Source organism: Ascaphus truei, chromosome 7, assembly GCF_040206685.1.
Source record: "Ascaphus truei isolate aAscTru1 chromosome 7, aAscTru1.hap1, whole genome shotgun sequence".
NCBI lineage: Eukaryota > Metazoa > Chordata > Amphibia > Anura > Ascaphidae > Ascaphus > Ascaphus truei.
This window is the reverse complement of record NC_134489.1, coordinates 36,187,415-36,259,503: the sequence shown is the minus strand read 5'-3', so window position 1 is coordinate 36,259,503 and position 72,089 is coordinate 36,187,415. Positions and strand designations below refer to the sequence as shown.

Sequence of the window (72,089 nt, the reverse complement as noted above, 5' to 3'; positions counted from 1 at the left end):
TTGGTTTTACCTGCCCTGGAGTATCAACAATGTTGCATTTCTTCATGTCATTTTCCATTTATAATGTCACTAATACAGCAAAGATGTTGTATTTTTTTTTTTAAAAACACTTATGAGGACACACTAATAAAGAGATCAAAGAGTACTGGTCCCTGTACAGATCCTTGATCCACTCCGCCGGTCACCTTCCCCTTTTCCGACTACAGTCCATTGAACACAACTCTGTTGCCTATCCTTCAACCAATGTCCCATCCATTCCCACCACCATTCCAGGCCAATCCCAAGCATTGGAGCTTGTTTATATCATCATTTATGTGAGACAGAGTCAAAGGCTTTACTAAAATCCAAGCACAGAAGGGCGGGTCGTCGTGTTGGTTCTTTCCTCCATGTAGTAACAAAGGAGGGAGAGGAATAGGGGGTTTGAGACTTTTTGTTGGACCAACACGGAGTTAGCAGCTTTGGAACTCCCAATGAAGGACCCTGAGAGGTCGGAAAGCTTGTAACATTTCAACTACTTGTTGGTCCAATAAACGGTATTATACCTCCTACTCCCCCTCTCTCCTTTGTTACTACTAAAATCTAAATGAGCTATACCTACTACTCACCATCATCTATTTATTACCTGAGCCAGTCAAAACAAAATATGTTTGTTTGACATGATCTCTGAGACCCCCGCCCCCCCAGTAAATCCTTGGGATCTTGTAGGTAAGTTAAATATCTTGAACAGAACTTTTTTGAAGCCTCATAGTAGACTATTGACGTACCGGGTTCTAAAAAATACCGGGTACCGTGTCCCCGGTGAATAAAAGAAAAATTACCCGTCCGGGTTGGTTTGGAGGACAGCAGGCAGCTGAGGGAGAGGAGAGGGGTGGCATCCTGAAGAGAAGGACGACAGCCGGCGGCGGCGGAAGGAGAGAGGAGGACGGCAGCCGGTGGTGGCATGAGAGCCATGTGAGCCGAGCCGGAGCGGCACAGAATAACGGCCGGGGAGGAGCATGCTGTAGCAGCGGCAGACATCGGAAGTCAGAGACGACTTCCGGGTCAGGCTGCTGGGGCGCGCTTCTCCCGCAGCCCCGGAGTGAGGGGGGTGATTGAGGAGCACCGCCGAGAGAGCAGAGCAGGATGGAAATACCCGGCACCGGGATCCTGTGCCAGATCTGGGTAATTTCCAGGTACCCGGTACATCACTATAATAAACCTGTAGTCAATGCCAGACTTACGCATAAGCTAACTAAGCTACTGCTTAGGCCCTCACAATACGAGGGGCCTCAAAGATAGAAAAAAAATGAATGCATTTCAAGTTTTAAAATCTTATAGGGGTCAATGTCAAAGTGGAATTGAAGCAAAAGGTGCTCATTTGCATGTTATTTCCCAGAATCCCTTGCTGCAGTGGAAGCACTGTATATTAGGAGATAATGGTGAAAGGCAGGGTTGCAGACCTGTCTGAGACATGTGAATGTGCTCACAAGTGATATTTTCATTTGCTGTATGCTATACAGTGGAAAGTTTAATCACTTTTTGACCCACCATAACTTATTTAAGGTGTGGTTGAAACCTATCCCAGATTCAAATGGCAGAAGCCAGTATAACCAGCCTCACAGTGAGGAGACACAAAAGGTTGAAACAACAAGTTTAAGAAAACAACCATATGTTTTATGTACAGTCTGTTACGTCAGTTAGAGTAGGACAAGGAGAGACAATATAATTGTGTAAAGAATGGAAAGTGTTACCAGGTTTATAATGAAAATAGGTAGGTCTGTTTGTATCTAGTTTGCAGTGATATAGATTAGGACAGTATTAAAATATTAGGTTTGTTGATTAGGACAGAACGTAAATGTAAGTATTTTGTTAATGTTGCGATTTAACTAGTAATTGACCACTTTTTCTTAAATGACTGGAAAATATGTTTTTGCAAATGTTTTGAAATAACATGTAGTGTTTGAATTGAAAAAAAAATGTATATTTTGAAATAAGAAAAGAAAGAAACGGCTGTCTGTGAGTAGTTTTATTGGCTATGCATTTTAACCCAGGCTTTGCTGAAAAGCTGTGTATTGCAGCAGCCATACGTTTATAGGGTTCCATGTCAAAATGGAATTGAAGAAAAGGTGACGCTATGTGCTCATGTGCATGTCATTTCCTAGAATTCTGTGCTGCAGTGGAAGCACTGTATATTAGGAGGTAATGGTGAGAAGCCGACCTGTCTGAGACATGCAAATGTGCTCACAAATGCAGGTTTTAAAATGGCATGATAAATAAAGAAGATTCTCTATAAATATGGCCATTTTTGTTCAAATATGGCCATAAGCATCTTGTATCGAAAGTGACAAACTTCGTAGCTTATTATTTGAATATATCATCAATGACTTTGTTCTCCAAAAATCCAGAAAGAAAATGTTTCCACATTAACGTGATGTGCAAACACCGTTCATTTTAGCTTTACACCTTCATCTTTGTATGTAACAATGCTAGAATAACGCGCTCATTCATTTCAGTTTCATGTTTATATGTTGCAATGGTTCCTTCAGTAAGAATAATACAGTAGGGCCCCACTAATATGGGGGGATCGGTTCTAGACCGCCGACTGAAAGCAGAAGTCGCCGAAAAACAGAACATAGCATTTGCTATGTCCACCAGTGAATTTTAGTTGTTCCTCCCCTTATGCTCATGCTCAGACTCGACCGTCCCTTCTGCGCATGTGCAGACTCGACCGTCCCTTCTGCACATGTGCAGACTCGACCGTCCCTTCTGCGCATGAGCAAACTCGGCCGCTTCCCCCTTCTGCGCATGCGCGAACTCGGCCGTCCCCTTTCTGCGCATGCTCAAACTCAGCCCACCAGTGATTTTTAGTCGTTCCGCCCCTTCTGCGCATGCGCAGACTCGACCGTCCCCCTTCTGCGCATACACGAACTCGGCCGCTCCCCTTCTGTGCATGCGCGAACTCGGCCGATTCCCCCTTCTGCGCATGCGCGAACTTGATCGTCCCCCTTCTGCGCATGCGTGAACTCGGCCCACCAGTGATTTTCAGTCGTTGCTCCCCTTATGCACATGCGCAGACTCGACCATTCCTCTTCTGCACATGCGCGAAATCGGCCGCTTCCCCCTTCTGCGCATGCACGAACTCGGCCTTCACCCCTTTTGCGCATGCGCAAGCTCGCCCGTCACCCATTCTCTGCATGCACGAACTCGGTCGAAGACTGAGCCACTGATTGAGCACCTGTGCTGAAGCTGGGATATCCTCAACACCTGACCTGTTGGGGGGGGTTGAGGACTGGAGTTGAGAACCTCTGTTGTACTGTATTATTTCACGAATGAAGAACTCTCTTGCTAGTCTATTAAAGGCATCAAAACCTACAACAAAATCCTGCACTTCTCCGGGACTATTGTGGTCCGATAATATTAGGGAGAGAATCCTAAGCATATTTACTAAAAAAAAAGAATGGAGGGGTCACACAATGTTTCCAATGGGTGAGGGCAGAAAAAGCTTTGCTGGTTTTATTTCTGACTCTTGTTCCGTGATCCGTGGGCAAGAACAATTCACCTGTGATACGGCGACACCGGTGCTGCCTTCAGCATTACCAGGAGAGAAAGCTTCATTATTTGATATAGAAACTCTAGATACCTCCAGAGTATTCCAGCACAGAGACGCTCAGACCTGTTATCTTATCCTATGGTGCTTCATACAGTGCTTGATTCTCCTCTCCTATAACTGGAGTCCTTTACTAATGCACTCCCACTGGTTGTCCCAAAAATATTTGCTTGTACAAACTTGCTTTTCTTTCCCTTTTAAAGCAGCAATCCAAGCTGGGTTTTTTTTTTTTTTTTTATATATATATATATATATAAACATAGGATTGACGCAGGGGCTCTCTTGAGCTGAACCCCATTCATTTCAGCACCGGGGACCCCCTGATTCCAGAGATATATACCTCCGCACGGGGTGCCTGTAGATGCTCCGGCTCGCTAGCTGGGGTTCACGTAATGGCCGCTTTTCAAAGCTCCTGCATCTTGCGAGCCAATAGGAAACTGTGACGTCATCCGGTGCGGCTTCCTATTGGCCCACGTGACGCGAGAGCTTTCAACATGCAGGAGATACCGGCGCCCCCTTTGGAGGTCTCTATCTCGGGAAGCAGGGGGTCCCCGGAGCTGAAATAAATGGGGTTCAGCTCCAGAGACCCCCTGTTGCAACCTTCTGTAAAAAAAAAATGGTCCAGTTGGATTGCACTTTTAAATCACAAACGTATTTGTACAATCCTCCAAAGGTAACTTTTTTTAAGCAATGATTGCAAAGAAATATGTTGCAGAAACATCTGGAACATTCTACAATTGTAACAAATGACTAAGATTGGAATTGCTGCAATATTGTACGCTGTAGAGCGATCAGAAACACATCAACGTGACCATCGTCCTGGTAGTGTCGCACACTCTCCGTCCCTGCACTTTTACACATTAGCAAAGAGGAGTCATATCCACGAGACGTCCATAGTGCAGGAGACTAGGGCGCCAATGTGCATGCGTACAGTGAGCGCGGGCACAAGCGCGACGGGGCGACCGGTGCTTCGCGCGACAACCTTGATTGAATTTGCCGCACTACGGCCGGGTCACGTGAGCAGTTCGCCCAATGAGGGGGAACCAGCTCAGTGACGCCTTCCCCCACAACCCCCCCCCCCCCCGACACGCCTATCCGTCGCCTCTGCCTGCAGGACAGACATCTCACCTGCTTGAGGCAAGCATGCCGCTGCGCCATCGCGCACGCTACGGCCGGGATTATACCGAAAAACACCGGCGGCGTCACATGGCACGATCTCTAAAACAGGAGGCTGCAGGGCGGACGACGGGAGAGGAGGCCGTTCACGGCCACGCCTCCTTGCCTCCTCTCCTGTCTCCTCTGTTTGTTCAGATGCCGCTCGGCGGCAGCGTGAGGGTGACAACACCAGATCGCACTGCCGCCCGGCGACATCTGGTATAATCAAGGCCTTACTCTGTAGCCGAGGCCTTAGCAAGCTAAAAGCCCAGACCCACGGTATTATGTATTTATTTGTGTCAATTGGAGCGCCACTGGGAAAGTACCGCTACTTGGAAGTGTAGGACCTGCTGAGAGCGTCTAATTTGACGCGGTTGCACTCTCGAAATGATTTGGCCAAAGCATCAAACTAAATAACCTATACTTATGAGAAGAAAAAAACACATGTAGCCCTTTTTCTGAACACCTTCCTAAGTGACTACTAGTGCTCGACTTAACCTGCGGCTCCAGGAGATCTGAGCCTCCGCTAGCTGGGAGCCTGGGGTAATGATTCTAGCGCAGCGCCTCCACTTACCCAGGATCCCCGTTACGTAAGATCGCCCTGGGCAAGAAGCACACCAACAATGCGTGCAACCAAGTTTACTGTGCGCAATCATGAACTTATACTCTATATGAACTGTGGCAATAACCCAATATGCATACGCTTATCTTATAACACTATACTTATGCTCTATACGTTGGAGTCCTTGTACTACGCGGCTCGGCCGCATTCCTAATGAAAATGTCCTGTACAACTGTGGCCCTGCCACGCTCTATAGAGGGTTGTCCTTGCAATAGGTTAGCTAATGTACGCAGTCCGCTAGCCACTTGCTACTGTCCTACTAGAGTTATTCCTAAGGCGGGATCAGCGCCTGATGACCGGTGTTGGTGCACGTTAATTACAATAGTACCTCCCGGTCACGGCGGTGACTGGCGCCTATTCGCAAAGGGTCCCTGCTCCCGCTTGGATCCCTCGGACGTCGAGGTGTCCAGCCGTCTGATCCCAGATGACTGTGACTGTCCACAACTCCGTGCGCTGTCCCTATCTAAGGTGACAATACTCTCCACTATTGGGCGTCCCTACAGTACCACAGCCTACGGTGACTCAGGGGGGGTCTCCTATGGGCCTGGGGAATAGTAGTTGGCCTATGCAGGCGGGTCACGGACCCCCTGCACTCACACTCCCTCCTTCTCTCGCTCGATCCCGAGCTCCTCTGCCTAGCGTGGTCGCGGCCCCCACGCTTCCTGTTCCTGTCTCCGCAATCCCCCCCTCTCATTGGCTCCTAGCATCAGGTGATTGCCCCAGAGCTCGCGGGAATTGCCATCCAATATCAGAGCCTTTCCTTATTGGCCCCGCGTTCGCGCGCTCCCCTTACGCAGGCGCGACCTTACGACCTTATCAGTGTCCTAGCGATATTGCGCAACAACATGGCGGCACCCTGTATACTATGCCGTCGCGGAACCTGCCACACACGCGCAACGGGTTTAAACACACCCTTACACACAGAAATAAAACATACAGAAATGAACTAAATGATGTGTTATATGGGAACTGCATTGGGCTTCTCTGCAAGAATCTTATCTACCCAACAAATCTATGGTATTTTTACATGCTGTTTTTAAAGTATAACTGGTTTCATCTCTTCTGGAGGCTAAGATCCAACTTCCCGTGGAGTAGAATAAAAACCCTTTGCAGACAAGAGAAGAACAATTAACTTGATACCTGTTAATAGGATAAAACAGAGGGGCTCAACTCCAGTGCCACTCTCGCCAGCATTTTGTAATGCAATTTATTTCATCTGGACTCATACTATACTCTGACTGAGATTGCTTTTGATTGTTCCTTGCCTATATCACCATCTAGAATTATCTCCTACATTCATATGTCATACTAGGTCATTGTAGTATAGTTCACCCTTATTATATTCTGCTTGTCTGTGAGGTTGAGGATATTTGTCCCAGCGTGCCATCTCTGACATTGAGTACTTATACAGTTCTTGAGTGCATTGAGATTTAGAGCACAATATGCCTCCTAATGATATGAGAGTTTGTTTCTTTTGACACCATTGAGCAATGTATTGGCTGTGTGCCAGCTGTATGTGCATATTTCTTGTTTCTTTGTTACTACCCAGTGCTACATAGTGACTGATTTGGATGAAACAGCTATACGGACATACCCCGGTTTAAGTACACTCACTTTAAGTACACTCGCGAGTAAGTACATCTCGCTCAATAGACAAACGGCAGCTCACGCATGCGCCAGTCAGCACATCCTGAACAGCAATACCGGCTCCCTACCTGTACCGAAGCTGTGCGCAAGCGGGGAGACTATAGAGCCTGTTACACATGCGTTATTTACATCAGTTATACACGTATATAACGATTGCAGTACAGTACATGCATCGATAAGTGGGAAAAAGGTCATGCGTCACTTTAAGTACATTTTCGCTTTACATACATGCTACGGTCCCATTGCGTACGTTAATGCGGGGTATGCCTGTAGTTCTTTGTGGCTCAGGTGCAGAGGACCAATGCCATGTTTTTATATTTTCTGTACTATTTTTATTCTTTATGTGACATCTAAATAAAATTTGTTATTGATATTAGGTAAACCTGAGTGCTACATTTTAGGCTTCTTTTCTTGTCTTTATACATTACCATTTGCCCAGGACCACCGCTGACAAGAGATGTTTGGTCTTTATCTGTCAGTTTCAATAGGTTACCTTCATTTGTTAGTCTAGTGGATGCGGTTTCAATTCTCTCTCTCTTTCCAGTGCCAAATAAGTAACATGGGAAGGCTGTTGATCCAGGGAGAAATGGGATTGCCATAATTGGAGCCAGGAAGGAATTTATTTTTCCCCTCATGAGATATCATTGGATAATGTGTGACTGGGTTCTCTGTTTGCCTTCCTCTGGATCAATATACTGCAAATACAGGATAAGCATCGGGCATCCACATTTAACATAGGTTGAACTTGATGGACGTATGTCTTTCATCTACTATGTGACTACATTTGAAAAGGGAAGAGAACTAATGTCTCTTTTGTAGGCTAAAACCGCAAGGCCGCGTTTATACCAGCTCCGGCTGGGCGTGCGCACCATCTCGTGACGTCATCATTGCGATGCGTCCGAGCGGCATCTGCACTGCAGGCAGGAGGAGACAGGGAGGCGTGGCCACGAGCGGTTCGCCCTCATTGGCTGAAACGCACACATGACCCGGCTGTCGCCTGCTCAAAATCCAAGGTCTGTTCTCCTGTCTGCCGCCCCAGGCGGCGCGCGAGATATGTAAACTTGCCTTGCAGCAATTTGTTATTGAGTCGCGCTGCATCGCGGCGTTCTGCTGTTTCCGGTATAAGCACGGCCTTAGGAAGAATTATTTTATGCTGCTGTCAAATATACAAATCATACCGAACTGTGGGGTTACACCCACCTAGACCCTGTAAAAGCCCCATTTTAGGATCAGGATGCAAATAACATCAAGGGTAGGTATGACCCAACACAGGGGTGCTCATCGCCAGTCCTCAAGAACCCCCCAATAGGTCAGGTTTTTAGGATTTCCCTGCTTCAGCACAGGTGGCTCAATCGGTCCCTGCTTCAGCACAGGTGGCTCAATCGGTCCCTGCTTCAGCACAGGTGTCTGAATCAGTCCCTGCTTCAGCACAGGTGGCTCAATCAGTCTTTGACTCAGCTTCTGATTGAGCCACCTGTGCTAAAGCTGGGATATCCTGAAAACCTGACCTGTTGGAGGAGGTTGAGGACTAGAGTTGAGCACCCCTGGGATAAAGTTATTTAACTGATTTGCTGCTGGAGGGCCGCGGATCTCATTGTCTTGCATAGTGTAACATGCCCCTAACCCTGATGCGGTTAAGTCTGTTTTCAGATGCAGAAAGGTAAAGTGTCGGATGTAATTGAATTCCACGGGATTAAGGAAGATGAGACCTTAACGGAAATCCTAAAAGCCCCCAAAACCGATTCCCTGCTGTCCTGAAAGCTTAAAAAGAAAAAACGCACATTCAGATACAATGTAAATGAGCTTAATTTGTGTGCCATTAGTCTTCTAATTGAAGATGCCCACAGGCACACAGAGCCAATTATCTCATTAATTGATAAGAAGCCAAGAGAAAAGGTCAGCGGGGGTACAGAAAATGCAATTTGTGGAGAGAAAAGCAACAAATGTTTAGGTAAACAAGATGTCTTCACTGGGTTCTTTGCCTGTTGAGATACCGTTTGTTGGACCAAAATTGCATTTGTTCTTCAATTTTTCATGGGCTTGCAGAAGGTTTAACAAAGACCTGTGCGGTGTAGGAAACTCCTGTTGAACATGTGGGTTTATTGAAGACGAAAACTCAAGAACCCATTAATAGGTTTCACCCGTACCCCCCCCCCCCCCCAAGCCTGTTGTGGTCTCTAAAACATCATCTAATGCAAAGGTGGCCAACTGCAGTCTTCACGGGCCACCAACAGGTCATATTTCAGCACAGGTGGCTCAATCAGTCTGCTTCAGCGCAGGTGGCTCAATCAGTGGCTCAGTCTTTGACAGAGCCACTGATTGAACCACCTGTGCTGAAGCTGGGCTGTCGATAATACCTGGCCTGTTGGTGGCCCTTGAGGACTAGAGTTGACCACCCTGGATTTAATGGGTACACCGTAAATACCAAGGGCCTGGTAAATGAGCCAGAAACACATTCAGGGGGGAGCTATTTCTTCCTTTCAATCTGATATGGTCATTTTGTTTGGTAGCTGCAAATCAACCCTGTGCAAACCAACACTTACGGCGCCTGACACCCCATTTCAAGTGAACGAGCCCTAATGTACCTTACAGGTTAGCTCCGTAGTGATATAACTGTGGCCTTGTGTATCTAGGTTTGATTCCTCTATGCAATACTGGCCCCTCTGTCACCCAAGGGGTTAATAATTTCAAGGAACGAATAGCTACCTATGCCCCCTCCTCGGTTGCTCTTAAGGAAAACAACACAAAGTGGCTTTCACTGAAAACTAATAAATGGATCTACCAGGCAACTTCTCCAAAAATACTGGTGAAAAAAACAATGGTGAAAGGTGCGGGGGCGCTCGAGACACGCTCAAGACACACATATGTTTGGCACACACACACCTCTCCGCTCCATGCTGTTTCCTCCTCTCCTTGGCCCAACCCTCAGGCTCCTGACATCTTCTCATGATTGGCTGCATTACCCAACAACACCCAATCAGGCTGGAGGAAGCTGCCCAGCCCCCTAGCAGCAGCCCTGCTCTCTTCCTGCACGGATAAATCCCTCGGCCCCTCCAAGCCGGTCAGGTCACTATGTCCAGAGAGGTAATACCGGTATACACATACACGCCCAGAGAGGTAATACCGGTATACACAAACACGCCCAGAGAGGTAATACCGGTATACACATACACGCCCAGAGAGGTAATACCGGTATACACAAACACGCCCAGAGAGGTAATACTGGTATACACATACACGCCCAGAGAGGTAATACCGGTACCATTTTTACTGGACAGTGTCCAAATACAGGACAGTCGGGTATAATACTGGACACCTGGCAACGTTAGTCTGGCTATGCATCAAAAAATGCTCAAACCAATGGAAAAGTGAGCAGTGCAAAGACAGCCTGTAGAATGAATTTTATTCTATTGTATGCTGTAGTGGTGGCCAACTCCAGTCCTCAAGCCCCCCCCCTACAGGTCAGGATATCCCTGCTTCAGCACAGGTGCCACGGATTGAGCCACCAGTGCTGAAGCTGGGATATCCTTAAAACGTGACCTGTTGGGGGGTTATGAGGACTGGAGTTGAGGACCCTTGTTCTGCAACATACTGCATGGCTCTAAAAACAATGGCCTTTTCTTGAACGGCCGTCTATTAACCCTTTGCATGACCAGCCCTTAATCTTTCAGAGCTTTGTAATGGAAGGTTATGACTTAGGGTTTACGAGGCAAGCCACCTGTCCATACACTCGTGTCTGCATTTGAAAAGGTGTGACATGGATGGATGTGCTCACTTTACTGCCACTGCAATACACCATTCTCATGGAATTGCTACGTTGTTTTACACGTCCAGCCTATTTCCTTTGCCAAGTGCTGCAGGAACAGCTGTGCCATAACACATTACCGTATTTCCACTTCCCATTCACGTGAGAGGGGAAAAGGTGAGCATGCAGAGAGTGTCCATCTAGAATAAATATAATAATATGAATATTTAATAATAATAATAACTTTTTTTCATATAGCGCTTTTCTCCCACTGGGACTCGCGCGTCACAATTACAGCACAGCGCGCGGTACACAACTCAGGAATTTTTACAGGCACAGTCCCTGCCCCGCAGAGCTTACAATCTATGATTTTGTTGCCTGAGGCACAGGGAGATAAAGTGACTTGCCCAAGGTCACAAGGAGCTGACACCGGGATCCCCCCCCCCCAGTCCCCAAGCCCCCCCCCCCCCCCCCATACAGGTCAGGTTTTCAGGATAACACTGATAGCAACATTTGCAGAACTGGCGAGTAGCCGGCTACGTGATGATCGCCCCGGTGAAAAGGGCTCGCCGGCGATTTCTTTCTGCTGCAGAGAGAGAGAGCCGCCTCTCCCTGCGCAAATCTCGCCAGAAATCATTTTTTTTTAAATATAAAATGTAATACTAGTGTATTGTAGCAGGGGGTCACCGGAGCAGAATCTCGTTCATTGAGGTCCGGGGACCCCCTTGTTCCCGAGATGCAGGCCCCGTTATGGGGTGCCGATATCTCCTATGTATTTTATTCCCACGGTCACGTGATGCGGGATATTTAAATGCATAGGAGATACCGGCACCCCATAACGGGGCCTGTATCTCGGGAAGCAGGGGGTCCCCGGACCTCAAATCAATGAGGTTCTGCTCCGGAGACCCCCTGCTACAATACACTAGTATTAAAACCTAAATAAAAAATGTAACAAATTTGTTACCGTAGCGGCTATCTGCTATGGTAATGAAGCTGCTTTAATGTCATTTTTATTAATAGTGTGCGGGAGCAGGGGGTCTCCTGAGATGAACTGCATTGATTACAGCCTCAGAGACCCCTGCTTCCGGAGTTAGAAGCCCTGGTATGGAGTGCTGGTATCTCCTCCAGTATTTAAATCCCATGATCACTTGACGCGCACGATTTAAAAATGGCGACGATACCGACATCCGATGTAACTCGGAAAGTAGGGGATCCCTGAGTCACAAAACAAAGCGGTTCAACTCAGGAGACCCCCTGCTCATGCACACTATTAATAACATTTACATTAAAGCAGCTTCATTACCTTAGCGCAGGCCTGCACAACTCCAGTCCTCCAGGGCCGCAAACAGGCCAGGTTTTCAGGATGTCCCTACTTCAGCACAGCTGGCTCAATTAGTGGCTCAGTCATTCTGAGCCAGCTGTGCTGAAGTAGGGATATCCTGAAAACCTGGCCTGTTTGCGGCCCTCGAGGACTGGAGTTGTGCAGGCCTGCCTTAGCGGACAGCCACTAAGGCAATAAAGGGGTTAAGGCACAGTAGCAGGTTTATTGAGGGCAATTGCCCCCAATAAACATTGCAATATGTACTACCCACTAATACACAACTCACCCACCCCGTTCCCCCAACAACCCCTATACCCCCTGACACATATAAAAGCAATTTTTTGTTTTTATGCACAGGAATGATACCAGAGGCCGGAGGGGAGCCCTCGGGTGGTCCCTGTGTGTGCATGGGGGCCCTCGGTTGGTCCCTGTGGGTGCCTGGGGGCCCTCGGTTGGACCTTGCGGGTGTCTGGGGGCCCTCGGGTGGTCCTCGTGTGTATCCGGGGGTCCTCGGGTGTCCCCACGGGTGTCCGGGGGTCCTTGTGGGTGTACGGGGGGCACTGCTGGCCTGCATTACCAACTCTGCACCTAAAAAAAAATATGCGTACATTCAAATAAATACATCCCACCCCCACCCCCCCACCCAATACATACAGTGCGTTTGTCTTTTTCACCCTCCTGTGAGCTCATACAATAAATACCCTTCAGTTTTATTCTGGAGTTGCCCGTGAATTATTTTTCCATTCAGAATTCCTTCTGGTTGCTGTGCTCCTTTGCTCCATCCACTACTCCATATTATATGGGCATGATGTACCACTTGCCAATCAATTGGTTTATTGGCATTTCTTGTGTTGATTTTTCTATCTAATGTATTTGATTTTGGGCCTGTTTTCTTTTTTCTTCCCCATTTATTGCTATAGTGGCAAAGTATGCCCATGTTGGGCATGCTTTAACACTGTGCCAATCAATGGGTACCGGGGGTGGAGGGTTGGAGTGGTGTCCCCCCCTAGCGGGGGAGGGTGGGTTAACCCTTAATTACTATAGCGGTTACTAACCGCTAAGGTGATTAAGGGGTTAGGGGCCATTAGATTGTATTTTTTATTGCATTGTTTCTGACAACAGAGGACAAGGACGGTGATGAGGACGGCCTTCATCCTGGCAGGCTGGCAGGGGTAAGTGCAAGTTTTATTTACTTTATGCTGCTGGTTGATGTTTTATTTTAAATGGGCAAATGCACTATTATCCATATCTGGATAATCTGGGTCTTTATAGCAGTGTATTGTATTGTATGTCTTTATTTATATAGCACCATTAATGTACATAGCGCTTCACAGTAGTAATACATGTGGTAATCAAATAAATAACAGATAATATAAATAACAGATCATGGGAATAAGTGCTTCAGACATAAAAGTAACATTAAGGAAGAGGAGTCCCTGCCCCGAGGAGCTTACAGTCTAATTGTTAGGTAGGGAGAACATACAGAGACAGTAGGAGGGAGTTCTGGTAAGTGCGTCTGCAGGGGGCCAAGCTTTATATATCATGTGTTCAGAATATCCACAGTGCTATTCATATGCTTCTTTAAGCAAATGTGTCTTAAAGGTGGATAGAGAGGGTGCTAGTCGGGTACTGAGGGGAAGGGCATTCCAGAGGTGTGGGGCAGTCAGTGAAAAAGGTTTAAGGCGGGAGAGGGCTTTAGATACAAAAGGGGTAGAAAGAAGACATCCTTAAGTAGAATTCAAGAGTCGGGATGGTGCATAGCGAGAAATTAGGGCTGAGATGTAAGGAGGGGTAGAGGAGTGTAAAGCTTTAAAAGTGAGGAGAAGAATGGAGTGTGAGATGCGGGATTTGATCGGAAGCCAGGAGAGGGATTTCATGAGGGGAGATGCTGAGACAGATCTAGGAAAGAGTAGAGTGATTCTGTCAGCAGCATTTAGGATAGATTGTAGGGGAGACAGGTGAGAGGCAGGAAGGCCGGACAGCAGGAGGTTACAGTAATCAAGACGGGAGAGAATGAGGGCCTGAGTCAGAGTTTTAGCAGTCGAGCAACAGAGGAAAGGGCATATCTTTGTTATATTTCGGAGGAAAAAGCGACAAGTTTTAGAAATGTTTTGAATGTGAGGGGTGAATGTGAGAGAGGAGTCGAGTGTGACCCCTAGGCAGCGTGCTTGGGCTACTGGGTGAATGATCGTAGTTCCAACAGTAATGTGGAAGGAGGTAGTAGGGCCAGGTTTGGGAGGAAGTATGAGGAGCTCTGTTTTAGCCATGTTGAGTTTAAGGCGGCGGAGGGCCATCCAGGATGATATAGCAGAGAGACATTCAGAAACTTTGGTTTTTACAGCAGGTGTAAGGTCGGGTGTTGAAAAGTACATTTGTGTGTCGTCAGCATAGAGGTGATATTTAAACCCAAAAGATGTTATTAGGTCACCTAGAGAGAGTGTGTACAGAGAAAAGAGAAGAGGTCCCAGGACAGAGCCCGGGGTACCCCCACAGAGAGATCAATAGAGTAGGAGGAGGTGTTAGCAAAAGAGACACTGAAAGTACGATGGGAGAGGTAGGATGAGATCCAAGATAGAGCTGTGTTCCGAATACCAAGAGTATGGAGAATATGAAGGAGAAGAGGGTGGTCCACGGTGTCAAATGCTGCAGAGAGGTCGAGTAATATGAGCAGAGTGTAATGACCTCTGTCTTTGGCAGCATGGAGGTCATCAGTTATTTTAGTGAGGGCTGTTTCCGTGGAGTGAGCAGTGCGGAAGCCAGATTGTAGAGGGTCAAGGAGAGAATAGGTGTTGAGAAAATGGAGCAAGCGAGAGAATACAAGACGTTCAAGGAGTTTAGAGGCAAAAGGCAGGAGGGAGACAGGTCGATAGTTAGAAAGACAGGTAGGGTCAAGCTTGCTGTTTTTGAGTAATGGTATGACTGTTGCATGTTTGAAGGAGGATGGAAGGGTTCCAGAGCAGAGGGAGGAGTTAAAAATGTGTGTGAGCGTAGGGATTATAGTAGGAGCAAGAGGTTTTAGAAGATGGGAGGGAATGGGATCAAGAGGGCAAGTAGTAGAGGGAGAAGAGGTGATCAACAGCGACACATCCTCCTCTGAGACAGTGGAAAAAGAGTCAAGGAAGGCAGGAGGAGAGTTAGGAAGAGGTGTAGGATGGGAAGAAGAAACAGAGGGGATGTTCTGACGTATGGATTCCACCTTTTCCTTAAAATAGTCAGCAAAGTCCTGAGCGGAGATGGAGGAAGGAGAGGCAGCTGAGGGTGGTTTGAGTAGAGTATCAAAGACAGAGAACAGTCGGCGTGGGTTAGACTTGTGCATGTTGATTAGTGCAGAAAAGTAGGCTTGTTTAGCTTGCGAGAGGGCAGAGTTGAAACAGGATAGCATAAATTTGTAGTGAAGGAAGTCTGCGAGAGTGTGAGACTTCCTCCAGAGGCGTTCAGAGGAACGAGTGGAGGAACGCAGCATGCGCATGTGGGAATTTAGCCAGGGTCTAGGGTTAGAAGGGCGAGTGCGGCAGAGAGAAAGCGGGGCATGTAGATCAAGAGAGGAGGACAAGGCAGAGTTGTAGTTCCTGACCAGGTTGTCAGGGTCTGTAGCAGAGCTGAGAGAGGAGAGGGAGGAGCGTAAAGTGGACTCAAAGTCAGGTAAGTGAATAGAGCGCAGGTTTCTGCAGAACCGGAGGGTAGATGGAGGTGGAGAAGGGGAGAAGCGAGATAGAGAGAATGAGATGAGATGATGGTCAGAGAGAGGAAAAGGGGAAATGGAGAAATCGGAGAGAGAGAAGTTTTTAGTGAAAACCAGGTCTAAGTAGTGGCCATCCTTGTGGGTGCTGGCTGCAGTCCACTGTTGAAGGCCAAAAGAAGAGGTTAGAGAGAGAAAGCGGGAAGCCCAAGGGAGAGAGGTGTCATCAATGTGGCAATTGAAGTCCCCAAGGAGAAGAACAGGGGAGTCTGAGGAGAGAAAGAAAGAGAGCCAGGATTCAAAGTGAGAGAGAAAGGCAGAAGGGGGGTGAGTAGAGGTAGGTGGGCGATAGATGACTGCCACATGGACAGGGAGAGGAGAGAAGATCTGGACAGTGTGAGCTCAAAGGAGGGAAAAGCAAGAGAGGGGGGAATAGGAAGAGTTCGGTAACGGCAGAGAGAGGAGAGCAGGAGCCCCACGCCTCCACCCCTGCCATCAGGGCGCGGAGTGTGGGAGAAGGAAAGGCCACCATAGGAGAGGGCAGCTTCCAGAGCAGAGTCAGACTGAGTGAGCCAGGTCTCAGTTATAGCAAATAGGAGCAGAGAGTGAGAGAGAAAGAAGTAATGCACAGAGAGGAACTTTTTAGAAAGGGAGCGAGCATTCCAAAGGGCACAGGAGAAAGGGAGAGAGGAGGGAGGGTGGCAGGGGATGGGTATGAGGTTGGAGGGGTTGACACCAGAAGGAGTAGAGGTTGCAATTGGCAGGCGAGGACGAGCGCATGTAGGAATAAGGCAGGGACCAGGATTGGGAGAGATATCCCCAGAAGCAAGGAGGAGAAGCATGGATAGAAAGAGAATGTGTGAGAATGATTTGTAGGGGTGTTTTTTAGTGCAGGGGATATAGCTGTGTGGTGTCAGAGGGCGCAGGTAAGAAAGGAGTTCATGTGAACTGAGAAGTGGTGAAGGAAGGAGAGATGGCATTATATGAATAGAGTTAGAGACATAACGAGGCTGGTAAAAAGAAGTGCATAATTTGAGAAGAAGTGAAGTCACAGCAAATATAAATGGTAAAGGCAGCATCACAGCAGTAATGATGCAGTCTGGTATTGAAGATATCCTCCTTTCCAGCGTAGTTCAAATGCAGGAATCAGGGCCAGTTGGGGGTGTCCACTTCCTCACTTCTTTTGAACTTCCTTTTAAACTTGAGTTGTTCAGTAGTCCTGCCACTTATAATGGGCCACTTTGAATATGGGCTGCAGGCAGGTGTATTGCACTTTTTATTTTTTTCGGCACAAGATATGGTACTGCAGGCAAGCTGGGACCACCGGACACCCCACGAGGACCCCCAGACACCCGTGGGGACCACCAGGAGAACCCCGCCAGCCTCTTGTATTAATGCTGTGCAGGGGAAAAAAATGCTTTTATGCAAGTCTCCATCTCTTTTGTGCCAGCCTTTAGCTGGTGAAAATAAATGGTGAGCTTTTATAGTACCATATAGTCCCGGTTTTTGAATGTCTGCCCCGGCTGCCCCGCATTCTTTAAAATGTCCCGGTTTTTTGTGGCTGTTCCGGTTTTGGCCATCAGAGCAGGGGGGGGCAGCAGAGAGCAAAGTATGCAGGCAGAGAGGAGAGAAGGAACAGAGCGGAGGCCGGTCTGACTGCAGCTACAGAGGGTGTGGGCGGGGTTAGTGACAGCGGAGCCTCAGCAGTGAGAGCCGGAAGAGAGGTGCCTGCTGCCAGTCAAGATGGCTTCCCTTCCCCCCCTCCATGCTCCAGAGTGAAAGGTAGGAAACATATCCCTGCACACAGGACTATTAGCCCTGTGCAGAATTCCCTACAGACAGGACTATTGGGTTTGTGCAGAAATCCCTGCAGACAGGACTTTAGACCCTGTGCAGAAATCCCTGCAGACATAGGGTGACTGTGTCAATTCGCTTTATCCCCCTGTGCCTTCCCAAGACATTCTTGTATATATCAATATATCTGTCCTGATGAAGAATCCTAACTGTTTTGCTGCCAGTGGGGCAATGTGATGCCAGCTTCTGTGGCAGTGAAGTGATTAATACTGTAGCAATAACAATGATACTGTAGCAATAACAATGATTATTATTGGCAGGCTCTCCTGCTATCTAACCCAGGGGAGCGCAAACTTTTTGTGCTGCGCCCCCCTGTCTCTCTGCCCCCGGCTCTTGCGCCCCCCTGCCTTCCTTCAGGCGCGTCAGATGACGCTGCGTGTGCGTGTGACGTCAGGTCACATGGTGCCGCCGCGTTGCCATGGCGACGCAACACAGACGGCTGAATCCCGGTAAGTAAACAGTTGCAGGGGCCTCACGCGATCCCCCGGCATTTAATTTAAATGCCTGGGGGAAGAGCGCGGGGCCTCTGCAACTGCCCGCGCCCCCCCAGCACAATCTCCCGCCCCCCATGGGGGTCGCGCCCCCCACTTTGCGCACCGCTGATCTAACCCACGTCCCTGGTAAAACAGTGTAGCGCTAACCCAGGGTCGTATTCTGCATAATTGGTATTTTTATTTGCTGCTGTATTTGTCAGAAAACCATGTGCAAAGCTGCAGTATTAGTGGCAGCAGGCCGTGATGGGCTCATTAGTGGATCAGGCATGCCATCTGAATACGCTCCTCATGTTATTAGTGTGATAGCGGTCAGCTGTGCCCGCCACGGGATATTAGCAAATCTGACTCAAGCCTGTGATCAAAGTCTTTTTTTCTTTTGTGGTTCCTGCTCTGATCCTGGCTAAACTCCACGGTGCAGTTGTTATATTCCCTGACCTTTTGAGAAATATATTGGCTTCTTCTCTCCTGAGATTATTAGGCTGCGTCCATAGAGGGGGCAGCAGTGCTCAACCGCGCTGACGCTGAGGCTGACGCCTGCTGAAGCCTGTGCGATTTCATGCACATGCAGGCGAGCCAGCGGGCGCGATGGGGAGGCAGGGCAGTGACGTCGCTAGGCCAAAAGTCCGCGACGCACCAACGGCGCCGACGTCATGGCGCCGTGACGTTGACGCTGCTTCGCGCTGTTTGGATGTTTTCAGCCGACAGCGCGCTGAAAAACAGCTTTGGCTGTCGGCTGAAAAATCCAACTCCTCAGCACGCCTGCGGACGCTCGCGTGAGCCCCCACTCATTGAGGATGCCGGGACTCAGCGCGGAGCGTCCGCACGGCTCAGCGCTGCCTGTCCTTCTATGGACGCAGCCTTAGGCTTCCTGCTCTGTAGGCGGTTGATGAATAATTCTCTCTTCCCCCATATTTGGGATACTCATTTTATATACTAAACACCTGCCGTGTCTTAAATACGGTTGGGTGAGACATCCTCAGCACCATGTCTGTCATGCCAGATACATGTACTGTATTAGGAAATGAGGAGACCCAAAAGATCGAAAAAGCTGTCTGTGAGTAGGTTTACTGGCTCTGCACTTCTTTAACCCTGGCTGTGCTGAAAAGCTGTGTAATACGGCAGGCATACGCTTATAGGGATCCATGTTAAAATAGAGTTGAAGCAAAAGGTGACACTGTGAGTGCTCATTTGCATGTCATTACCCAGAATCCCTAGCTGCAGTGGAAGCACTGTATACTAAGAGATAATGGGGAAAGGCAGCGTTGCAGACCTATCCGAGGCTGCGGCCACGGTGACGCTGAGCGCACTGGCGCTCATCTTTCTTGGGGGATTTGTGGCCAGCCAGTTGTGCGCTCGGGGGGTGCGTGTCGGGGGGCGTGGCCATGCTGTCACCGAGCTGGTTCGCCCTCATTGGGCGAACTGCTCACGTGACACGCCAGCGAGCGGCAAAAACAAATTTGCTTGTCTCTGCAAGCAGCTGAGCACTGTGTGCTCACAGGAACGTGTGCGCGCTCGCTTAAGCTAAACAACCACACTGCTAGCAATGTGTTTGATCGCGCTGAGCGCAAACTCAGCATCACCGTGGCCGCAGCCTCACACAGGTCTGCAACGCTGCCTGAGGCATGTGAATGTGCTCACACGTGATATTTGTATGTGCTATTATTGGATAGTAAACTTCTCTGGACGAGGGATTCCTGGTTGTTGTAGAGATCCAATCTGCTCATGACAATTCCATCTCTCTCTCCTCTCTCCGTTTTTCCATGGAAGACCCCTACTTGTGGATCTCCCGTACCCTCCATATAAGCAAAGCACCTTCTACCCCCACCTTCAAGTCGTATCTAAATACAGTCCATTAGCCTGGACTTTTGACCACATCCCCGTACCCACAAAAGGCACCTATTAATCCTCGTGGCCAGGCTCTGCCATTCACGGCACTTCCTCCTTCCCTTAATGTCTCTGTAAGTCTCCCAACATACCACTCAGATTGTAAGCTCTGCTGGACAGGGACTCTTTTTCCTAACATGCTTTGATATTAGATACACTCCCTGTACAGGTAGGCAGTTGTCTATTGCATGGGTTCTCAACTCCAGTCCTCAAGACCCCCACCGCCCCCAACAGATCAGGTTGACTGAGCCTCTGATTGAGCCACCTGTGCTGAAGCAGGGACTGATTGAGCCACCTGTGCTGAAGCAGGGACATCCTGAAAACCTGACCTGTTGGCGGGGGCTTGAGGACTGGAGTTGAGCACCCCTGGCCTATTCTATAAAGCTGAGCAGCTATATTGTTTCTACTACCTACCCCAACAGACTTCCCACCAACACAATACAGTGGAATGGGAGATGAGCGGATCTCATTTCCCATATTAATATTCGGCTGCCCTTACAGTACTGAAATACAATTTGGATCGCGAGCTTTTTGCGGGCTGACTTATTCCACAGTCTTCTGGTCTTATCCGTCTTCTCCAAAACTTCTTGGTAAAATTGAATTCCCCGGATTCTTACACCGTAAAACAGCCATTTTACATGAGAATAGAATAAGAACAAAGGTGTTTTTGAAGCCACACATAGACTCATTAGGAGAGCGCAGTTGTTGTGACAAGGTCGTAGTTACTGATTAATGCCCATTTAATAGAGAAAATCTCAGCTAGTAATCCAGCCTTCCCATTCAGAAACCACTGGTGCTACCGAGACCCAGTGAGTGATGCCTGAAGAATTATTTATTTATTTTTACCCAGGATGTGTCCCTTCCCTTTAGCGATTATCTCCTTGAATCCTGTTTCTCTCCCCCCTGGGAGTTTGCTTTTCCCATGTTAAAGAGGCTCTTGAGAGGAGTAAAGCACCCTGCCTTTGGAATGGAGATAAGGGATTGAATTAGCAGCCCCTGTTAGGGGCAGAGACCGCAGGGGGCGATGAATTCAGGAAGGAGAAGTCCCTGCCTACTTTGATGCTTTAGACTTTGTCAGGGATATTGGTTAACCTCTGCAGTGCCAGAGGGATCGGCAATGCATTCATGTGTACTATCCACGTTACCATTAAATAGGTTTCCAGCGTCCCAGGAAGAAAAACTATAACCGTTCCCTATATTTACACGAGCCAGCGATATCTACCATGTAGACAGAGTAAGGCCTCGGGCATGCCCGTGCTGAGGCGCGCTGCTGCTCGGCAGTGAGCCCCTGCAGCCGCAATGAGAGTGCTTTAGCAGGGGCTCGCGCACGCTTCCGCAAGCGTGTGGAAGCGTGTCTTAAGAAAATTTCAGTTTCGTGAGCGCAGGGCCGGTCACGTGAGCGGGTCGCCCAATGAGGGCGAACCAGCTCCGTGACGTCACAGCCTCCCTCCCCCCCGACACGCCCCCGGACAGCGCGCGGTCTAAGGCCAGGGAAAGCACCCGCTTTCCCTCAGCCTCAGCGCGGCTCCGCACGGCTAAATCCCTATGGACTCAGCCTTAGGCCGAGTCCATACAAGGACCGGCCGTGCTGAGCAGTGCGGACGCTCCGCGCTGAGCCCCTGCATCCTCAATGAGGATGCCTTGAGAGTGGGCTCACGCGAGCGTCCGCAGGCGTGCGGAGGCGCTGGATTTTTCAGCCGACAGCCAAGCTGTTTTTCAGCGCGCTGTCGGCTGAAAACATACAATCAGCGCGAAGCAGCGTCAACGTCACGGCGCCGTGACGTTGACGTCGGTGCGTCACGGGCGATTGGCCCAGCGACATCACTGCCCCGCCTCCCTCAGTCTCCCCGATCGCGCCCGCTGGCTCGCCTGCATGGACATGAAATCGCGCAGATTTCAGCAGGCGAGCCTCAGCGTCAGCGCGCCTCCGATCTGCTCACCCGTCTATGGCCCCAGCCTTAGGGGGCGCTGTAAAGATGGCATGGACTGTATGATGCTTGATTGAACAGAACACATATTTTTCGTCGTTTTAACGAGCCGTGTGTGCATTACTTTATTTGTATTTACATGGCGTTATTCTTGACGTGTCCTTTTCTACAGATCTGTTTAAACGAGGACTCTTCTAGGTATCTCAGAAAGGGTGGTACATACAGACACAAGCTGGGGACACAAATGTAGCAATTGGTGAATTGATGTACAACGTTTTTTTTGGTGCATCCTGTAGACCAGGGGTGGGCAACTCCCAGTCCTCAAGGGCCACCAACAGGTCCAGTTTTCAGAATATCCCTGCTTCAGCACAGGTGGCTCAATCAGTGGCTCAGTCGAAGACTTCACCTGTGCTGAAGCAGGGACTGAATGAGCCACCTGCGCTGAAGCAGGGATATCCTGAAAACCTGACCTGTTGGTGGCCCTTGAGGACTGGAGTTGCCCGCCCCATGCTCTAGAGACTCGGTGAGCTATGTGATGGTGGCCGCTGTTAATAAATATGTGTTTGGATAGTCGCCTATTGGGCTCTGTGTTAAAACCACTGCTCATGTACGCAGTATGTCTCCCGTACAGACCGACCGACATTAATGAGTTTTGCTCACCCCTGATCTGAGCCAGACTGGGTTAACCTTTGACCTAGAAGCGCAAAGTATCTACATTCAGGAGCCAGGAGTGTCTAAACTAGGGTGCAATCTCACCGACACAATAAGGGATCTCATCCTGATCATATATTTAATTTCACAACCCTGCAGGATCCTTCGGTGTCGGAGAAATAAGGGAAAAAAAGGTAATTTTAAATTATTTTTATACTGTTCATTTAGTTCAAAATTCTTGTGAATTACAGAAATGAGAGGGAAGGGAACATAACAAAAAAAGGGGGAGAAAGGGAGGTTAGTGCATGAATGACATCATACAGATACATGAAGTCACAGGTGTATTATATTAAACATGCAGTATCGACGTAGGCACAGATATGGTTCTAGCATTTTGAACATGCAAGCTAGATGGGCACATGGGGCAGATTCTCTAAACTTTGAGATTGCCGATCCATGTAGTCTGACACGGAAGCCCCATTGAATTCAAACTCGCAGCTTTGAGAATAGACCCCATAGTTAGGGGTGCCAGATGGCTTCTCCAAAACAACTGGACATAATGGTGAAAGGTGTGATGCATTTGAGACACACATACACACACACACCTCTCAATGCTCCATGCTGTTTCCTCCTCTCCTTGGCTCCACCCCCAGACTCCTGACACCTGCTCCTGATTGGCTGCTGCTGGGAAATGCAGCCAATCAGGATGGAGGACGCTGCCCAGCCCCCTAGCAGCAGCCCTGCTCTCTCCCTGCTCAGGGAAATCCTGCAGTCCCCCCAAGCCGGTCAGGTCACTATGTCCAGAGACGTAATACCGGACACATACATGCCCAGGATTATCTCAATTTTTTTTGTTGTGTCCAAATCCAGGACAGTCCGGTTCAATACTGGACACCTGGCACCACTACGCCATAGTATTTTTTAACTACAAGCAAAGCCGGGGGTTCAGGAGCAGATAGAATGAATCCAAAGAGACAAGATAACATAGAACTTTTCATAAGTTCCATTATGGACACGAAATAAAAATATTCACATGTCTCAGGCAGGTCTGCAACCCTGCCCTTCCCCATTATCTCCTAGCATACAGCGCTTCCACTGCAGCCAGGGATTCTGGGAAATGACATGCAAATGCACACACAGTGGCACCTTTTAAAGACGCTAGAGAGTTTCCCCATTAGCATAACATGATTAATTCTTCAGGAAAATGGTTTCTATCGGGTGAGGTTCTACTTGCTTCCAGCTTCTCACTAATGGACTAGTGGGCATTAGAATGTGAGATATTAGGATTTTTTTTGGGGGGGGGGGAGGGGTAACTGCGTCACACCTTTATTCAGGAGAATCATACAGGATAACGAGGAATCTCTTATTTTAGAACATCCTATACAATGTTAATTATCTGAGACTAAGGGCCTCATGCAGAGAGCAGCGCTATGCAGAATTGGAGAGGGGGAAAATTTTTACCTTTTTTGGAGAGTTTTTATGTCCATATGCAGAAAGGGCAGAAAACTGCCTTTCTGCATATGGAGAGTTTCAACCAGCGCTATTAGCGCTGTTGAAACTACTGGGGAAAAAATCGGGTTTTTTTTTTTCCCCTCCACCGGCCGCGGAGCGCCAGCTGCTTGGTGGAGGGGAAAATGTTGAAAATCGCGCCATTTTTTTGCCGCGAACAGCCACTAGATGGCGATCGCGGCTCTCTGCATACGGCAGAGAAAAAAACTGGAGAGAATTTAAACTCTCCAGGCGCGCGGCGAATTTGAAGGGGAAAAAAAAAAAATGGCGCTTTTTTTAAAACTTGCCGGTTTCTGCCTTTCTGAAGGCAGAATCCGCCAATTATTGCCGCTTTCCATGTTAGCGCTGCTCTCTGCATGAGGCCCCAAGTCTGTGAAATGACGGGGCAGTTCCACCAATTGTGGGCCATTGTTCCCAGACCTCCACAGTTCCTCGCAGTCACATGACACCGCAGGGAACATTTTATGTGACCTCACTGGAACCAAGTTCACCTGAAGAGCGTCTTATATCCATTTTCTTTAATATCAGTACAAATGAAAAACATTTTCTTAAAAACAGACAAAGGTACGCATTAAATACAGAAAGTTTGTTCATCTCATTAATGTGTGAGTCATGTCACTCCTCCCCGTCTTCTAGCACTGACACTCCTCAACCAAACTGGACTTAACCCTTTGGGTGTATATTATGGGGTCTGGTACTGTGGGGGGCCCCCATGACGTTGTAGCTACATTATAAACTAAATTGCCCATTGTTTGTTGCGGAGATCACATTCTGCGCAGAACGCCACCTATCAGGAAGTGGAACGGAAGCGGAGGACCATGTCCGCCATCGGTGATGACCACGTGATCAAAACTTTCCATTTTTTCTAAACACAGTCGTAGATTAGTGTGCCCGTCAAATAAAAAGTGACATGCATGTTAGTGTAATAAAATGCACTAAGAATTCTGGGTAAGGCTGAGGGCACATACGCTTTATCCCTGACTCTTCACCTTAGCAATGAGGAGACATCTAAGTACATTTTGTACACTACACGGACAAAGGCTGAATGGCCGAGACTCCCAGAGAGACGTGTCAGAAGTTTGATGATTGTTGGCTGTCTCCTGTAATAAAAGAGAAGGTCATTGCAGGTTGGTTGGTGCTGGGAGGAAGTGAGCCGGAGAGATGGTCGTATTGATTTGTACACGTCGCCGCTTGAGTATTCTGTAAGTGTTTGACCCCATGGCATAGCGCTCAATCTGTATATATGTGAGGGACTTGAGTGTTTACAGAGACATATTTTCTTTAAGAGGTTAAGAGAATATCGGGGCAAGTGAAGGGGAATTGTCAGAATACCTTTGTATTATGTATTCACTAGTAGAAATGTAAAAGACCCACCTCTATATAATGTATGTAATTCGTGGCACAAAAGCACAAGGCGGTCACATTGCCCCTTTCACCTTTATGTACTGGGGGAATACTGTATGAACTTGCTTTATCTGGCATATTTCTAACATCCACCACCCCCTTTCCAACCCTATTGGGACCAGCTGTGCGGCTGGAACAAACTACACGCCAACACCCCCTAACATCCTCACCCCCAAACCTTAATGAGATTAGCTGTGCGGCTGGACCATACACCACCCTGAGACCTACTCTGTCCCACAACGAGCAGACACTTTACCTTTTGTTCCAACATTGCCCCTCATTCCCTCTAGAGTGTAAGCTCCCAGGATCAGGACTCTCGTTACCTTCTGTATCTGTTTGTCCTTATTTGGTACGTCATTCTGTTGATGTAATATACATAACTCTGTACCCCCATTGTTCCGAACTGCGGACTTTGTTAGTGCTTTTATAAATAAACGATAATAATAATAATAATAATAATAGGGGTTCAACAGTCTGGTTGGAAGAAGGAGTAGAAGAACAAATATCGGTCTGCCCAAGGAAGAAGAACACAACTGGATTCACTGCCACAGATTCAGAAATACAAACCCAACTGGCCCTAAAACAAACAAAACGAGAAACACATTTCCTGCCAAACCGCGTCCATCTTTAATGCGCTGTAAGAAAATGGATAGAACCACCTGAGCCGCTTCATCTGCCGCTCTTCTAAGCTCCGGTGAATGAGATCCCTGGGGCTTCCCCATGTCTAGCTCACCCTTGTGTATATCCAAAGCTGTTCTGAATTATTTTATTGTTACAGTTAACAACGCCAGCAAACTATTCCAAGCTAAGCCCCCACCAGTCTAAATTCTTTGAAAACTAAAGCTGTCTCACATTTTAATCTGTTCTGTTACATAAGCGTATAACATATATTATCTCTTACTGTGCATGCAATGCCTGGTATGTAATGTATAACACGGCTCACTTATGTAACTATGTATTTGTCATCATAACTCTGTGCCCAGGACATGCATGAAAACGAGAGGTAACTCTCACTGTATTACTTCCTGGTAATCACATTTTATATATAAACTAGCTGAGAGACCCGGCGTTGCCCGGGATGTAATGTTCCCGTTCCTCTCTCTCCTCCCCCCTCTCTCTGTTTGTCCCCCATTCACATCAATCCAGTCCCCCCCCTCCCTCCCTCCTTTACAGCTTCATGTAGCGTGTGTGCGTCAGTCACTGTGTGTTTGCTCGCGCGTCAGTGAGTCTGAGGCAGAAACACAAACACACACAGACTGACTGACGCACACACAGTCAGTGTGTGCCTCAGTCAGTGTGTGCGTGCGTCAGTCAGGCTTTGTGTGCGCGTCAGTCAGTGTGTGCGTGCGTGCGGCAGTCAGTCAGTGTGTGCGCGCGGGGCGTCAAAGGCAGGGGGGGGGTCAAAGGGAGGGGGGGGGGCGTCAAAGGCAGGGGGGGGTCAAAGGGAGGGGGGGGCGTCAAAGGGAGGGGGGGGGCGTCAAAGGGAGGGGGGGGGCGTCAAAGGGAGGGGGGGGGCGTCAAAGGGAGGGGGGGGGGCGTCAAAGTGAGGGGGGGGGCGTCAAAGGGAGGGGGGGGCGTCAAAGGGAGGGGGGGGCGTCAAAGGGAGGGGGGGGCGTCAAAGGGAGGGGGGGGGGCGTCAAAGGGAGGGGGGGGGGCGTCAAAGGGAGGGGGGGGGCGTCAAAGGGAGGGGGGGGGCGTCAAAGGGAGGGGGGGGGCGTCAAAGGGAGGGGGGGGGGCGTCAAAGGGAGGGGGGGGGGCGTCAAAGGGAGGGGGGGGCGTCAAAGGGAGGGGGGGGCGTCAAAGGGAGGGGGGGGCGTCAAAGGGAGGGGGGGGCGTCAAAGGGAGGGGGGGGCGTCAAAGGGAGGGGGGGGCGTCAAAGGGAGGGGGGGGCGTCAAAGGGAGGGGGGGGGCGTCAAAGGGAGGGGGGGGCGTCAAAGGGAGGGGGGGCGTCAAAGGGAGGGGGGGGGCGCGTCAAAGGGAGGGGGGGGCGTCAAAGGGAGAGGGGGGGGCGTCAAAGGGAGAGGGGGGGGCGTCAAAGGGAGGAGGGGGGGGCGTCAAAGGGAGGGGGGGGGGGGGCGTCAAAGGGAGGGGGGGGGCGCCTCAAAGGCATGGATTCCTCCCCCTGCATTTCCTGCAGTGGACAGGAGGGGGGGGGCAGTGGACAGGAGGGGGGGGGGGGGCAGTGGACAGGAGGGGGGGGGGGGGCAGTGGACAGGAGGGGGGGGGGCAGTGGACAGGAGGGGGGGGGGCAGTGGACAGGAGGGGGGGGGCAGTGGACAGGAGGGGGGGGGCAGTGGACAGGAGGGAGGGGGCAGTGGACAGGAGGGGGGGGGCAGTGGACAGGAGGGGGGGGGCAGTGGACAGGAGGGGGGGGGCAGTGGACAGGAGGGGGGGGCAGTGGACAGGAGGGGGGGGCAGTGGACAGGAGGGGGGGGCAGTGGACAGGAGGGGGGGGCAGTGGACAGGAGGGGGGGGCAGTGGACAGGAGGGGGGGGGGCAGTGGACAGGAGGGAGGGGGCAGTGGACAGGAGGGGGGGGGCAGTGGACAGGAGGGGGGGGGGCAGTGGACAGGGGGGGGGGGCAGTGGACAGGAGGGGGGGGCAGTGGACAGGAGGGGGGGGCAGTGGACAGGAGGGGGGGGCAGTGGACAGGAGGGGGGGGGGCAGTGGACAGGAGGGGGGGGGCAGTGGACAGGAGGGGGGGGGGCAGTGGACAGGAGGGGGGGGGGCAGTGGACAGGAGGGGGGGGGCAGTGGACAGGAGGGGGGGGGGGCAGTGGACAGGAGGGGGGGGGCAGTGGACAGGAGGGGGGGCAGTGGACAGGAGGGGGGGGGCAGTGGACAGGAGGGGGGGGGCAGTGGACAGGAGGGGGGGGGCAGTGGACAGGAGGGGGGGGGCAGTGGACAGGAGGGGGGGGGCAGTGGACAGGAGGGGGGGGGCAGTGGACAGGAGGGGGGGGGGCAGTGGACAGGAGGGGGGGCAGTGGACAGGAGGGGGGGGGCAGTGGACAGGAGGGGGGGGGCAGTGGACAGGAGGGAGGGGGCAGTGGACAGGAGGGGGGGGGCAGTGGACAGGAGGGGGGGGCAGTGGACAGGAGGGGGGACAGGAGGGGGGGGGCAGTGGACAGGAGGGGGGACGCAGTGGACAGGAGGGGGGACGCAGTGGACAGGAGGGGGGGCAGTGGACAGGAGGGGGGGGGCAGTGGACAGGAGGGGGGGGGCAGTGGACAGGAGGGGGGGGCAGTGGACAGGAGGGGGGGGCAGTGGACAGGAGGGGGGGGCAGTGGACAGGAGGGGGGGCAGTGGACAGGAGGGGGGGGGCAGTGGACAGGAGGGGGGGGCAGTGGACAGGAGGGGGGACAGGAGGGGGGACGCAGTGGACAGGAGGGGGGGGCAGTGGACAGGAGGGGGGGGCAGTGGACAGGAGGGGGGGGCAGTGGACAGGAGGGGGGGGCAGTGGATAGGAGGGGGGGGCAGTGGACAGTGACACACACACACACACACACACACACACACACACACACACACACACACACACACACACACACACACACACACACATACGCGCCGCGTGGCAGCTGCGGGAATCGAGGTGATTTGGAGCGGGGAGGGGGGAGAGGTGATTTGGAGCGGGGAGAGGTGATTTGGAGCGGGGAGAGGTGATGCCGCTGGGGAGGGGGGAGAGGTGATGCCGCTGGGGAGGGGGAAGAGGTGATGCCGCTGGGGAGGGGGAAGAGGTGATGCCGCTGGGGAGGGGGAAGAGGTGATGCCGCTGGGGAGGGGGAAGAGGTGATGCCGCTGGGGAGGGGGAAGAGGTGATGCCGCTGGGGAGGGGGAAGAGGTGATGCCGCTGGGGAGGGGGAAGAGGTGATGCCGCTGGGGAGGGGGAAGAGGTGATGCCGCTGGGGAGGGGGAAGAGGTGATGCCGCTGGGGAAGGGGAAGAGGTGATGCCGCTGGGGAGGGGGAAGAGGTGATGCCGCTGGTGAGGGGGAAGAGGTGATGCCGCTGGGGAGGGGGAAGAGGTGATGCCGCTGGGGAGGGGGAAGAGGTGATTTGGAGAGGGGAGAGAGGTGTGTGTGTGTGTGTGTGTGTGTGTGTGTGTGTGTGTGTGTGTGTGTGTGTGTGTGTGTGTGTGTGTGTGTGTGTGTGTGTGTGTGTGTGTGTGTGTGTTATTTTTTTGGCCCGTCACTCCGCCTCAGGCCAATGAGAGGTGTGGGGGGCGGGCCAAGGGGGTGGTGTGAGTGTGTGAGGCCAATGAGAGGTGTGCGGGGGCGGGCGGGCCAAGGGACCAATGAGATTGCCGCTAGGGACACCGGACATCCAGCAGGCAGGCATGCATGCATGCAGGCAGGCAGGCAAACATACAGTGCTTTCACTAATATAGTATAAGATAGGGTGACCAGATTTTGAAAATGAAAAACCGGGACACATTTTTTTTTTTTACATAACAGTTTATTTATTGTTGTACACTTATACTTTACTACCATTAGTCCTTGTTACGTGCGTGTGTGCGCGTGCGTCGGATGACCTCACTAATCGAAAAAAAAAACAAAAAAAACAGATGTGAATGATTCTGAACCCATTAACCAGTGTCAGGACGCCCCCTCTTCACAATTTCTAAAGCAGCAATCCCGCCTGGGATCTTACCTGATCCGCAGTCCCTCAAGGTATTATACTGGAGGTAAAAAACAGAGAAAATACTGTGCGCTACTATCTAACCCAGAATATGGAATATAAATAAAGTGCAGTGACTAAACCACATAGATAAGTGAACAAGAAATAAATCACAATAACCACAGTGAGGGTGTATATAAGAAGAAATTATATCACATAACCGTGTATTGGTAGAGGCGTCTGCTGCTATAAACACAGGGGGTGGCTCAGCACCCCCCACACTCTAAGAAATGGAAACAAAAGAAACAGCGCACAACGCCAAATAGTGAAGCAAGTATTGCTATATATTAGTAATTACAGGGTAATAAATCTGCGTACATCAAAACAGTGGAATAGGTGCATTTAGTGTGTTTCACACAAGTTACCACTCAGCAACTGTTGTCCGAAGAGTCTGGAGCTTGCTTCTCTCAGCGGGGGCGCTACGTTGGTTCAGGAGCAGGATTAATGTCCCTGAAGAAGTAGTTTATTCTACGAAACATGTTGGATGATTTTTATCTAGTGCCTTAATATTGCCATTGCCTCCATTGGCTTCACCCTGCTAGTATCACTCCCAGTGGTAATTTTGGGCTTATGAGAGACTGAGAGACTTTGAGAGACTTTGACTGCCTCCCTGCCGGTTCCCTCGCTGCTGCGGAGACTGTGACGTCATCACGCAGTATCCCGCGACGGAGCGACAACGTGGCACGCCGAGTGTACCCTTGCAGAGCTGAGTTCTCACCCCCGCACAGTGGATCTGCTCGCTGAGCTACACGAGCTGCACCAGACGGCTTGGAAGCGCGAGCGGTCCCACCAAGCACCAATACCTGCAACGGAGCCTGGTTGCTGTAAAGGGAAATCCCCTTGGGAGCGATGTACTGCTGGATGAGGGGTTTTGGACATTAATCCTGCTCCTGAACCAACGTAGCGCCCCCGCTGAGAGAAGCAAGCTCCAGACTCTTCGGACTTCGGACTGATACCCACACCCACTGATACCCACACCCACCGATACCCACACCCACCGATACCCACACCCACCGATACCCACACCCACCGATACCCACACCCACCGATACCTACACCCACCGATACCCACACCCACCGATACCCATACCCACCGATACCCACACCCACCGATACCCACACCCACCGATACCCACACCCACCGATACCCACACCCACCGATACCCACACCCACACACCCACTGATACACACACACAAGCACTGATACACACTGATACACACACACACACTGATACACACACACACACTGATACACACACACACCCAGTGATACACACACACACACCGATACACCCACCCACTGATACACACACACACACCGATACACACACCCACTGATACACACACACACCGACACACACCCACTGATACACACACACACCGATACACACACCCACTGATACACACACACACACCGATACACACACCCACTGATACACACACACACACCCAGTGATACACACACACACACACACCGATACACACACCCACTGATACACACACACACACACCGATACACATACCCACTGATACACACACACACACCGATACACACACCCACTGATACACACACACACCGATACACACACCCACTGATACACACACACACACACCGATACACACACCCACTGATACACACACCCACGCACTGATACACACACACACGCACTGATACACACTGATACACACACACACACACACACACTGATACACACACACCCACTGATACACCCACACCCACTGATACACACACACCCACTGATACACACACACCCACACACACCCACTGATATACACACACGCACACATGATACACACACACACACACCCACTGGTATACACACACACACACACACACAATACACCCACACCCACTGATACACCCACACCCACTGATACACACACACACACACACACCCACTGATACACACACACACACCCTGATACACACACACACCCTGATACACACACCCACTGATACACACACACACCCACTGATACACACACCCACTGATACACACACACACACACCCACACCCACTGATACACACACACACACACCCACTGATACACACACACACCCACTGATACACACACACACTGATACACACACACCCACTGATACACACACACACACCCACTGATACACACACACACACACCCACTGATACACACACACACACACACACCCACTGATACACACACACACACTGATACACACACACACACACACACACCCAGTGATACACACACACACACACACACACACACACACTGATATACACATACCCACATACACCCCGCCAGCCCCTGTACCGCCCGCACAACGCGCAGCCACCACTGCCCGCCCCCGAGCCTATCTCCCACACCAAGTGGACGGGGGGGAAGTGAGCGCCGGGGGGCAAAGGCAGGCGCGCGCGCCGGGGGGCAAGGGCAGGCGCACCCCTTCTACCACCTCCTATTGCGCACCCCCGCTACCACCTCCTATTGCGCACCCCCCCCCCCCTTGGCTGGGACCCAGGACAGAAGGGGGACACTCACCGCGCACAGAGGAGCCGGGAGCGGGAAGGCAGTCACAGTCACGTGTGCGCTTCACAAAGCGGAAGCCCCGCCCCCGGCTTCCTCTGACATGCCTGCGACCAATCCCCTGCGGGCCGGCCGGCATTCTAAGTCCCGCCCCCGGCATTCTCCATCATTCAGTCCCCCCGGCAGCATTCACACGCACATAGACAATACTTACCGCCGCCGCCGCATTCTCCTCACCGCCGCTGCCCAGCAATACCGGGACCAGGGACAAAAACCGGGACAGACTTAAACCGGGACAGGCCACAAAAAAACGGGACTGTACCGGTAAAACCGGTACGAATGGTCACCCTCTATATAAATAAATGCGACTTTAATACCTAGTCCAATGTTTAAACAGGATTACACTACCAGGGCAAGAGGCACTCAGAAGTTGTGTTATAGGTAGATAGCGTTGCTCACTGTTGATCATAACATACAGTAGTAACTCATTAAGGCCCAAAGTGGTATTAAGCTTTAGGGAAGTCTCCTTCAAGTGTTTGGGTCTTAACGTGTACCAGGGCTTAGAACTGTCTTGTAACTCTGGGCCTAAGTGCATTATTGCATTAAATATCACAAGCTCGGTTTGTACATAACCCCAGTTGTATTCTGGCCGGGGGGTTTGACAATGCCATGTAATCAAAGAAAAGACACAGAAAAGCCCAGAGAAATCAGCTTGCCCTGGCCCCTGACCTGGGTGTCAGTGATAAAGTGAGTGCTAAAACAGTTCACACATGCTTGTCAAAACCAGAGTGGAAGACAAATGGGAGAGCTTTGTACAAGGAGATGAAAGGAGAGACTTTGTCTGGCAGAACTGGGCATCTCTGGCAGTGTGGGGCTTTGTCCTGCCAGGTTGGGCTGGGTTAGAGGTTGCACTGAGGGATCAGTCATATGTTTTGCTCCACCAGCCATTTAAAAAAAAAAAATGTCACTTGCAGGAGACACAAAGTCTGGGGCAGCTGACAATTCCTGCCAGGTTTGATCTCTTTTATCAACTTTTTTTTTAACATAATTCCTCTGCTGCAATGCGATGCTGGCAGCTAAGTGGTTAAATTGATCAAACCAAAAAAAGAGCTGGCCACAAGAATTCACAAGGAGTGCCACTTATGCAGTGTGAAGACATCTTGTGTGATACACCCAACAGCTCCTTGTATTTTTCTGTATACTTCCTCTTAAAGACAATGGCAGAAACACTCAAATTGCACCTTGCAATGCCACCTTGGTTGGGGCAAGGTGTTTAGATCCGTATCTTGGATACAATAATACAATATATGGGGTGTTTAATTTCTGTTTTTACACAACACTGCCAGAGTACACAAAGCTGCACAGGGTAGAACAAGGCTAGTGCAATGAGTCACTCGCCTGAAGAGCTTACAGTCTAAGACACTGATCTGGGAGAAGGAGTGGCTCAGTGAGTCAATACACTGACACTGAAAACAATGACACCGAGTTTGATTCAGGGGATTCTAGTTCAATTCCCGGTGTCGGCTCCTTGTGACCTTGGGCAAGTCCCTTTATCTCCCTGTGCCTCAGGCACCAATAACATAGAGCGTAAGCTCATCTGGGCAGGGGCTGTGTCTGTAACATTCCTATGTGCTGCGTACCGCGTGCTGCTCTGTAATTGTGAAGTGCTGAGTCCCACTGGGAGTAAAGCACTATATGAAATGTTGTTGTTGTTGTTGTTGTTGTTGTTGTTGTTGTTGTTGTTGTTGTTGTCTCGAAGTTAAAAAAAACAGCTGATAAGTCTTAGGTGGTTGTATTTGCAATGCATTCTGGCAGCGAAAGGGTTAAAATATGTGCCAGCAAAACATGTGCCCAGTTGGCTGAATTTTTCCTGGAAACCTTGTTCATACTAAAAGGGAAAAGTGTTTAGTTCTCCCCTGTGCCATCTTCCTAACCTAAAAGCCAGACTTGTTGGGTGTTTGTGGTAATAACCAGCTGTTGTGCGTAGCATTGCATGCAATTCTTGTGCGTTTATGACGGCTGAAGAAGATATATGCAAAATATATGAAACGATGATCTTCGTTAAACTTTCATTCAATAGGAAAAAAGAAACTCCAGCCAATACACAATCAAATAGATGTTGTTTCTATAAGTCATTGTTAAGGGCACCTAGAAAAAGAATAAAAACTAAGAAGTCATGGGGTATGCATATATATACACATATATACCCACATGACTACTTAGTATATATTTACAGCGCAACCCTGTTATAGCGCAATCCGCTATAACGCAAATCTGCTTATAACGCGGTATTAACGTGGCTCCCGTTTTTAACATTAAAAAAAAAATTGGCAAACTTACACACACACCTCTCCCTCCCTGTACCTCCGCTGTGGGGGAGGATAGAAGGGCAAAGGCCAAACTAAGACTTAGCTCAGCTAATGTATGAATGTTTGATAATAATTTCTGATAGGGGGGTGCTGCTAGGTATGATATATACATACACACATACATGTATAAAGTGCTTGACAAATTACCCAAAAATCTACTCGCCAAACCAAAAAAATCTACTCGCCCCTAGCCCCGCCCCCACTTTTAAAAAATGAAATAAATTTCTAATAAGAATTGAGTGTGTGAGTGTGTGATTAGTCTGGGTGGGTGCATGACTGACTGGGTGGGTGGGTGCTTGGGTGACTGACTAGATGGGTGGGTGACTGACCTTGACTGACTGGGTGACTGACTAGATGGGTGGGTGACTGACCTTGACTGACTGGGTGACTGACTAGGTGGGTGGGTGACTGCCTGACTGGGTGGATGACTGACTGGGTGGGTGGGTGACTGACTGGGTGGGTGGGTGACTGACTGGGACCTTGAATGACTGGGTGGGTGACTGACTGACAGACAGACTTGGGAGGGTGGGTGACTGACCTTGACCAGGTAACTGACCTTGACTGGGTGGGTGGGTGCTGCTTCCCTGCGAAGGATTAGAGAGGGTTAGGGTTCCTTACAATGCATCTGATCACAGACGCTCTACTATTAGAGAGGGTTGGGGTTCCTTACAATGCATGTTATCTCAGACGCGCTATTAGAGAGGGTCGGTGTTCCTTACAATGCATGTTATCTCAGACGTGCTATTAGAGAGGGTTGGTGTTCCTTACACTGCAGCTAATCTCATATGCATTGCTAGAGAGGGTTGGGGTTCCTCAGAATTTCACATTGGGTTCCTTAACCAAAAAAAGGTTGGAAATGCTAAAAGCCAGTGGGCATTGGATGTTCGACAATTACTTTCACTATTTAAAATAAATAGAACATTAAAAAAAAAATGTAAAATTGCGGGGCTGCACTTTTGCAAGTAAAATAGTGAATTTTTAACAATTTTGCCTATTTCAGTAGAACTTCTGAAACCAAATGTTTGATGAAAATTTGCGGCTTCCTTAAAAACGTTTTGAAAAGTTCGATCACAAAACAGCTGCAAAGCGAATCTCGGCAGGTCCAGCTTTCCATACAATAAATACATCTAGGGAATTTGGGGGACACTGTCTATTTCAATGTGTTTTGTTAGAAATACCGTGGCGGTATTCAGAGCAAGGGATACCTTCAAAGAAAGGGTGACATCTGGTCGCTAGAAACTTTGGGGCTAGCAAATAAAATACTTTGTAGACCCAAAACCAAGTCTTGTGTGTCACCGGGAAGGTTGGCTACGCTTTGTAAGAAGAATGCCTATTTTAATATTAAGCATTACTGTTATCCATCATTGGAAGGAATGGAGAAGAATGGATGCTAGGATGCTATGCATGGGCGGTGATAATCACCTATTAATAATTAAACATTCCCATTCATATGGACAGGAAGCTTTCACCCATTCATGCCTTCTACCCATTCACTTCTTTTTTTGGGGGTTGGTATCCTTCACTCTCAGTCTGCTGACTTCCCTTTGGGGAAGTCTTCTTCAATGAGCGGGCCGAGAAAAAACTCAGTGTTTTCTTTTTCCTTCTTGTTCCTCCCGCCCCTAGAAAGGAGCATGGGGTGAATAACAGTTTGCCTAGTGTTAGAGAGCTGAATGGGGCTCTCGTGGCCTCCTGTTATGGTTAAGGGGGGGTCAACGCGGTCTTACGTCATGCAGGCTTTCAACTGTTTTTTGTTTTTAACTCAACAATTCTTAGTAACCAGTCGAAGACTGAGCCACTGATTGAGTCACCTGTGCTGAAGCAGGGATATCCTTAAAACCTGACATGTTGGGGGGTCTTGAGGACTGGAGTTGCGAACCCCTGCATTAGGGTTTATCGATAGGGGTTTAGGGTAAGGAGTTAAGGTTAGAGGTTTTTAGCGCAAGGGGTAAGGTTAGGGGGTTACGGTAGGCATTACCTTGGGGACGAAAAAGCCGGCATCTAAATGTCGCAGCAGTTAAACAGCGACGGCTAAATGGCGGAGGCGGAGTGCCTGCGTCGAAAGGTCCTAGACACCATCACACATGCCAGGACTTCTATGCTTTGTCTTTTTGTCTTCAGTTCAATAAACACTAATCTTTACACTAAAAACCTTAACCCCTTACACTAAAACCATTAACCCCTTACCATAAAACCATTAACCTTAACCCCTTACCCTAAAAAGCGTAACCCTTTACCCTACAATCCCTAAAGCTAACGTTTTATTAATCACTTTTATTAAATACTTTTTAACGTTTACACTTAATCACTTACCTTAGTGGCGAAATGACCAGCAGCTAACTGTCCGTGGCTGAACGGTGCCTGCAGCTGTGAAAAGCCCCATTCCGTGTAAAGGGTGTATCAATTATTATCAAAGACTCATCCATGTGCAGCCATCACACAGACACCCGTTCCCCGCAGCCAAAAATCCCACCCACGTTTGTGCAACAAATGAGACAATAGCTGCTGTTACATTGCCGGCTCTGGAGTTTCTGTGCAACGTGAGCGCTCTGATCTGGGCGTTTTACTGGCAGGGAAACATAATGAGGAGTCAGACAATGTTGTATCAGATAGCCGAGCGGAGCTACCTGCGTCCCCGCTCCAACAAAGCAGGAGTTTCATACTGGCCTGCAGGCTTGTAGCTTCGCCAAAATGCGCTACTACTGTGGTTACTGTTAGAGAATCTGATTGGCAGGTGGATTCAGTGGTATTGTGTAAAGCCTTAGGCCGGGGCCATGGTTAGGAAGACGCCGCTGACCCGCACTGAGGCTGCGCACTTACCTCCGGCATCCTGTATCAGGCCGGCTTTAGGAGGTGCTTCCGCAGGCGTGCGGAGGCGGACTGAAGATCAGGAGACAGGCAAATTTAAGATTGATCGCTGAGGGGAGCGGAGGGCCGGTCACGTGACCGGCAAAGAGCCAATGGCAACGAGCTCGGCACTCTGCGCTCTTGTACGCCGTGACGTTGACGGCGTGACTTCGACGCTGCGGCACGCTTGCCCCGCCTCCCACCAGCCTCCCAAGCGCGCTCGCTGCCTCGCCTGCCAGGACACCAAAAAGCTCCTGCTGGAGCAGGCGGGCCTGAGCGTCAGTGCGTAGGAGCGCGGCTGGAGGCACCATGTCCGCGGCCTTAGACATGGGTGAATGGGTAACTTAGTGGTAAGGTAAGAACCCTGCCCTTGAAGCTGGTGAATCCTTTTTGAATCCCAGATTCATCTCTTCTTGCGTACTTGGGCATGTACAGTGAAGTTACACTCTAATTCCCTGTGCCTCAGGCACCAAAATTAGATTCGTTTTCAAGGTCACGGTGAGCGCAGGTCAGTATGAAAACATAAAGAACATAAATAGTGCAATATGTCTGTGACTATTAGGGTTGCCAGTTGGCTTCTCCAAAAATACTGGACACAATGGTGAAAGGTGCGACACACTTGACACACGCACCCCTCTCACCTTTCCATACTGTTTCCTCCTCTCCTTGGCCCCATCCCCAGGCTTCTGACACCTCCTCCTAATTGACTGCATTACCCAGCAGCAGCCAATCAGGATGGAGGAAGCTGCCCAGCCCCCTTGCAACAGCCCTGCTCTCTCCCTGCTTGGGGTAATCCCCCCCCCCCCAACCCCCAAGCCATCAGGTCACTACTGTATGCCTAGAGCGGTGATACCAGACACATACATGTCCAGTATTACCTTTAACTTTTTACTGGGCAGAGTGTCCAAATACAGGACAGTCCGGTTAAATACTGGACACCTGGCCAACCCTACAATATGTGGACTGAATATGGGAATCAAAGGACATGTTGGTTAACTGAAAACTAATTCCGACAAGGGACATGATCCTATCTCTCTCACATAATGATATAATTCATAAAATTGTTAATATCCTAGATATACAAATATGAAGGACCAAAATACATAAAATAAGACTAATCTAAAATGCCTAAAAGAGCCAAAGGTGATCTCTAACTAGGGACATAATAATTGCTAGGTTTTTTTTTTATATGTATTTATATCACCTAATATTCTATTTGCTTCTTTCATGTAGTATGTCTTATCCATATAGAGATTGAACGTACTGGGTCCCATGGTAGGGGCAAATGTTAACCCTTTGGGGATGACTCTACTTTGAGTGGCGGATAAGGATTTACTGCTCCAGTTAAAGATGGTCTTTATTGAGGACTGGCCTTTTTTTTTTTTGCTTTCCTCTTTCTTCCCCCTCGCTTTCCTCTGACATACTCCTTTTTCTTATACCTGGTGGAGTGTCTTTCTTCATATATGTATATCTAGGATATTCTACGCAAGAAAATGCTTCCGTTTGAGCTGCTGGTCACTCGCGGCAATCGCGTACGGGCGGTGGTTTTTGTTAACAAAAAATAGATGGAAAAACTTAATTCCTTTAAAAAAAAAAAAAAAGGGTAATTTTTTGGGAAACCCCCCCTGGTAAATACTGAACAGTAAGTGCACTGCAGCTTACACTGATTGCCCTATCAGTGAAGTATTTTCTCACGCTCACTTGGTGTTACAATATCCAGCTTTGGGCAATCCAATGATTGAGGGCTGTGTAATCCCTCTGCTTTTATCCTTATTACAGTCACATGCAGAATTTCAAAGGCTTCTAATTCGACGGGCGCCACGCAGACACCTTCCATATGCAAAGGTCATTCCAAGGAGAAGGGGTGAACGCTTTTGCTGCCAACAATGCGCTAAGCAAACAAACTCCTACATCGATAAATTACTACATTACACACACAAACAGTAGTGTGATAACTGATGCGTGATGCGCTTACTGTGTAAACGGCATGTGGAATAGTGAAGACACGGGTATTTACCACTGCTAATTAAAAATCGATATTTTTATTGATACAAAAGCAGCTGGAAAATGAACCTGAAGATGCCAACATTTATACTGAATTCAAGTCAAGTAACACGTTGCTTCAGATTCCCTTTCCCAGCACTCATAAAGTTACTCACTGAAGCAAGTGGGCCAAAATCATGGGCAAAGTAATGTGACAACCTAAGGCCAGGTCCCCGCTGGCTACTGCAGCGCCCGCTGTGGCGGAGGCTGCAGGGACAAGAGCCGCCCCTCAATGGGGCCGGGCCCGCTGCGAGGGGGGGCCGCCGCGCTCCGAGTTTTTCAGGGATACCTGAAAATTGAGCTGGCCACGGGCGACGGAGCGCTAGGCCACGCCCCCTGGCCGTTCAGCCAATGAGGGCGAACCTGCCGGGTGACGTCACGGCCGTGCTGCCTTCACGACCCCCCCGTCTTTCCCCCTGCAGCTCACTGCAGACCGGGGGACTCGGCTGCACGCGCCGCCAGCCTCGCTGATGCGCGTGCAGCACAGGCAGCGTGGCCGCAGCAATATGTGACAACCTCAGTATGTGTCATCCTAATGCCAAACAGCCAGTTTGATGCAAATGTAGTAGTACCCTTGGGGTATGCTGGACTGATCTTACTGTGTCCTGGTCCATGTTACTTGTTTATTAAGGCTCGATCTAGATACTTCACTGTTACTTGTTTATTAAGGTTGAGCGGTTAGTATTTTTCTGTGTTTATACGGAGTCCTGGTCCCTACAGGGAGTTAAGGGGTTAAATTCTTTACAGGCCTTTACATGTAGCTAATGTGAAGTAACAGTATTTCATGTTGCAAGTCACCTAGGCTGGCGATTGGCCAGTCTGGTGTTCTTCCAGAATGTGCTGGAAGGGTCACCCCTTTAGGGGGTGACTTAGTACTGTAGTAGTAAGACCTTTGTTCCTGCCCAGCAACAGGGGTTGGGGAAAAAGGTTATAAATATTTGGGACCTGGCTTTCATCTTCAGATAGCACGAGTAACCAGAGGAGGGGATCTCACCTGTAAATGTGTTTATGGTTCTGTAACTAGGGGTAGGCAACCTTTTCTTGTTTTATAAGTTAGGGCGAGTCTCTCAGTATAGAGGTGTTTCAGACACTATACTAAAAAGGAAACCTGGCACAGTATGGAGTGGGTTCCTCACAGCAGGGGCTCATTGAGGAGACCTGGGGGAGCTGCTATGAATTGCGGAAGAAGGTTCCAGCTCTGGCTTAGGCTACGCTTATACGAAGGGGGACGCGACCGTGTGACGTCAGCCGTCGCAATAGCGATTCCTGCACTGCTCACCACACCAGCCCTGCACGAGCTTCCGCACCGGGAGATACAAGGTAACTGCTCAGTATCACATACATACATACACATTGGGATAGTTTAGTGTGGCCCCTCGTTTCTTGGCCTGGGTGTAGGGGTGTTGTACATAAATTGTTTATGTGCTTGTCCACCATCCTATATTCCATGTTTGGATGAATGTATGTATGTGTATCTTATATAACGCAATCCAGGTACATAGCGCGTCACAGCAGTAATACACGTGACATAATATTTTAAAGCATAATGGGAATAAGCGCTTCATACGTAAAACAATAGGAAAATGAGTCTCTGCCCCGAAGAGCTTACAATCTAAGTGGTAAGTAGGGAGAACTTACAGCGACAGCAGAAGAATGTTCTGGTAAGTGCGTTTGCAGGGGCCACGGTCAGTGTATCCGAGATGTATAGTTTCAGCCAGCGGAGCTACCCATATGCTTCTGTTAAAGAGGTGCGTTTTAAGAAAGGTCCTAAAGGTGATATTCATGTATTATGGCAGATTTACTATTAATACAGTTTGTTACATTCCCAGACAACACTCATTAGGGCTTGTGGCTTTCTGTAGGATAAAAAAAAAACTAAAAAAAATCAAAGCACAGAGAAGACATTTCCCATTTGGAACTGATTTAATTAAAACTGGAGACCGCTTCTTCTGCATAACATAAAGCAATCTCCTAGGAATGTATTAGACAAGCATTTCAGTAACATTATCTCTGTCTGACTCACTTCACAAAGTGTTCCTGTTGACAGTCGCTCTAACCTCATTCATGTCTCTGGAAAGAGATGCTGCAGGTATCGTGTTCAATTCCGAAAAGGCATAAATATCAAGTTTCATAAATGTAATAACGCTGAGTACACCGAATGTTATTCGCTCTCCCGCTGAATACACCGAATGTTATTCTCTCTCCCGCTGAGTACACCGAATGTTATTCTCTCTCCCGCTGAGTACACCGAATGTTATTCTCTCTCCCGCTGAGTACACCGAATGTTATTCTCTCTCCCGCTGAGTACACCGAATGTTATTCTCTCTCCCGCTGAGTACACCGAATGTTATTCTCTCTCCCACTGAGTACACCGAATGTTATTCTCTCTCCCGCTGAGTACACCGAATGTTATTCTCTCTCCCGCTGAGTACACCGAATGTTATTCTCTCTCCCACTGAGTACACCGAATGTTATTCTCTCTCCCCTGGCGCAGCCAAGTCGGCATAACGCTTTGGTCACCCTTTTGCAGCCCTATTGAAAACACCCCTAAAACTGATGCATCAAACAACCCGGCCTCTCTCAGCGGTGCCAGTAACTTACAGGGGCCTAGTGTCGAAGCTCCGAAGTCGAGTGAGAGAGCGCGCGGTTTGTACAGGAGCAGCGGAATGAAACGGGAGGGAAAAAAACGCTGTTCTCTATTGCAAATCGCATCTTGTAACCCGCTTCTATGAAGTGACAAACCGCCCGGATTGTACTGGCTTTAGACGCGGGAGGTATGAAGTCGTTTTCATATGCTAGAGAAGAGATCCGCTCCAATCACCTGAATGTGTTTAAAATCTTCTCCAGCTCGGGGAATCCGCTTTGCACCATGTTGAATCATTTTTATTTACAATTTTTGTTTACAAGGAAATAACACATTGAGAGGTGCCTCTCGTTTCCAAGTGTGTCCTGGGCACAGCCTTGTAATGTTAATACGTAGTGGCGAATTTATGGCGGTAAAAGTTGGGGGGCGGCAAAAATGTCTGCCCCCCATATACACCGTGCTGCACTCTCGGGCCTGATGAGAAGGCACTTACACGTGTCGCCACCTCCTTTCTCCTTCTGAACCATTGCGTCAAATGATGCCGTGGACGTAATGCTGTGCGGCGTCATTTGTCGCTGCGGTTGAGGAGGGGGGGGGCAGAAAGGAGGCGGCCGCCACACGTAAGTGCCACGGGGCAGCGGATTTTCAAATCCGCCGCTGGTTACACGTTATAGTTACAGACATTACATGGACAGTTAGATAAAATATGTTATAGGCGGATGTAACAGTTACAGACCAGATTAAAATGTGAGACAGCTTTAGTTTGGAAAGAACTTAGACTGGTGGCGGCTGTGAGAGTCTCCGGTACATAGGTTATGTGGTAATTATGTGCGTCACAAAAACAAGCTCACAAATGTATAAATCTTTTTAGAGTGAATCCAATGTCCAGAACAACTGTATAATTACAGAGATAGTCACCCCAGGGAGAAGTGGGGACCTAGTGGTGCCCACACAGCTACCACTTAGAACAGTCCCTAGTGCAACATCACCAACCCATGGGGTATGACACACAAACAATCCAGCACTAGAAAGGTAATAGCAGAAGGGCTAATGCCCTTTACCTGACAGTGTTAGTTCCGGATAGGACAGACTCTTGAAAGTCTTGCCGGACGAAACGCGTTGGTGCGTTTTCCTACCCCATTGCTAAGCTGATTCAATAAATTACAATATTTTTATTTAATTGGGAGTTACCCGAATTTATTTTTTGCACTCTGGATGCGGATGGTTGCGCTCCTCCTTCTTCCTACATGTTCTGAGAGTCTCCGGCAGACTGTTCCAGGTTTGGGGTGCACGGTAAGAGAAGGAGGAGCGGCCGGATACTTTGCTGAACCTTGGGGCCATGAGCCGTCTTTTGGAGTCAGATCTCAGGTGAAAAGTGCTGCGTGTGGTAGGGGTGAGGAGCTAGTTCAGGTATAGCTTGCTCAGAAAGTACTTGAAGGCAAGCTTAAGGGTCTATGTCAGCTCTATCTGCTGCGCAATTATTTCTGTTGATATCTCTCTTTAAAATTCCCTTCTGACAGGTTAAAGTGTTTTGTCTTGTGAAGCCGGCACACACTAAAAGTTACATACTCTGTAATAAGCATGACCCACATTTATTGTCAGCTGCCATTTCTCTCGCAGATGTTGAAAAGGAAGGAGGCCGTTTCCTAATACTTTTGTAAGCTGCTCTAATGATGATTTAACGCAGAGGTTTTCCTTTTTGATTCATTATGCACGAATGTCATTTCACTTTACTTTGAAGCTGCAGGCTGCGGGGTTGAATGCTATTCCAGGAGCTTTAGAAGTGGCTTATAATTGAGCTCCCAGGATTTCGTGCACACCTTACACTTTTTAACATCCTCCTAAGATTTTTTTGACACACAGTTCAAAGTACGCATTGCCTCCACGTCCCCACTTTCATCCTCATAGCATTCAAATGATAAAATCCTCCTGTGTTTTTATGTTTTTATTTTTTTACTGATTTTCATTATTATTTGTGGGAGATCTAAAAATGGCCACCGGTGTGGTTTCCTAAAAGCGGGTTTACAGACCTATCTTAACCACTGCACCTTTTAAAGTCTGCAGAATGGCTGTACAAGCTGCGTCAGATAGCAAGCAGGACGGCAGTGAACACTCTGCCCCCCCGTCACTTCGTGGCCTCTCCGTGCACATCAGAGTAGCTTGTATCACACGTTACCCCTTGGGAAGCAAAGTGGTAACACATACTGATTTGTGGACGGTGTCATCTGCTCTCATACCCATTTCGATTGTAAGCTCTTCGGGGCAGAGACCCCATTTTCCTAATATTTACTTTTATGTCTCAAGCATTTATTCCCATTATGTCATGAGCATATACATGGATGGCGCCATGCAAATAAAAAGGTATGTACATACATGCCATGATACAGCTCCAGCCCAAGCTGTTGGACAATACGGCACATGTTGCCATATAATGATATACTGTGCCGCCTTTACCAATTATAGCGACTGCAATTCTGAGTTATGCTCTAAGACAGGAGTGCGCAATCTTCCCTGCTGCGCCCCCCTCCCTGCTCGCGTCCCCACTCCCTTACCTTGTCTTCCGGCTCTCGGCATCAAAGTACGCCGCGAGGGTCACGTGACGTTACGTTGCGTAACCCCTGCGGCGTCATTTCGTACTGCGTTGCCGAAGACAAGGTAAGTGAAGTTGCAGAGGCCTCACGCGATCCCCCGGCATTCATTTAAATGCCTTGGGTGAAGAGAGCGGGGCCACTGCAAGCGCTGCACCCCCCCCTGAAAAATCTTGCACCCCCCCACCCCCAGTTTGCGCACCCCTGCTCTAAGACAGGGGTGCACAATCTTTCCCCTGTGCACCCTTGGCTCAGCGTTGTCACGTTGCCACGGCGGCGCATCACCAGAAACCGTCGGAGCAAAGGTAAGGGACCTTACAGAGGCCTTCGCCGCTCCCCCGGCATTTAATTGAAATGCCTTTCTGAAGAGCGCGGGGGGCCTCTGCAAGCGCTGTCTCCCCCCCCTTCAGAAAAGGGGGCAAGTCCCTCAGTTTGCCCACCCCTGCTTTAAGATATGTGACCATGTTTACTAAGCAGTGCTAAAATTCAAGACACCCATTCACCCAGTCTCTGTGACCAGTAGATATAGGGTGCATCTGTACATACACACTATGCACGTTGTACCGCTGAATCCCGGGGTATAATACATTCGCGGGGATTCCCAAAGCTCTGAGAAAAGGTGTCTGAGCTCATCCGGCGCTATCTGCCATTAACTTGTAGGTAGTTAACGCCGATTGTTCCCGGAGTCCCCCGTCCCTCCCCCCCATTGAGTCCTGTGATAGGAAATCGGTGTACGTCCTTCACACCTGTAATATAAGCCATGTCGGAATAACCCAAAACATTGGTTTTTTTTGTAGTAGTATTTTCTCTTTAATTAAAAAAAACCCCAACATATTGACAAATAAATACTTAACAAGGCATAAACTAAAAAGAACAGAACAGAGTAACCGTAGGAATTTCTAATATGCGAAGTCTACATTACTACTCTTTCTACATATGTGTCGACATACATAAAAAAAAACGGTATAAAAATGTTGAAAGCAAGTTTAAAAAAACAACAAAAAAAAACACATTCTGCTTTGCTTTCTCGTCTTGGGATGGTGGTGAAGATGGGCCAATATTAACCCTTTTTCCTGACAGAGACACTGGTCTCTGATAGCAAACATGTTAATCTTTCCCAGGTGCAATTCTGGGGCTAAAAACAGCATCAGGTGTGGGAAAGAAAAAACGCCAGTTTAAAGCAACACGTTTTTTTTTTTCCTTTGATACGTCTGATGAGACTATGCTTGATACACAGACACCACCGTGTCATTTATGGAGGTGCATTGTGGAGGGTTTCTTTGTGGGAGTGTTCTGACATTATGGGATAAACGGAACAGTCACGAAATGCACGGAGAAGGTTCCCGAGAGGCACACCCAAGCTTTCCAAAATCCCTCCCTTTCCTCTACAGGGGCATTAGTACTAGGTCAAAAGAACGGTTTCTGCGGAGGAAGCGTGTAGCTTTCCTTTTGTCCCGTGTGAAATAACGCAGTGGTTTTCGGTTTCGGAGAAATATTAATGTAAAACACATTATTTTCTCCATGTGATTTTCTAGCAACAGCTTAAAATCACAGAGTCCTGATCACTCCATCACTGAAATTGTTGCTGCATTCTTTTCTCAGTTAAGTCTGACAGCCTAACAGAAAGCTGTGTGTATTCTGTGATATTTGTCACCGAGTTTAAGTTTTCCAGTTTGCCCGGATCTAATAAACTATGAAACAATCCTTATAAATAGCAGAGGTGTTTTATTGCAGCAGGCTTCTAATTTATTGTAAATTCAGTGTACGATGCTACTTATGGTTGGGGTTTTTAACTGGAAATTCAAGCCTCCTGTACATATACTGGATTGAGTGCTAAATATTTTAAGATGACTTTGTTCAGTGATTTAACACCATGAACATTCTAATGGCTCGGATAGAAGGGGCAGTGTGCAGCATTGCTAAGCTAGTGTGTCATCATTCTGAATACAGCAACCCTCCCTATAAAAATTACATTGATGTAATAACATTCCTTGTGTGCTGTGATCATCTACTTCCCCCTTTCCTTGTATTTTTTTTATAATCGCATTATTTATTTTTGCCTTTTTTTTTTAAATTTAACTTTTATCAGAGATTGTATGTTTCCGTAACAGTTATGAATGTAAGCAGCCATTTTAAATTCCCCATGGGACTTAGGGTTGCCAGGTGTCCAGTATTGAACCGGACTGTCCTGTATTTGGACACTGTGCAGTAAAAAAATGAGAGGTAATGCTGGACATGTATTGGACTGGACTGGTATTACCTCTTTGGACATAATGACCTGACCGGCTTCGGGGGCTGCGGGATTTCCCCGAGCAGGGTTGTTGCAAGGGGACTGGGCAGCTTTCTCCACCCTGATTGGCTGTAATACCCAGCAGCAGCCAATGAGGAGGAGGTGTCAGGAGCCTGGGGATTGGTCCAAGTAGAGGAGGAAACAGCATGGAGCGGAGAGAGGTGTGTGTCTTTTGAGCGTCTCGCACCTTTCACCATTGTCTCCAGTATTTTTGGAGAAGCCACCTGGCAACCGTACAATGGGGAAATGATATCTCCATAGTGAATGTAAAATAGGCAGCATCAGATGCACTCCACAACCATATATATATTCCAGGAAACAAATGGGAATTATGCTTTCGGAGTTGTCCTGCATGTCTACTGAGTTACTTCGAGAATCAGGATTGCACTAGAATCTCATGAGGACAAGTAGTCAGGCTGGCAAAACTGGAAATGTTCTAAGCCGCAGGCAAACATTGTGCAGCTCATATACTGTACGCACATGATGGTTCTATAGCAGCAGTGGCCAACTCTAGTCCTCAAGGGCCACCAACAGGTTAAGTTTTAAGGATAACCCTGTTTCAGCACAGGTGGCTCAATCAGTGGCTCAGTTGTTGACTGAGCCACCTGTGGTGAAGCAGGGCTGTCCTTAAAACCTAACCTGTTGGTGGCCCTGGGGGGCTGGAGTTGATCACCCCTGTTCAATTCCATTGGTGCTCAACCTTTGTCACCGTGAGATATGGTTCTTCAGTGAGCTGGGTCTCAGATAGCTATGCTACAATGCAATCAGCAGTGCCACCAAGATAATATGGTATTGGTTACCAACTATGGCCTAAAGCCTTGTGTTGTTGAGATATTTCACAGTCCCACTAACAGCACAGTACTGTCCAGGACGGACATGAGCAGTCCAACGCAAAAATGTCTGGGGGATAAGAGGACAAAGAGGTCGGTTCTTCCAGCTCCCACAACAGCTACCCAAGAATTCTGCCGCAGGACCTGTCAGGAGCCGGGGTTTGACTTTGGTGGAGTGTTGCTGGTTCATTAGCATGCTGTAAACGGGTGTACTCTGCTGTAGAAGACGTGGTTTTTGAAGGTTCAGACGACGGGCAGGGATTGGCAGGATAAGGTCAGCGCCCCGGATCCCCCTTCATCCCGTGGAGTTAATCCCGGATGTAGATCCGTGTGCAGACGACATCATCAGCTGTCATGGTCTGTAACGGCCCAGGGATGAGGAGAGTTAGATGACAGAGAGGGGCAGTGTAATAGGAGTCATTTCTATATACTATTATAATATTTCCAGGGTATATCGCTCTCCGTCAGGGTCTGGGCGAATCGAATGTTTACGATGAAGTTCCATACATTCGCACACATTTTTTTTAACAAAAACTTCACAGGCGAATATTTAACCAAAACAAATAGCAAAATATTCACGGGCTGAATTTTTATACATTCACCCATTTCTAGATTTCACCCACCAGGCAGGAAAGGAGAAAGACACCAGAACTCTAAAATGCAATTACAGTGCACTTCTCCCTGTATTGTATATGAAGTTCCCCTGTATTCTGAATTTCCCGTACCCACATTGTAAAAGCACTGGTTTGCGTTATATTGACAATACATAATAAATAGGAGCAGCGCCCAACACATAGCCATGTTTCTGAGTACCGGAGTCGTGGTGCTATACCTGGCTGGGCATCCTAACTGCAGATGTTGGACCAGCCATGGACTGTAAAATACATCCAAATATTGAGCTTCAAGACTCCAGCCTCCTGGCATCCCCCCTTACTACGCCAATCTATGAACCGTTCTCCGACTTCTACTGGTTGACATTCATGGAAGTCAGCGAGTGAAACTAAACCGATCTCCTTACCAGGATAACTTCCCCATCATTAGTCAGTTCTCTGGACCAGGCCGTCTTGGGACCATCCCCTTTCAGAAGCCTTTGTTCACACACCATCTTGTTCTCGCTTTCCCATTTGACCAAGCTCTGGAGGACAATAAAAGAAAGAAGAAGAAAAAAAAAACAGTCATGAGGCAACTAATTAAATAACAAATAGCCCCTCCAGACAAGGATACCCTACACCTCCTCCTCCTCCTCCTCCAGGGAGAGCACATCCATCATGTGCAGGAGACAGCCGCCTCCTTATGGAAATTCATTCCTGAGAAATCTATTGCAACCAATTTGTTACCCTTCTTGCACATTTCCATGACACTCATCTGTTATCTGAAAGGGACAGGGGAAAGGGAATGAGGGCAGGGGGTATTGGGGGGAAGGAGACACGTTTGAGGGTGGGCTTAATAGATCTCAAGATATGGATCTAGAGGAGTAGGAATTAAGGGTTTATGGATACCTCGACTGGTGCTGGTTTAGGAACACAGATGCCATCTTAACCCGTTCGTAGCCAGAGACGGGACTGCAGTGCATTGCTTTGTCCCCAGCCAATGAAGGGGTTAAAAAAACAGCTTTGAAGAACTTGACACGTTTTAGCCTTAATTTGTCAACATCAGGAGCCAGCAATGCTTAAGAGATGCATGTACAGCGTCTGTACCTTGGTCTTTCGCCCCTGTCCACTCTGTTCCCCATGCTCATTCTACATGGGACCCCCCACCCCCGTCACCTTTTGATCCTTTCCTGCTAAATGCTGGGGAACAAAGAGAGAGAACCCCCCAACCCCCGAGTGTATCTGCATGGCTTCTAACCTGTTTCATTCTCAGCGTCGTCAAGTCATGTAATATGTGAACTCCAGATGGGGCAGCTTCATCACTGTATGACATGTGACAAATAGGGTCACTAAAGCATTTCCCTTAAATGAAATTAGTAGCTATGTTCGCTGAAATAATTGAGGAAGGGCTAATACTCAGTAATGTTGGACTGTTCCAGGGGTAACCAACTCCAGCCCTAAAGAGGTACCAACAGGTCAGGTTTTCATGATATCCCTGCTTCAGCACAGGTGGCTCAATCAGTGGCTGAAGCAGGGATATCCTGAAAAGTTGACCTGTTGGAAGCTCTTCAGGACTGGAGTTGGCTACCCCTGCTCTAAATAATCCCATGTTAAAACTATGGGATTCCTGAATGAATGTGCTATAAAGTGTTTCTGCTCAAAGGCTAAACTGTGTTTGGTAATAATTGTATATTGTATCATTGGCCCCATCAAATCTGTATTATTGCCATTATTATTATACCATTTTATTGAAGTATTTCCACCTAAACAAATTACTGGAACAGATTATCTGTTGTGCTCTTGATGTAATCATTTTTTTATTGTCTATATATGTCTAATACTGTAGTATGGAACCATAGTGGTTCCACTTGGACACCCATTATAGGCTGGACATTGCATCAGTGCCTGCATACTGACCAGTCTTTTGTCCACTGTTACAGATAATGCATAAGAGAGGTTTAACTGTCTCCAGATGAGTTAGACTCTCCAAATGAGTGACACTTGACAAGCCTGAAAAAGGTTGGCCGGGGGAGGGGGGTTCACATAATGGCACGACAAATGAGAAAGCATGAATCACACATGGGCGACAGCTCCCCAAAACAAAGCGAAAGAGGGGTATGTGATGATAGAGGCAGGAGAGAAGAAGACGCATACATGGCGGGAAGTTTGAAGTTAAAGTCAACACACAGCCATCAAAATATATGATGGACTCCAGCCCTTCGATAACCAGATCAGGGATTGTGAGATCACAACAAGACGCCTGTCCCACTTTGGTCATGGTTGGGGTAAGTCATCAATGGCTTTGTGTTGGGTGGCGTTGGGCTATGTGCTGGGAGCAGCCGTGTCTATTAAAACGTGACAATACTCCTTGCTACCCTTGGGGACGTTAACGTTCCTGTGCCTGTTCAGCCCTTACACCCTACCAGATACAATGTGTTAACCTTTTATAATAGGACTTCCTCCTCTCTCTTACCCAGTATGAACAGATAGTGTTGCCAAGCGTATTCTCCAAAAATACAGGGCACAATAGTGAAAGGTGCAACATGCTCAAGACACACACACCCCCTCTCCGCTCCATGCCGTTTCCTTCTCTCCTTGGCCCCGCCCCCAGACTCGACACCTCCTCCTGATTGGCTGTCTCTGTGTAATGCAGCCAGTCAGGATGCAACAGCCCTGCTCTCTCTCTCCCTGCTCTGGGAAATCCCGCGGGCCCCCAAGCCGGACAGTATTACCTCATTTTTTACAGGACAGTGTCGAAATACTGGACAGGCCGTTCAATACTGGACATCTGGCAACCCTAACATGCTGGTTTAAAGGAGGAGCCCAACGTAGTGCGTCAAAGCCATATTATTGGAGAGATTCAAGCCCCCGTAAATATACTGTTGTATGTGTGCTGCGTTTCCCCAGGAATATTGATTTGAATGCTCTCAGCTACTTATTTTTATCTAAGTTGACTAATGATGGCATCATAATTACTTTGCAAACGAAGAACTCAGGAAAGACAACCATTTTTGAAGACTGACAAAGTCTTTATCACAAAAAGGCATTAGATAAAGATTGTAAAATAAAACATCCAAAGCCTTTCTATAATAATAACAACTTTATTTCATATAGCGCTTTACTCCCAATGGGACACAATGGGACACGATTACAGCACAGCGCGTGGTACGCAGTACATAGGATTGTTACAGGCACAGTCCCTGCCCCTGCCCAGATGAGCTTACAATCTGATTTTGGTGCCTGAAGCACAGGGAGATAAAGTGACTTACCCACGGTCACAAGGAGCTGATACCGGGAATTGAACCAGGTTCCCCTGCTTCACACTCTGTGTCATTGTTTAAAGCATCAGTGTCTTTACTCACTGAGCCACTCCAAACATACAATTAAATTGTTTAAATTGTTTAAATTGTTTAAATTGTTTAAAAAATGTATTTTTTATTATTTTTAAAAAGCAGTTACATTTAGCCTATTGAACATGCCTCTGTTTTTAATTCGCTTTCATCCCTAGGGGAACTACATCTCCCACAGTATAACCAGCATTACAGTCACTGTGAATGTAGATGGCTTAGATATGTACTAATCAAGCACAGAGTGGGCACAGCTCACGTGTTTGGTGCTGGGTTTCTTTGTGGAAGAGGTTCAACTTATCCTCACTTTACCCAACCGCAAATTGCTTTAGAGAACCCCACCATCAAGAAGTGTAATATCCGTTATGCTAAACTGGGCACTCAATAAATATCCCAGAATCCTTTACATGCAGCCCTGGGATTGTATCTTACGGGGGAGGAGGGGATTCGGGTTTCCAGTTTTATAATGTCACTTGCGGTTTAAAAGGAAAATCCTTTTAAACGAGGGGTTACCAACTCCAGTCCTCAAAACCCCCCCCAACAGGTCAGGTTTCCAGGATAACCCTGCTTCAGCACAGGTGGCTCAATCAGTGGCTCAGATAAAGACTGAGCCACCTGTGCTGAAGCAGGGATATCCTTAAAACCTGACCTGTTTTCCTGAGGACTGGAGTTGAGAACCCCTGCTTTAACTTCCAGCAGAGCCAGCAAATGCATTTCATCGCAACGGGCTGTCGGCCCTTCTGGACTGTAAGGGGTTAACCGTGCAACTCTACCCCTTTCAGTCTTGCAAGTGGAAGTGATGTTAAAAAAAGAAAAATAGCTTTCTGAGTCATTACCCTGAATATGGAAGCAAATGATTTCTCTTCGGTCATCACTTGTCATTCAATATGTGTAAGTGAACTTACAGCACGCCATAAACTGGGAATGGAGTTCGGTAAATCATTAGCTGAACCCACCAATAAAAAGGCAAACATCCAATTAAAAAAACAAAAAAAAAAAACCATAACTATATTTCCTTCCAAAAACAATGAGTGCAGTGTTCCCGGCACCTGCGGGTAACACATTGAAATGCTTTTTTTTTTTTTTTTAAATAATGATTTTGTGTGTGTTGAACATCTTATGTGCAAAGGAATATTTTAATCTAGAAAAATGTACAACCCTGCCTTTCACCATTATCACCCAGCACACAGCGCTTCCACTGCAGCAAGGGATTCTGGGAAATGACATGCAAATGAGCACATATGCCACCTTTTGCTTCAAAACCATTTAACATGGTCCCCTATACGCTTAAGCTTGCTGCATTTCACAGCTTTGAGCACAGCCTGGATGCATAGTTTACTGGCAGGGTTGCAGACCTGTCTAAGACATGCAAATGAGCATACAGAAATATTTCCATTTGAGATATATATCTAATATAGATATAGACAGTGTTCGACAAACCTATACATTTGCTCGCCCCGGGGGCGAGTGGATTTAACCCCCGGGCGAGTAAATATTGGCCCAAGCCGCACACGTTTGGTACTAGGTGGCGAGTAGATTTTTTTGTGTGGCGAGTAGATTTTTTGGTGATTTGTCAACTACTGGATATAGATATATATACACACACGTCTAGACAAAAGCCTTGGAGGGTTTCTACAATCTTTATCTCATGCCGTTTTTCAAAGACTCAGTCCTTATAACGAGAGGTGACTTTTGTTTGTCTAGTAATTATGAAACAGTCATTAGCCAAACAAATAAACAGATGTACTTGAAGGCAGCGGCCCCAGAGAAAAGGGAAACATATTCATAGTTCACATGACTTAAAGAATTAAATCAGTTACTTGAAGGGTGATTTAAGCTTTCTGAGGAAGCCAGTTACACGGAGCGGTATAAAAAAAAAAACTCTTGAAGCTTACGTCTATTTCGTTTTCTAACTCCTATGCCAATAGGATACTATTGCAATGGATTAAACCCATCCAATATATAGATCATATCCCAATAGATAGCGATTGCAACATATAGGTCATATCCCAGTAGAATGCTATTGCAATATATAGTTCATATCGCAATAGATTGCTATTGCAATTCTATATGCTCTTCAGTGACCATCCAATTGTAGACGTCTACTCATGGGAAGCCCCAGCCTGTGCTGGGGTGTCCTCCAAGCCTTACCTTGCACGGACGCCCATCCACAGTCTGCTCCTCAAACTCCTCCCCCACTTTAAAGTTGATTTCGGTGGTGCGAACCGTGGTCGAGGTTTTGATGTAGAAGCACTCGCCTTCCTGCTTTATCTCCACGGCTGGTTTAGAAGCGGCAGCCACTGCGATCTTCCGCAGCATGACATTAACGCCTGGGATGACACATGGACATTTGGGTTGATTTAGTCAATACAGAAGACAGTACCATCCATGATGTCATAGTAATTAACCACTTTAAAGATAGAGTTGCACTTAACATACATTGGAGCTGTGAAACGTTAAAAGCACTCACCTATCTAACACTTTCCTAAAGGATATTTTTCATAATGAAAAGCTTATGTTTAATGGTATAATAGCACCGGGCCAGTTAACAATCCTATGTTGGCGTTGCAATACTGTAAAAAGACACCTTGAATCTATTTCATGATTAAAGATAACACAAAACACGACAACGTCAGTCAGTAGAGAAGACAAACCTCAGATCTTCTTGGGACAGCACCATTTACCATCTCATCGTCTGTCAACATGACATGGGGGCCCATGCTGGACACTGCGCCAAATTACCATGGCCCCACACCTGTCTTTGACTTGCAGTCAGTCTTTCAGATCACTGCAGATCCCCCAAAGTGTTGAGAATAGGTGGGGAGACCAGCATTTCTTGTTGGACACCAGGTGTGGTTTCGTGAAAGCTGCTGGCAAGTTGCAGCAGAAAATCAGACTTGGCAAAAAAAAAAAAAAAAAAACACTGTGATCCCCATTTCAATAACTCGACTTTCACTGAACCAGATCATTTCAGACCCAAGAGACACAGAGAAAGAGGTGATGCTGACATACTGAGAGGCGATGCTGACATGTTGTAACTCCAGCATTCCTTGGCACAGTAGAGCTACCCTATAGCTTGTTTTTTTTTTTTTTTTTTTTAAACAACCTAACCTCGGAGCCTCCTGAGTTTTCAGGATCTGCGCGCCAGACATAAGACCCAGGAGCTGGATGTATTTAAATACCTCCAAATCAGACACTTTGTCCAAAAACTGTCCCCGAACCTAGAGTTCCCATCGCATACCCAATTTGAGAGCCTATGTAAACCAGACTCAGACCAAAGGGGACTCATATCAAAAATTTACTCGATGCTAGGGCCCAAGGAAACCCCAACGGAGCATGAATATATGCTGAAGTGGGCAGCTGACTTAAACACGCCCATTGAGAAGGAAGACTGGAAAGAAATATGGGAGGCAGCCTCCGCAACATCCATAAGCACAACCATAAAAGAGAACATCTATAAGATACTCTTCAACTGGTACCTCACTCCGGTGAGAATACACAAAATCTACCCACTGGCATCAGATCTTTGTTGGAGAGGCTGTGGTCAAAGGGGGGACATGGCACACATTTGGTGGCTGTGTCCAGAAATTAAGAAATACTGGACTATGGTCCAAAATTTAATAAAAGAGGTTACAACCCTCGAGCTCCCTATTGAACCACTGACCTACCTGCTGGGAAGACCGATCGAGGAAATCGGCCGACCAGTAAGGAAATTAGTCTCCTTTATTCTTACAGCGGCTAGATGTGAAGTTGCGGCCTCGTGGAAGAAGGTTTGCCCCCCCTCTAAGGGAATGATTAAAAAAAGAATTAACGAGGTGATGCAGATGGAGAAGCTCACTGCCTTTCTAAAACAGAGATCTAACCCATTTTATGAGATATGGGAACCTTGGTTAACGCTACAGGACAATACTATCCTCCAACACGCTAACATCCCAAACTAATGACAGACTACTGTCACGGGTAAAGTCAAAAACAACAAGCTGAGGGCCGATCGCCGGGGGCAAAAGTCCACCAACCTCACACCCCTCCCCCTCCCCCCCCCCTCTTTCCCTCTCCTCTTCCTTACTAGCTGTAGCCTCCTCCTCCTTGGGAGACCCCATTTTCTGGGCATTTCAATATGCGCACCTCCCAGAAAAGTTAGAAAATGTTGTATTGCATTGGGTTGTAAAATAACCACATGTATGTCTGTATTCATGTAATTACCCAATAAAAAAAATTTGAAAAAAAAAAAAAAAAAAACAACCTAACCTCGTTTGCTACATGGTTTTCCAATATCTAAGCAAAGAGCATCACCATATTTCTGTCTTCATCTTCTCATCTTTGCAGACAGGGTGCTTGCAGAGCAGCTGGGATCACCGTCCAGCCATGGAAATAGGCAGAACAAAAATCAAAAATTACTGTAGCACTCTGTAGAATATAAATAAGGTTTAATGCATCAAGCAAGCATAAGGGGTCAATACAGGGGAAAAGGGACTTTTTCCCTGTATTGACCTCTTATGCTTGCTTGATGCATTAAACCTGATTTATATTCTACAGAGTGCTACAGTAAATTTTGAACATATACATTACATAATTAACGGCCCTGCCCCCCCCCCCCCCCCACAAAAATCTTGAGCGTCGCACCCCACAATTTTACACTATTGCCATAGGTCATGCAGTGGTTACACAGCAGACCTGGATGAGTGAGAACACACACACACACACACACGGGTCCTCTGTCTTTTCTACCTGCTCTAAAAACATAGTGCATGCCCAGTTACCGCAGCTCTAAGATAAAGAAACACCTCATTGTATGTAAATGAAGTGTTTGAAAAAGGGATAGCAAATGTAAATCACCAATAAAATACAAGGCTGCCCGGGTTTGTCTTGTGAGGTCCTTGCCCTACAAGAAGACAGGAGGAGACGTGATTTCACAGAAAAGGAGGTCAATGTCTAAGTGAGACAAGCATGATCCAGCCTGGTGCAAGAAAGAAAGAGCTGTCATTTTCCCATATAAAACCCATCCTGTGTGCAATGAATGAATAGAGAATAAGGTCCTTGTTAGCTCCGGAGCTTGGCTGGCAAATCGAGGGACCGCTGGCAGAGTACTCCAGCCCTGCTCCTCCCTGCATTTATCCAGCACCAAATAATCAAATCTTCCCCTGACATGAGTGGGGAAAAGCAGCATGACTTTATAATGGATCCTCCATAATAATAACCCCTGCTCCTGCTCATCACTATGGATGCGACTCCAGAAGGACGTGGACATTTAAAGCTCCAGAGAAGAGCAACTCTATGGTGCTTACTTCGCTCACAAGATGGATAGAAGAAGGGGTGAAGGATCTTAACGAGCATCCATTCCTAAGGTCCCTGCCTACTTTGTTTAGACCCCATTGTCAGGGCTTGGAATGAATCCCGCAGGGACTCCTAGGATATTAATAATAACTTGATTTCATATAGCGCATTTCTCCCAATGGGACTCAGCGCGTCACAATTACAGTACAGCGCGCGGGATGCAGCACATAGTAATGTTACAGACACAGTCCCCAGATGAGCTTACAATCTCTGTTTTTGGTGCCTGAGGCACAGGGAGATAAAGTGACTTGCCCAAGGAGCCGACACCGGAATTGAACCAGGTTCAAAACTTTTACTTTTTACTCACTGAGCCACTTTCTCGATATTGATCACTATGTTCAGATAAACGAACCCTGTCAGTCTTACAAGATCTCCTATTTAACATATGGTTTTATGGCACAAATAGGGCACACAGTGCTGTACTCACAAGGATGTCAAGGCACAAGAGCCCCATAGAATTATCAATGTAATACAAGATAAAGTGACTTGCCCATGGAGTATACCCGGGGTGGGCAACATCAGTCCTCAAGGTCCACCAACAGGTCAAGTTTTCAGGATATTCCTGCTTCAGCACAGATGGCTCAATCAGTGCCTCAGTCGAAGACTAAGCCATCTGTGCTGAAGCAGGGATATCCTGAAAACTGGAGTGGGGACTTGAGGACTGCAGTTGCCCAACCCTGGAGTATACACTGGGTTTCAAACCTGGCTCACCCACTCTTGAACCGTTGTCTACTGATGTTTGCCACCACCTCAGCAGTGAAAGTGTTAAAAGAATCTCAGAAATGAAGAAACAAAAACCCTGCAGATTGGTACACAAAAAAAATAAACCCTGGTTTAGACACTGGTGTGAGTGTACAGCAGACACCTGTGTGTAAGTGTGCAGAAGACACTGGTGTGAGTGTGTGCGGCAGACACCGGTGTGAGTGTGCAGCAGACACCTGTGTGTGAGTGTGCGGCAGACACTGGTGTGAGTGTGCGCGGCAGACACCGGTGTGTGTGTGTGTGTGCGGAAGACACCGGTGTGAGTTTGCAGCAGACACCTGTGTGTGAGTGTGCGGCAGACACTGGTGTAAGTGTGCGCGGCAGACACCGGTGTGTGTGTGTGTGCGGAAGACACTGGTGTGAAGTGCTGTGTGTGTGTGTGTATATATATATATATATATATATATGACACACAGCACTTCACACCAGTGTCTTCCGCACACACACACACACACACGTGTCTGCCGAGCACACTCACACTAGCGTCTGCCGCACACGCACACCAGTATCTGCTGCACATACTCTACTATCTACTGCACACACACTAGTATCTACTGCACACTGATTGACTACGTGCTTTGATCTCCATGTATAATGTTTACCACTGGGGTGATAAACCATAAAGCCATAAAATGGTAAAAGATTTACACAGGCCAGTAACAATAGGGTCTTAAACAGGGGGAACACTACACTTCAAGGGATACTTTCTTCCTGTCAATTCAAGTGGCCCTCTAGTTGTAATATAAAGGGGGTTTGTAAGTCTGTGTTTTGTTTGATGTCGAGTTAACAGCTCTATGTATGGGGGTTAAACTAAGGGTGAAGCTCAGATCAAAATGACCCTAATGGGATTCTTAGGGACAATCAATAGGGGACGAGTTGCCATCAGGAAAACAATCGTTAATCTTTTTAGCACTGGAGGAGGATGAGGACACAGTCCCACTTAGGACCAAACTCTCAGCCTTATGATGTGTAAGGTGTTACATTCTTAAGCCTCCTGAGGAATGGAGAAAAACAGAAGAATGGCAAAATCACGTATTACCCTTTCATACGGCTAGATCCTTTTCCCAGCCAATACCATTCAACCGATGGGTTTGCCCGACCTGTAACCTGTGAAACGCTGCGGCCTCTCCCGACAGGGAAAGGACGAAAGAAGTGACCCTTGCTATTAATAACCAGAACGTTAGGATATGTATTAATAGCTCCTGACCGCGGCCTATCAGCAGGAGAGATGGGAACATGCTGCATGAGATCACTCTGTATCAAATACAGTCAACGAATTCAAAACCGCCTGGGACAGGCACACGGAGAATCGACGAGGTTAGGAAATAGGGAGTGAAAGCTGAAAAACAACGGAAGTGGGGATCTATGTACACTGTATCTGTATGTGGGGGAGGGGTTAGGGGGATAGTGTTGCATAAAAGTTTATAGGGGTCAATAATGCAAGTGCCATATTGGGCTAAACACGTTGGGCCGTATTTACCAAGCTACGCTATGCCATACAAGCCTTGCCGCATTGGAAAACACCGTACAACTATTGAAGGCTAACCCAGAGATACAATTTTTTACATGTCTTTTTCTTATATATTTATTGCACATACCTGCGGCGTCTCCCGGCATCACCCCCGGCAAATCAAGTCAACATGGTTGAGCGACGTCACGTGACGCCCGTTGACATACCGAGGTGCTCCGTGGCGTCAAGATGCCATGACAACAGGATGCTTTGTGGCGCCGAGTTGTCATGTGACGGCAGTATGCCACGACGGCATGAAGCGTCCCGTTGTCATGGCAATGTGATGCAATTTGCCGTCGCGCAGCCGTGTACACTTGATTTGCTGGTGGGGGGGGGGGGATGCCGGGAGATGTCGCCGCCAACCAGAGATTTACGAGGTAAAACCGTAGCCTGGAGATACGTGGTCGAAAACTCGGTCGCCGGGGTCAATCCCGGAGTGGCGGCAACCCTGCTTAGGCCGCGTCCATACTTGGTACGGCGGCAGGCGCAACGAGAACAAAAAGCCGTTCCTCAATGAGGACGGCCATCGAGGGCGCGATAATCTGATTTAGTCGCGCGGTGGCCGGGTCACGTGAGCGGTTCAGCCAATGAGGGCGAACAGCGCATGTGACGTCACGGGCACGCCTCCCCGTCTCGTCTCCTCCACATCCTGTGACCACAGATCGCCTAGGCAGCAGGTGCGCGTGACGCAATGCGCTCCGTCTCGTGCCCGCTATATCCCATCTCTTGTAAGCGGCATCTTTTTCCTAGTAAAATATGTTCAGAATAAAAAAAGAAAATTCCAGTTTTGCTTATACGCCTTTAGAGATTAGGTGACCACATGCATTAAACCACGCGGGCGTGACCTAGCGGCTGATGTGCAGGCCTTTGGACTGTGAGACAACAGATCTGGCCCCGTGGGCCAACTCTCTGTGCCACGTCTCAGGTGTCTACTTCTCTCTGTGGCTCGGACAATTCTCCGGGGCGTTAAATCACTATCCCCTCTATAACGCAGGTTACACTTTTAGAAATTAGATGACATTATTAAGAATGGTATCGCTATATTGCTATTATTAATTATTAATATGGCCATTATTAAGTTGGGATAAACTAGACTGCAAGCTCTATTGGCGAGGGATCTATTTATTAAAGCATCCCAGGCACAAATCTGGAGCAAAAAAACAGCAGCCGAACAAAAATGTATGGGATTTCCTTGTGTGATAAATGTGGTGCCTTTATTTCCCAGCTGCGAGACTTTGATAAAGGACCCTCAATGTGTCTCTTTTCCTGCTGGGTCCCGTGCTAGACGATTAAGTCCCATTAATTTTCATGATGCCAGAGGGGCCTGCGGTGAGAAAGCAGTACTTCTCTCTCCCCGCAGGGGATATGGAAGACGGAGTGCGTGTCGTACTCGGGGCTGAAACAATGCGTATTCCAGCTGGCAATTCTGTGCTGGGTCAGAGCCAAGATTCTGCCAGTGTCTGCCCTTTGCGAAGTCTGGATAACCGCTGGCATGGAACCTAATGCCTCGACACCTGTTCTGAGCACTGCCAGTGGCCCCTGCTAAATGCTAAGGGGGAGGGGGGGGGGGGTTATTATATTAACCCCTTCAGCACCGAAATAATGGCTTGCTGGCCACCTGGGTAGTGAAAGGATTAACCCAGTGGTTTTTTTTAAACCTTTTTTTGGTTAAGGAACCCTATAATTATATTGTGAAATTCTGAGGAACCCCGACCCTCTCTAATAGCGCCTCTGAGGTCAGATGCTTTGTAAGGATCCCCAACCCTCTCTAATAGCGCGCCTGAGATCAGTTGCATTGTAAGGAACCCCAATATATATATATATATATATATATATATCGCTGTGCTTGGGGTCCAAAAAATCACATCGCACTATAAGCGGATCGCGTTAGAAATTATGTACAATTGTATGCGTTGTACAATAAAGTATTTAAGATACCAATAAACGTGTTGTAAAGTATTCATAAATATGAAAATTGGGAGCCACGCTTGCATCCATTCATTTTGTAATGGATCGCATTATAAAGGGGTTGAGCTGTATGTATGCATATATACACACACACACAAATATATACACACACGTTTAAAAGCCAATAGATAGAGTCAATGTATCAAGCTAGCTTGCTCTGATTTTAACAGGTCGCAATAAATAGTGTATGATGTGGGAACTACAATTGTTTATTTATAGAGCGCCAACATGTACCGAAGCGCGGTACAATGGGGCAACAGAATGATATCAATTACAAACACAGAATAACATACCAAACAAGCACAAACAGATACAACAGCTAACGAGTGCCCTGCTCGGGACAGCTTACAATGTAGATGCAATTTGTATTATAGAAAAATAGGGGCGAGTTGCAGGAAATATTTGATACTGCAGATTTATCACATTTTATAACCATACATTTCATGGTATTGAGCACATTAGTTTCCCAATGACATGCCTCTGAGATGGATATCCCCTGCATCTGGCAGCCCCCCCTCCCCTCTGAAGCCAAGCTGCAATTGTATGTGATAAAAAGTACAGTGGTGAGCTGAGATCCTGAGAGCCTTTCCCTGCTCAGCTAGCAGCTTCCTGACGCTGTGCTCCAGCGACCTGGACATTTCTCAGGGTATAAAGTGACCGTGGAGGGCACTTTAAATACCGAAGGAAATCCCTCCCCGGGTATGTTCTAGAGCGGCTGAATGCAAATTACCAGTTGTAAGCAAAGCTGTGGGATTTTGCTAATGGAAGAATAAAAACGTTGGTACTAATCCAATCTCAAAGTCATAATACCACTATAATCTCTCTGCTGTAGATTATTAATACCCATTTCATATAGCGCTTTTCTCCCATTGGGACACAAAGCGCCACACATAGGAATGTTACAGACATTCCCTGCCCAGGTGATTTTTCAATCTATGATTTTGGTGCCGGAGGCACAGGGAGATAAAGTGACTTGCCCAAGGTCACAAGGAGCCGACACCGGGAATTGAATCGGGTTCCCCTGCTACAAACTCAGTGTCGTTGTTTTCAGAGTGGCAATAGTAATGAACAGTACGCAGGATGCCTGGACTGAACGGTTATAGAGCCCTATCTATCTTCTAGACCAGGACTTGAAATGATCTAGAATGGAAGGATGTCCCTTTAAAAATCCATTTTCCTAATCAAAGCAGAGCTTACAAAACATGCTGCCAGAATTCCACATTGGACTTGGCTGCATGTGTGTATATCATGATATGATAAACGTTTTGAGACCCTTTTTGGAAATCATGAAAAATGCATTATTATCATTATTATTATTATTGTCACTAATAATATATCACTATTCTTTATTTCACTAGCATCCCAGGGATCCCACATTTCTAAATATCTGATTAAAATCATTTGAGGGCAATTGTGCATTATTTTGCTACTTTATGTATGCTATATAAGAAGCATTATTTCTCTTTGCTAAATTGTATTATCTGTCCTTAGAAAAACATTGTGATTGATTTAACTCCATCCTAACAATGCACAGTTCTTTATAGCAAGGAGTGCTCAACTCCAGTCCTCAAGCCGCCCCCAACACAACAGGTCAGGTTTTAAGGATATTCCAGCTTCAGCACAGGTGGCTCAATCAGTCCCTGCTTCAGCACAGGTGGCTCATTCTTTGACTGAGCCACCTTTGCTGAAGCTGTGATATCCTTAAAACCTGACCTGTTGGAGGCTCCCCCCATGAAGTTGAGCACCCCCTCTCTATAACACAAAGAAGCCCTGAAGGGCAGATTTGCTATTAAGACAATGATTCCTTTTTTTTCTTCCCCCCACTAACGATATATATATTTATAAAAGACATGGTTTAAAAACTAAGCTATTGTGGGTACCGCCTATTCCTGAATTAATTGCTTCTTTTTGCACAATTACAAGTGGATTAACATAACACTGTTAGGAGTCATGCCAGTTCGTGATCCTGCCCTATTTCTTCCAAATCCATCTTGCCCCCGGTTATATTCCATAAGCCGAACAGACACCCTATAAAGAGGCATCGGACGCTTCCTCTAATCTCCAAGCACATTTCACCATTGCTGATTCCACCCTCAACATCCCATTAAAGGGAAACCAAAATGTCCTTAGACATCAACGATACCCGCAATGGCCAATGTAAAAACGAGGCAATTTCTAGAAGGCTCAATCTGGCCAGGTTTACATGAGCTAGCAATATCCCCAGGGATCCTTTGTTATAAAAGATTATAACTATGCTTTCACAGTGATATTGAACTATGTGTGGTTCTGTACAAAACCAGGACTGTCTGTCCCATGTAAACTAGGACATTTGGTAGATATTGCCAACTGGTTTTTTTTTTTTAGAATATTATTTAAGTCTTTCATTTTCAAAACTAGTAAACAAAAAAACAAACCAAAAAAAACAGTCCAGGTTTACCAAGCACAAGCAATCCTATTACTAATAGGTAGGGGATGTTTTCTTTGACACATCTGGGGTCTCGTATTTTCATCCCAGTTTTGCAGCTTTAGGAATTTGAGCAGCTCTGTAAATTTCAATCCATCAGGTGCACGATTAGTTTTATTTTATTTATTTTTTTCTTAACCCAGAGATTTAGCTCTTTTATTTCTATCATTCGTTCATAAGGCGGACAGATATTTCCCAGTGGGACCAGAGCAATATGATGATATAGAAGTGTTTTAGAATATATGGGTACAATAGGAGATTGCAAATAGTGAAAGATTACCACTGGTTATGTGGTTAGACACCCTGCACATGTCCATATTCTCCTGGTAATAGAGAGGGGAGTAGGGCTTATTTGAAGGGTTAAAATACCAGTGACCTACACATCAGCATTTTATTTTTAACCCTTTCACTCGCAGAGTAATCTGGTCCCTTTTTCAGCAAATCTGTTTTCAAGGCAGATCATCTATTCAAGTCCTTCACTCTTATAGATGGACCAATGTATAGCACCACATTGTTTTAGCACATTCAACAGCAGAGAAAGGGTTACGGCCGGTGTATTGTGCTCTAGAAATATTATTTTATGGAATGCGGATTTAGGTTCTGTTATAAGCAAACCCAAACTGGATTGTTAGACAAGCATATGTCTATTATAGGATGGGCTGAGAGGTATACGTCCCTGGTGTCTCTGTGATAGGATGAGATCTGAGGTATGTGTCCCTGATGTCTGAGATTAGAAGGGGTGAGAGGTATGTGTCCCTGATGTCTGAGATTAGAAGGGGTGAGAGGTATGTGTCCCTGATGTCTGAGATTAGAAGGGGTGAGAGGTATGTGTCCCAGATGTCTGAGATTAGAAGGGGTGAGAGGTATGTGTCCCTGATGTCTGAGATTAGAAGGGGTGAGAGGTATGTGTCCCTGATGTCTGAGATTAGAAGGGGTGAGAGGTATGTGTCCCTGATGGCCATGTGATAGGAACACATACCTCTCATCCCAGCCTATAGCTTGGACATCAGGAACACATAACTCTGACCCAATCCTAATGTCCAAGTGATAGGATGGGGCGAGAGGTATGTGTCCCTGATGTCTACATGATAAAATGGGGTGAGAGGTACGTGTCCCTGATGTCCATGCATAGGATGGGGTGAGAGGTACGTGTTCCTGATGTATACATGCTAAGACGGGGTGAGTGAGAGGTATGTGTCCTGTGAAAGGTACTTATGTCATGATAGAGGGATGTGTCCCCGATATCTACATAATAGAATGGGGGTAGCGGTTCTTGTCCCTAATGTTCTAGTGAGTAATGGATGCAGTATGTGTCCCTGATGTATGTATGTCTTTATTTATATTGCGCCATTCATGTACATAGCGCTTCACAGCAGTAATACGCTTGACAATCCTATAACTAACAAATAATACAGATAACACATAATGGGTATACGTGCTTCAGACATAAAAGTAACATTTAGGAAAAGGAGTCCCTGCCCCGAAGAGCTTACAATCTAACTGATCTCTGGAAGAGGTAAAATGATGTCCTCTGGATTTGCAAACCGCAAAGACACTTGACAGCGGATAAGAGGCTCAATCACCGCCCGCGCCGGACTCACCTAACGCTTTCAGCAGCTCCTCGAAATTCTCCGACTGTTTCATCTTCCAGTTCCCAGAGAAGTTGGGCATCTTTGGGGCGAGCGGGCAGAACGGGAGGACCACGGAAAGCAGAAAGACTCGATGTCTGGACACAGCAGCGCTGGGAGAAGCTCGTCCTTTCGTCTTGCTTTACCCTGTCTAAAATTGCATGCAATAACGAGCTCAGCTAAGCCAAAAAGGTATGTCTGTCAGGCTGGGAATCTCTGTCTCACTCCGAGATCTCTGCACGTTCTCACTATCGTAGCTTTGCAGGTTACACTAATGCAACATACAGCTCTCTCCCTCCCTTTATATACACCTCCCTCCCTTTATATACTCTCCCCCCTCGCTCCCTATGTGTCTATTTAGTGCTGCTGAATCCTAAACCTCCCCCTGAAATCCCCTCCCCTCCTGCTTCCCCTGGGAGGAGCCAGAACACAAAACCTTTTTCAATCCTACCTGTGGCTTTATCTTACACCCCCCCCACCCCCTTCATCCAAAATAAGGGGAGGGGAAAAAAAAAAAACTATTTCATTTAAGATAACAATTAACCTAAAATCTAAATCTTATTACTTTGCTGGGAATTTACAAGCTGAAGTTGTTAACGCTTTCGTGGCCAGAGGCAGCAATCTGGCAGTGAGAGGGTTAAGGGCAATTTCAATTCTCCTCTTACGTTAAACTTCTCATTTACAATGTGCCTACAGTTGTGTTTTTAACCCTTTTTTTAGATTGCAAGCTCCTTGGAGCTGGGATCATATTGCATCAGTTTATCTTAACCCATACGTACTCTTCTTGTGATACAATGTTACAGTATGTATATCTTTATTTATATAGCGCCATTCATGTACAAGCGCTTCCCAGCAGTAACACACGGGACATTATAGGAATAAGCGCCTCACACATAAAAGTAACATTAGGAAAAGGAGTGTCTGTCCCCAAGAGCTTACAATTTTATTGTGGTGCCTGTGACACAGAGAGATCAAGTGAGCCAAGGAGCATTGGGATATATAGACAGTACACACACAGACACACACACAACACAGCACACCTATTCATTGCAATATACCAACAGAATGAATGGGTGCATGGCTGCATCTGTCAGCTCATATACTGTACACAAAGTCAGGCACATTTGGTCACATTTAAGGCTAAAGTGCAGATAATGCAGAAAATTCTCAAAAGTGCACTAATTGTTCCTAAAACATTTGTGAGCAATTTCCCAAATCATCTTGCATTTCTATCATGCTTTTCAAACTCAAAGTCTCGGGAGCATTTTTACAGCCTCCTTTGGGGTAGAATCGTGTGTTCTAATCTGGAGTCTCCAACTGGGAAATGGAAGAAAGGAACAAGGGGGGAGGGGGTGGGGGGGGGTTCACTCTAAACCATAGAGCTTACAATCTAATTTTTAAAGTGACTTCTTACACTGCGATTTGCACCAAGCTCTAAACTCTACAAATGCAGCGACGCTGCCAACAGCCCATCCCATCAACCATAAATTACACCTGCTGGCATAAACCTGAATATCTCCAGAGTCTGGTGAGCGATGCTGACTGCTACGAGTGATGCCGGACTCTGGGGTCTTGGGACCATCTTCAAAGGGCTACAGAGGGGACCATATTATTAGTGATGTCTCCAGTCCTGAGGAGTGAAACATTGTCATCCTTAGATTGTAAGCTCTTCAGGGCAGGGATTTTGCTGCACTTATTGCATTATTATAATTCCCTGTACTGTATTCTTTGTGAAGCACTGAGTACACTTTTGGCGCTATATAAATAAAGACATACAATACAATGTTATATTACAATGCAATATTGATGTAACCAGGAATTCGAGCATTATTAATAACATTTGGAGTGCTGCTACATTTTTCGGTATTCTGAGAATTTGGGCAGGTTGACTAGAAGTCTCATTTTGTTACGACTTGGGGGTTATGCATCATTTTTTTGTAAACACAGTAGGCTATATGTATGAAAAGGCAAAATGTCGGCGCAAAGTTATTTGTAGCAAATCGCGCTGAAATATACTGTACCTGCCCCAGGCAGCGTCTATGTATTCATCTTAGCTGCGCCGATTTTCGGTATGTTTGCGACAAGATGAGGGAGTGATGGACCAAGTGGGAGGAGTTACATTTGCATATTGGCGCAGGTCTGTGTAGTAAGGAATGCGTTGCTTGCGTTACTTTTCTTGGCGGTATTCCTGTCGTTTTCTCTTGTCTCCTTAAAGGTGGCGTACGTCGTTTTTTTAAACACGGAATACTAGCGCAGAATATGCCAAATTGTACAGGAGTAGAAATATATTTATTAAGTATATTTTACGCTTATGCCAATATCACAGATTTATTTCCCTCTCCTTTCTTGTATCATATGTAAATGAGTATCAAGACTGGTGTTTGCGTGTATGTGTGTATATATGTATATATATTTCCATTTGCTATATATATATATATATATACATATATATATATATATATATAGCAAATGGAAATATATATACATATATACACACATACACGCAAACACCAGTCTTGATACTCATTTACATATGATACAAGAAAGGAGAGGGAAATAAATCTGTGATATTGGCATAAGCGTATAATATATACACATTTAGAAGCAGTCAGTGATGTAATATACAGGTTTTAGTGTTCCCGTTAATCACAGAGCCGCTTGTCCCATATGCTGTATATTGATAGATTTTGCCGCAATGCATCCTTTATACATATATTTGCACCGTACTATACCTATCCCGCTTCCATCTTCTCTTCCTGCCTACTATTCATATCACGGCGTGTGAAAGAGAATGTGTCCACGAAATTCCTTCTCAAAAAACAGTATTAACTGCAATGCTGGGAACGGCGAACACGTCAGTTCTGTACGGGTCTGCTTCTCTAACACAGAAGGCGTTGAACGTTATGAATGTGACATGTCTCAGCGTTGCGTCAGCTGAACATAAACTGTCGTTTTCTGGGAGATCTTGCACAAAATAATTTATTCCTGTTGAACCTCACCGGGCTTCGGGTAGGGAGTAAATACATAGTGTACAGTATGTGGCAGGCGTTCCATCCATTGTTTTGAAGTGGAGATTTGCCCAAACTTGTCCTCACCATATTAACATTACATGTGTGTGTCATACTGGGAGATGGGTGGAATTTTCCCAACAGGGATAAAAACCCTTCGTATTAAACTTCACTGGTAAGCCAGAGATATCATAACAACCAGGGACGAATTACAAACATATCACTCGGCTCTTTTGTTGATTATTTGTGCAGTGGGATCCGATTCATGGATGGAAATCCATCATGTGCAAAACTGTCAAAATAACAGGAACCTCACACTTCTTGTGCCTCGTGGATTACTTATCATTTTTTTTTTCAGTGAAAATCATGCATGTTATAGATTAGTTAACAATCTAAAAACATATAAACAGATGCCATGGATTAGTTACCAATAGTAAAAAAAAATGATTATGTTTTAGCTATCACATTTTTTTATTTATTTTTATGCTAAAATGAAAACACCAGATTTTAAGATTAACATTTGCTGTCCTGGCTTAGTCATCAGCTTTTAAAAACAGTGTGTTATTGATTTGGTTATCCACGTAAAAAAGTACTTTTGTGGGACTTAATCTCTACGAAGAACTGAGTGTGCGGGACAATTAGTTTTTTCTAGAGGCATACGGGTGGTGGATAAGTAAAACTGCCTGACAATCCAAATATAGCTTTTGTTAAATATCAAGAACACTTCACCCATTAATATATCAACCCTGTCAGTGTCCGAGAGAGCACAGCTGTGCTTTGTAGACATTGAAAAGATTAACCAACATCCCCATATTTACAATATATGGGAATGCACCTTTTAACAGGGACTGTGCCTTTTCTGTGACATTCTCTGCCCCTTTTCTGATACACACAGGAAAGGGGACAAAGGAGTCTGGGAGATCAGCTACATCAGGAGTGGCCAACTCCAGTCCACAACAGGTCAGGTTTTTAGGATATCCCTGCTTCAGCACAGGTGGCTCAGTCGACTATGCTGCAAACCAGCTGTAATAATTGCTTTACTGCACTGTAGGATTCAGCGAGGAGCCTCCGCTTGTGAGTTTCTCCTATCGGCTCCAAGGTTGTCAAATCCTCTGAGGACTAAAGAACATAACTGTTCCCGTTCCCAATATATATATCGACTGCCGGGACATACTGAGCAATACACAGCATAGCCTTTTAGGGGCTAATGTAATAATAATAACAACGTTATTTATATAGCGCTTTTCTCCCAATGGGACAAAGCGCGTCACAAAAAGATAGAAAACATTTAAGGTTACAAACGAGAGCAGACACAAGGAAAGATACAGGTCGGGAAGGTACTGTAGCTATTAAATGCCAGACAGGCTGTGGTTCATTCATTAAATACCTGGGTAAACAGGTAGGGGTTGAGCCTGTTTTTATAGATCCCCAGAAAGGGGCTCTCAAACTAATAGACAAAATATCAATGTCTTTAAATGTGTCCTTTCATCACCCTGGGTGTCCAGTCTTTTCCTAACTAGATTGTGAGCTCTCTGGGGCAGACAGCCCGATATTTGTGCTGGGTGCTTTATATCTGCACTGCCTTGTTATAGCATAAACCATTTTAGTAAGTAGGGGCTTCTCCTTTATTGAACATCCCTTTCTTAACACGGCCCTTTTTAAATAACATTTCAACGTATGCATCACTTCTTCCAAAAGGGCTCGCCTCCGAGCTTCGCACGCACCCCTGCAGTGTTCATTGTCCGGTTATTGGGGTGTTGTTGCCCGAGTCCCTTTAGAATGCTTATATTCTCGGACTCCTGCTTGCAACAGCTGGAAGATATAATGTGCTGCTCCGTCCCAGCTGCCCCATCCTATTCATACACAGCCAGCGCCTGTAGCACCGACAGGCGCCTCTTAGGAAACACTATGCAGCCTGCCTTTTATTTCGAATGCATATTTCACTCGCAACAGCCAGGCTCGCGTCTCACGGGGCGCTCCGTGGCACCAGCTGGCTCTGTGTAGCAAATCGTGTTAACCCCTTGGCCGCCAGGGCAGTATAGAGGTTGGCTAAAGCAGTGGTGCTCAACTTCAGTCTTCAAGCGTCCCCCCCACCCCCCAACAGGTCAGGTTTTCAGGATATGCCAGCTTCAGCACATGTGGCTCAATCAGTGGCTCAAAGACTGGGGTATCCTGAAAACCTGTCCTGTTGGAGGGGGTGGGGGGGACTTGAGGACTGGTGTTGAGCACCCTCTGCCTCTTTTGTGTCATAATATAAGTTATGTCCAATACTTGATTGGTGTTTTAATTAAGATCGAAACTCTAAAAGCGTTGGCGCATTCTCACGTTTTAGCCACTGTGTGATCTACACTGGAAAAAAAAGCGTCTTTTGTGCAGCGATTCCAAAAGCATCCAGAAGGCTTTGTGTACATGACTCCACATCTATTATCCAATATAAGCAACCATGGGGCCATTTAAACAATGAAATATGTAATCAAGCTAGAGAAATAACAGAGCCATTAAATATGCAAATCATACCGTGATTATTAGGTTTGGACCAGGCGAGAGGGATGGGGGCTTTAATTGCTGGCTAAGTGTATCCCTGGATCTCTAGAGACTGAAGCTAATGGTTTCAAGAAAAGCCTTTTCAATAAGGCCAATGATCCATCATCCTCAGTCAGTATGTGGATTGCAGTGCAGCACTGGCGCCACCTACTGGTAAAAAAACAACGACCCGCACGCAGTACCAGAGCAGTGGTGCGCAAACTGGGGGGCGCGGGATTTTTCTGGGGGTGGGGGGGCACGGGCGGTTGCAGATGCGCTGCGCTCTTCCCCAAGGCATTGAAATTAACTGCCGGGGGATCGCGAGGCCTCCGCAACTGAACTTACCGAGGTACAGGTGGCTGGTGTTACGCGTCGTTATGGCAACGCGTATGTCATGAGTCATTTGATGTCCGACACCGCAGGGTCACATGTCTTCACGTCACATGACCCGCAGCGTCATTTGACACTGGCCTAAGAGGTAAGTGGGCGCGAGCAGTGAAGCTTGAAACGTTTGCGCACCCCTGTCCCAGAGTATCAGTAGTCCTGTACAGAATTTTTTTTTTACAGTGTACGCAGTGCTGTACATAAAAATTTTGTAGGCACAAGAGCTTACAATCTATTTGTTGGTGCCTGAGGTACAGAGAGATGAAATGACTTGCCCAAGGAGCTGACGCTAGGATTTGAACCAGCCTCTTCCACTTCAAAGAGTCAGCGCCTTTGCTCACTGA

The 72,089-nt window shown here is 47.3% G+C and overlaps 1 protein-coding gene across 1 annotated transcript; it reads right to left on the bottom strand.

The window, feature by feature from the left end:
- Window positions 1-45,892: 45,892 nt before the first annotated feature.
- On the bottom strand, window positions 45,893-66,138 carry CRABP2 (cellular retinoic acid binding protein 2). The gene is made up of 4 exons (XM_075607689.1): window positions 65,804-66,138; window positions 54,316-54,494; window positions 49,246-49,362; window positions 45,893-48,586 (listed from the first exon to the last, which is right to left on the bottom strand). Exons 1-4 carry the CDS (start codon window positions 65,871-65,873, stop codon window positions 48,536-48,538), a joined length of 417 nt encoding a protein of 138 aa, XP_075463804.1. The 5' UTR covers window positions 65,874-66,138; the 3' UTR covers window positions 45,893-48,535.
- Window positions 66,139-72,089: the final 5,951 nt, after the last annotated feature.

Coding starts and splice junctions, on each gene's coding strand:
- CRABP2 (XM_075607689.1), bottom strand. CDS start 65,873: ATGCCCAACTTCTCTGGGAACTGGAAGATGAAACAGTCGGAGAATTTC. Junction 54,495..65,803: donor GGAGCTGCTGAAAGCGTTAG/GTGAGTCCGGCG, acceptor GTGTCATCCCAG/GCGTTAATGTCATGCTGCGG. Junction 48,587..49,245: donor ATGATGGGGAAGTTATCCTG/GTAAGGAGATCG, acceptor GGGCCGTTACAG/ACCATGACAGCTGATGATGT.